Genomic DNA, 72,089 nt, shown 5'->3' with positions numbered 1-72,089 from the left:
GTCTTCAACTATTGAGACTATTCAGCTTTCCCAAGTCACTCAGCTTCTCAACGAAGTTAAGGGATTCAAGGATTTGCTTAACGTCATCATTACTTTTCAAGCACAGCAAGCTAAGCAGGATTCCATTGCAAAGCTGGCTGAGATCCAGCTGACAACTGTTCAACACTTAAACGCTCTCCAACAACAAGTTCATACCTTGTCAGCTGAGAACACACGCTACGCCACTTCTGATGAAGTAAAGATGCTCTTTGCTCAGCTTCACACCGAGCAACTCAAAACCAATGAGCAAATGGTTTCTTATTCTCAGTGCTCAGTGGAGCAAATTGGTGAGGCTGTTCGATTGCTGAATCTGAACAAGCAAGAGATGGATACTGACGCTATGAAATAGAATGAAATGCTGTCCATCACCAGAAAAACCTTCAATCACATTCGTCACAGCAATGTTCAGCGTCAATACTATGACACCTACTTACTCAAAACATTCCATCAAGTCATTGCTGGCCTGACCGATGCACTTACATGGATAGGCAAAGCTGAAGCCTTCACAGTCAGCATGATCAGCGCTGCTGAGCTTAAAATACCTACCGAGGTCTTAGATAATGGAGTGGCTATTTTTGATGGTGTCAATGAAAGCACCGATCGACTTAAAGCGCTGTCCACAGAACTAACCAGAGCTGTCTTAACCGACACCTTTAGGATTCCTCCTCCCGATGCTGACAAAATGGGGGAGAAAGCACAAGCGAGAACACAACATGAGTCTAGTCAGTCCAAACAAAAGAAAAAGAAATAGATATAGGCTAGCTTAGTATAGGCGAAGTATTTATGCCTGTCTTTTTTTTGTCTTGTTTGTAAACACTGACTACCTACATTAAATATCATACTTGCATCTTATGTTCAAACTCTGAGTTATGAATTATTTTTATACGATGCTGTGTATTATGTCATTATGTATCTTCAAATTGAATCAGCCTTGTTTAAATGCTTATAAAATTCATTGATTGATCCAAATGCTGATAACATGTTTGACATTGACTTATATATAGTCTTATAAAACTCATTGAACAACAAATTACTCTGCGCCCTCTGAATGATAAAACCTTCCGCTTAAACACTGAGTAAAAGAGAATATGTTCCATGAGCTAACCTATATCTGAAAACTGACCTTAGACTTACTCGATTAAACCTTTAAATGTTTAGAGTAAAACTAAGTCAGTAGCTCAACCCTTATGGGGGAGTTTGCTAAGTTATATTAGGTCAACTATTATGGGGGAGCTCAACACTGAGTTTCTCGCTGAAAAGTTTTGCCAACATCAAAATGGGGGAGTTTGTTGAAACACCTTTCCACATAATTTTGATTTGACAAAATTGTTTAAGTATAATTAAAAACATATTCTAAACACACTAAGTTTAAATGCTTTGATTTATTCTACTAATGTGTTTGTTCAATGTTGAGTTGAATTGTTTATAAGACATAAGGATTAAAAGGCCCAAGCCTAATACAACAGTCAAAGCCCAAGTCAAACAGTTTAATACAACTCGGCCCGCGTTTATCAAAACGATGTCGCTGTGTACCAAAACGCAACTCAGCAAGAGAAGGATCTAGAAGACCTTCAGGGAACAACTTCGGAACGAAGTTGCTGAGTTGGTTCGACAAAGCGTACAAGACAGCAGCTGGCTAAGGAAAACTTCCAGACAAAGTATTTCTACTTTGGGTAAAGTTCAGACGACACAATATGATGTCCAGTTGACTTTACCATAAAAGGAGAGATATTCTACCGAGCTGACCAAAAGCTGACCGAGGACAGAAGATACACAAATCTGATTGGCCGAGAGCTCTGAGCAAGCCAGGATGACAACGACAGGAAGCCGTTTCCCTCCAACGGTTATTTCGAAATTCGAAATGACCAATGCCTCAAGACGTCTCTATAAATAGTGCCATCAGAAGCTTCATTCAACACAGAACTTGATCAAGCCATTACACTAACCAAATTTCTACGCAAGTTCTGCAAGAAAAAAAAGCAAAGCAAATCTTACACTACAGTTCATATATTTGTGTAAAAGTCTAGAGTGATTATTCAATCATCTAAGGTGTCTTAGCAATCATTGTTTAGGACAAACACTTATCATTTCTAGAGATTAGAAAGGAGAGGCTGAGTACTCGGTTATAGTACTCAGCGAGAGATTAGGATTGAGTAGAGGTATAGAGGAAGGTACTCTTGTTATACTCAGTTGCTAAGATTGTAAAAGGTTTGAGGCTCTACCTTTAAAGAGCTCAGTAGAGGATTCGAAATCTCGGAACGTGTTCCGGGGACAGGACGTAGGCTTAGAAGAAGCCGAACCTGGATAAATCTGCTGAGTAACGTATTTCTTACCTTAAACTCCTTATATATATTGCTTGCTTAAATAACCAAAAACTGACCAAGTAAAGAGGTCAAGCTGAGTTGTGCGCATCGAACATCTGAGCTCAGAAATAGACTTTAAGTGCTATCTCCTGACTCAAGTCAAGAAACTGACCTAGTCACCAGTTGACTAAGCCAGTATCTTACTGATTACTCAGCGCCGCTGTTAAAACCTTTTCTCTTGAGAAAAGAAGTCTGCCCTAAATTATTAAAAAGTTTAAATAGTTCCTAACCCCCCCTTGGAACTATACTTGTAACGTTATAAGGGACCAACAATGTACTGTATGTTGAAAGAAGCTAATGTTGTTTTTGGTGAAGATGGTACAAGTGTTGAGATGTCTAATCTGATCAACAGCTTGTGGAGTAAATATACTCGAGTCAATGAAGATCCGGTTTCTCAAAGTGAAGGAGGGAAAGAAGAAGTAGTTAATGAGAACAAAGCGGAAAGTAAAAAAGATTCAGCAATGACTGGAGATGTTGATTGTGATTTGTCTAGTCAAGATAGTCATCCTTATTTTAATTCTGAATTTTTTGATGAGATAGATGCGTTGGTTGAAAGAATTAAAAGAGAGAAAAAAGATCAGAGAGAGAGTAAAACTCCAATGAAGAAATCTGAAGAAAAATATTCTTGTCCGAATTTTAATTTTTTGAGTCAAGAGTTGCCTGATTTTGTTGGAACTGAAGGTGGATCTACACAAGCAAAAAATTTTGTTGAGAAATCGGATGGTGCAGATATGAAGAATAATTCTGATCCTGAAGTAATGTATGTGAAAATAATTTTTTTATATTTTGTTTATGTTTTTTAATGTTTGTTATATTTTAGAATATATGCTTTATTATTTAAAATATATGCTTTATTGTTCAGAACATACGTTTTATGCTTCTTATTATGTTATTCCTATTTGATTTTTTTAAGTTTGTTTGTTTTGTCAACAGGTTTATTGTTGATGATGAAGTTGATAACGTGGTGATAGAAGATGCGGTGGATGTAGATTTGCAAGCTTTGCCTAGAAATATTCCAGATAAGTTACGGATGTTGTCCAAATGGACAAATGCGGAGTTGGTGAAAGGGAATTTTGTTAGCTATGTTGTTGGTGAAGAGTTGTTTGGACATTCTGCTAAAGCATTATTGTTGAGGCAGGATATATATTCTATGGTTCATATGGAAGAGATAACTTGCAACGTTATAATTTTCTATATGAGGTATTTTGTTTTTGAAATGTTATAGTTTTATTTATATTAGTTGTAGTTAATTCTTACTATGTTCTTTTTTTGTTTTTATGTAGCTACTTGTTTAATTTGTTGAAGAAAAGAGGAATGGAGAATTTGTTTTATTTTGTTGATCCTCATTACACTTATTCCATTGGAAGTTCTAAAACAGTAAGCCAGCGCTCATCCGAGTTGATGAATCGATTGAAGATGTGTACGATGGATAAGTCTATCTTTTTGTGTCCATATAATACATGGTATGATTGTTTTAGTTATTTTATTTAATATTTTTTTAAGTAATTTTCTGTAATTTTTTTGTAATAATAATAGTATTATTTTCAGTGGACATTGGACGTTGTCAATTATCGATTTGAAGTATTTTAGAGCTTATTGGTTGGATCCCTTGAGAAGGCGTTTGCCAAAGGGAGATGTATGGATTGATGTTGTGAATGAGTATGTTTTTTTGTTTGTATTTTGTTTTATAGTTTATTTGATATATAACTATGTTTGAAGATTAAGATGATGTAACTGATTTTAATGATTTTTATTTTAACAGCGCTGTTAAATTATTCTCTGAGAATGATGAAGTTAAAGTCAAATGGACTGCACTTTTGGTGAGTTCTCACTTGTATATTTGTTTTGTACATGTGTGAAATTTTTTAGAACGTAAAGGTTAGGTTGATGTACATTATTTTAATTTTGTGCTTGTTGTGTTGTAGGGTGTACCAAAGCAAAAAGATCACAAAACATGTGGTTTTTTTGTAATGCGGTTCATGAGAGATATTGTGATGGACAAGGATTTGAAGTTTGCTGAAAAGGTATAGTGCATTTATAATAAAGGTTTTGTTGCATTATTTTGAAATTATAGTTTGTTTTATGGTTTTAATTTTTTTATATTTTATAGTGGAAAAGTAGGCGTGGTATGAAATATAGTCAATTTGATTTGGATGAAGTTCGGGAAGAGTTTGTTGAAGAAGTGTTGAGAGTAGGAGTTGCTGGGCTTGATGAATGTTTTGCTGATGATGTTTCTGATAGTAATGCAATGTAAGTGATTTCTGTTTTTGGAACATATGGTTTATATTTTAGAACATGAGAAAGGAATTTAAGATTATGTGGTTTCTGTTTTTGAACCTGGTTAATTTTGTCCCCTTTTGTTATTTTCTTTTTTGTTGTTAATAGGAGAGTACGCAAAGATGTAGTTGAGGAAGTGCAAGAAGTTGGTGTTGGAAATCATTCAAAAAGGATTTCAAAGTTGCTTGGATATTTACAGTCTCCATTTTTGCTTGAGTCTCAGCATTTACTAAATAATATGCTTAGTTCGCGGAGAATGTTGGTTGAATATGCTTTTTGTAATGAAGACCCACAGTAAGATCTTAATTGAATGTTGTTTGTGTTAATTTGATTTTTCTTTAAGATATACTGATTGTTTTTATTTTATTCTGTTTGTTTTTTTTTGAAGTGAGTTGTTGTGTAGTGATTGTTTGTCCACAATCAATAGACAGGAGATTATGAGTTTGTCAGGAAGCAATCATTTGGTTAGTAATGTGGTTGATGCGTGGTCTCGAATATTGAATTCTGAAGAGAAGAGCAAGGGTCCAACTTCTGTGCATAGATTCTTCTTCTCTACTGTACCATTTGTACGTGTTTTTACATTTTGATATTTTTTTTGTTAGAAAGAAATTGGATTATATTAATATGAATGTTGTATTTTTGTATAGGTGATACTGTGTACTGATAAAGGAGTTCGTGGAAGTATTAAGTACAGCAACAGACACAATGCTTTTTTTGAGAGGATTAGTTATGAACTTCGTCAGGCTAAAGTAGATAGTTTACAGAATTATCACTTGGTAATTATATTAAAAGTAAATTGTGTTTTACTTCAATTGTTGTTTGTAATTATTATGATTGCTAATGGTTTATTTTTCTAGGTGTTCTTTCTGGTTGTTTATGCTACACATTTCTATCTTTTCGTTATCAACCATTTTACTGGAAAGATAGACGTTATTGATAACAAGACTCTTGATAAATGTGTAAAAGTTCATAGTAAATATAAGGGTTTTGCAAAGGCTTTGGTAAGATTACTCAACTGTTTTTTAGTTTTGTTATTGTGTTCTATATATTTACTGTCACGTTCAGAAAATCTAAGTGTATGTTCTGAGTAGTTGATGATATGTTTTAATATTGATAAGATGTTGTTCTATGTTTTTCAGGTGAAAGCATATTATCTTTATATGAAAAGAGAAAGCCCTAATTGCTTGAATGATATCAGTGCTTATGCTTCAAGACATTTGAAGTTGAAGTGGAAAGACTCAACCAACAATGATGATTGTGATGTTTTCCTTTTGAAACATATGGAATCCTATTTTGGACAAGATGAGGCTAAATGGGATATTGGAGTTCGAAAGAAGAATGTGAGTTTTTTTTAAATCTTTTTTTATTATAGGCTGTTATTATTTTGTTAATGTTAGTAATAATGAATGAGATATTGCAGGTTGATCAGTTGAAGAATTTTAGAATTGAGTACTGTTGGAAGATTCTGTCAAATTCTGGAAACAATGAAGTTGCTGTTGTAATTGAGAAGGCATTAAAATGAAAGAATGAACAGTTAAAATAATTGTATATTCTGTAATTGCTGTAATTATATATGTTAGAACGTAAGACATATTATTTTGGAACATGAAACATATTTTTTGGAACATACACGATTTTGATAACAGTAATGAAGTGTTTGAAACACATATTTTGAATTGGATTGGATGAAATAGTGGTTTCTTTTTCTGGATGTGATATGTCAGTGTTGAGAAGGAAGGATATAATAAGAACCAAATGAGAGCAGTAAAATTGATTAGGTTGATAATTATGAAGATTGGAAATGGGTACAGGGTGATGAATATTGTAATTTTCAAAGAATGTTGAAATGGAAGTTAGATATTTAATGGGGGAATCAGGTCTATTGAGCCAAACCTTGAATTGTGATTTTGTTCAACAACTGAATGTGTAGGATTTGGGAATTTCCTGAGTAGATTGTATATATCTGTTTAAAGTGGAAAGGTCTGTAGGTTAGTGGCTTGTTTAACAAAATATGTGTAATCATATGTAAATTAATCAGAATAGCATTAGAAGCTTGAAGTTAAATTTTAGTGCTATTCATGTTTAGATCCAATATAAACATTTTAGATCCACTTTGTCATCAAAATAGTGTACGATATAAGAAAATATTTATGTTTCAGCTTCTTACATAGGAAAAAAATGATTGTATGTTCTAAAAAAATATCGTATATTATAAAACACGTATCATATGTTCTAAACCTTATATCATATGTTCTAAACATTATATCATATGTTCTAAACAATATATGAGATCAGTTGTTCTCTTTTTCTGGACAGTTTCTGCTATCATGGTTAGCAAGCTGGTTACAGACTCTGCATAACCTCTTTTTTTCTGGTTTTCCTCAACAGCTTTCTCTCTTTCACCCTTCAATCTTTTATCACTGTTTCCTTTTGGAATATGTACACCTGTACCTTTGTTCTTTGATATTTTCGGTGCTTTGACATTAATTTCAGTTGGTACACTAGTTCCAATCAATATTTCAATGTCTTGATTTTTTTGAAAGAGTCCTGTTTTTCTCAGTGTCTTTTTGAGTGTTTTTAGCTTCTAAATCCATTCTGATTCCTTGAAACTTCTTCACAAGATCCTTTATATTTTCCTCACTACCTTGAGCTAAATAGACACAAACATTAATCTCTGACCGTAGTTGATTCAGCAATGTTTTCTTATCAATCGTAGCAGCACATTCTTCCATAAGATTTCCTTGCAGATTTATATTTTTTTGATTTGTTGCTAATGTAGTCCATCTGTTAAGCACATACCTGTTAGGAATTGATTCAAGCATTTTTGCCTTCCAAACCCACACCATGTGTCTACATGGTAAGCCCTGTCTCTCAAACTTCTTGCACGAACATTTTGTTTCATCTTCAATGTTGCTGTACATAACCTGAAAGTTTTTTGATGTCCTTTGCTCTTTGATAGTGTAAATTTCGAAAGGAGGTTATTTATAGAATCCGTCTATTCCACAAAAAAAAGAACCATTATAAACCTCTTCCTGAAACTCATAAAAGACAGTGGTTGTATAAACATCAGCTCCATGTGTTTCAATACCCATTGGTGTTTTACATACAGGTCTTTTATGTTTGGCATCATTGTCATTGTGAGCTTGGTTATGCCTTTGTGCATCCATTGCACTATCAAATCTCATATAAAATTCTACAAGACTTAGATGAGAATTTGTAAAAGCAGTGAAAAAGTTGTTCTCACTCTTTGACCTTGATGTAGTTCTCATAATTCCTCCTAGGAATAAGTCCCTGAAATACGCTGGAATCCACATTTTTCTGATTTCAAATATTTGACATAGCCATTCATGTTTCTCCAAATTAAACTCTGAAATGATTGCTTTTCATTTTTCATCAAATTCTGCAGGTTCAATCTCAACACTCCAAACAATTGGTTGAATCCTTTTTAAGAAATTGGTTTCTTGCATAATTGCACGACCTATTAAAAAAAGGAGTTAGTATCTTCATAATATACAAATATTTTGAACATGCCAATAATATATTGGAACATACAATGTAATACCTTATCAAAACATATATTAGAACAGTCAAGCATTAAAAAATTTAATTGTAAACAAAGTTTTAGAAGGCTTACCTAATTTATCATTCATCTTTTTTATAATGTGCCACATGCAGAATCTATGTTCTGTTTTTTTGAAAACCTTTTTGATTGCAATCTTCATTGCTGGGTCTTGATCTGTTATTAAGCACGTAGGTTCATTGCTTCCCATTGCGTTAAGAAACGTTTTGAAAACCCACTCAAATGATGCAATATCTTATTTAGCAATGAAACAAGCAGCGAACGTAACACATTTTTTGTGGTGGTCTACTCCAATAAAGGGGCCAAAGATCATGTTATATCTGTGGAAATAATATACAAATATTTGTAAATAAGACGACGTTTTAAGGATATAAGAATAAGATTTTAGAACATGCAAATAAGATATTAGAACATGCCAAAAAATAATTAGAACATTGGAATAAGAAATTGGAACTTGTAATATAATACCTATTTGTTTGGTATGTTGTGTCAAAAGATACCATATCACCAAATAGAGCATAATTCTTTCTACAAATGGGGTCTGCCCATAAAGCTCTGCAGAGATGATCGTCTTCATCCATATCAAAGTCGAAAAAGAATGCAGACCATAGAAGTTTTTTCTTGTTGAAAATGTCAATAAACATTTGGGCATCTGACTCATAAATGTAAGCCTTTAAATCTCTATGGAAGTTTTTGAAATCCTGCTTAGATGCACCTACATTGTTATATCCTTCAACATTTTCTTTTATTTGTCTGTATGTTCTTACGGGTCCAACATTCATCTACACAAAACACATTAAGAGATTTTATAAAGAAAGTAAATACAATTTGAAAAATTGTAGATGTTATGTTCTATGTTTCACTATGAACTGTTAGAAATGTACAAGTAAAGATGTTTATAAACATTTTAAATTTAGAATATGACTCACCTTAGAATTATCGACAATCATCTTCTTGTGTAGTATTGTCAGATTTCTTCCCTGTTTTTGAAATTTCATACAGCGTGGACTGTAAAGTGGGTGTGTATGTTCCTCTTTTAAACGAAAGAAAATATATTTTCCATCATTGCAGTACTTTAAAACAATTTGTTCTTGACATCCAACACGTGTGATTAATCTTCTTCTTGGTGTTTGTCCTTCAGTATGTTCAATAATTTTTTTCTGCTTATGGCCTGCTTTATTGCACAAAAAGTATTGAAAAATTACAACATTTGAGTTTTTTCTTTTTTTAACTGTAGATTTTCTAATATTAAATCCTGCTTCAGTGGCATATGCTTTGTAAAATTCAATACCCTCATCAATAGTATTAAATTTTGTTCCTACAGTAGGTATTTTTTCTGGAGAGCAACATGACTTCCATTCTTTTGTTCCTTCAGGAGTCAGCCCAAATTCTACTTGTTGAGTGTAGGATATAATTGCAGTAGAAGAATCATTAGGCTGCTCTTCATTTGACACTGCATTTAAGTGGAATTTTTGAACATATGTGATAATATATAGAACATATGAACAAATGTTTAGAACATTAGGTACAGTTTGAAGAATGTATTGAACTATATATTTCAATATACTCAATTTTATTTTTTCAACAATTTTTAGAACTAATTATAAATAAGAAACGAATAATATGTACTATTATCTATAGAACACATGAACAATTATTTAGAACTAGCTTTTTTAGATTATGAAGAAAGTTAATTGTGAATGTACCTCTTTCGATAGTTGAAGACAGAGAAATTTCATGGTGATCATCATTCTCCTGTAGATCATTGTCTATTATTTCATGCAATTCCATTGTTTCCATCTGAATAGAATCTGAATTATTTCCAATTTGTTTCAGATTTAAACAATTTCTGAATAATTATAAACATAAAAAACAGAACAGAAATTAATATCCATTTATAGTTGTTGGATATTACATTACTTGATTGATGCAATTGAGATCAATTGTTTTGAATCTTTTTCTTTGATTGTAGATCGTCTTTGTTAATCTGATTTGCGATCTGTATTTTTGAATGACAGAGCCATGAGGATGGATGAACGATGATGAGGAAGGAGGCTGATCTAATTAAGGAAGGAGGAACGATGATGAGGAAGATCTGAGGTTGAATGACAGAAGAATGATGAAGATCGAACTGATGGAGGGTCTGCGATTGTTGATCGTTATTTTGTGATTGTTGAATGATGAAGAATGATTTGCGATTTTTGATGGTGATTTTGCAAGAGTGAATGGCGTGATTGTGTAATTGGAATAGCTGTTGGTTTTTTAATAACCAAAACTACGTCGTTTTGGTTGGTTCTCACCTAAGGTGAGTTCTCACCTAGGGGAGGGTTCTCACTTGATCCCTCCCCTATATATATATATATATATATATATATATATATATATATATATATATATATATATTGAGAAATTAATTTAATATAGAAAATACTAAATTATATCATGAAATAATTAATTAACTTGGAAACCTTAATTTGACAACCTTATTTTCTAGTAAGGAAGATATCATCTTCATATGTCTGGCGCCACAACTATTAAAAGAGAAAGAGTTATTATTAAAACAACAAAAGGTTTGATAATAACTTTCTAGATTGTTCAACTTTTTTCTTCTCTTGCTCGAGTCATGCTTAAAAGCTCTCACATACTTTTGGATTAGTTCATCCCAAGAAGTTTTTCATTGCTTTCTTAGAAGAGATGAGGAGTCAGAAAAAGGAACCGTAAGCCTTTGGAGGCAAACTAAATAATTTGCTATTTCTTCTTGTTAAGGCTTAAAGCCTCAAATTTCATCCACTCTGCAGTATCACAAACATCGAAATCCTCAGAACTCGAGTTCTCATGTGAATGATTTGGTGGAATAAAAGCTTACCACAGTTGAAGAAAGAAAGGGCAAAGAGCTAACAAGCACTCCAGTTGAAACTCTTCTTGTAGCAATTTCAACAACAACTTCATGTTCTGGAGAGGAAAGAATAGTAATAATAGGAAGCTCCTTAGAAATCGGCTGATCAGGTAATCCAAGGAATGGAAGATTTCTTGAGAAAGGATCACCAAGAACTGCTCTAGTTGAAACATTAGGAATGACCGAAGCTCTAGTAAAAGCATAAAAAATGGATGAACCTCCAAGAGAAGCATTAAGAAGTTGATGTGATTCAGGAAGATGGAAAAAATTTAGAGCAAAAAGGTCAAGCCTGTCCCTTACTTGCTTTGACACAAACATTGAGTTTGTTTTCAACTTGCATTTGATGAAAAATATAGTGGAATTTACAAATGATTTGTTCCAAGCATTATAAAGAAAAGATCAAGATATCATCAATGCGATAAGTCTGGTTAACATTTCCAAACAACTGCTCCAATAAATGAGAGATGATGGATGAGTTTCTTTACTTATTCAATTGACTTCTTTTTGTGAAAAAAATAACATCAATGTTCCAAATATGGATGATATGTTTGTGAATCAAGGAAGGTCACGAAGAAAAACTCATAAAATTACAAACTTGCGTCATTATCAAACCGGTCTATCTTATACTATCATTGATATGCAACTTTTAGAGCTCAATGAGCGCTTCACAAAGACAAACTCAGAATTACTTTTATATGTCGCGTGCTTAAATTCTATTGATTCTTTTGTAGCATTTGATAAGCAAAATCTGACTAGACTTGCCCACTTGTGTTCATTTGATTTTTCTACAGTGCAGATTGTTATACTTGAAGATCAATTAAACATTTCTATTCTGATATGAGATATGACAATCTGAGCTTAAAGAAACTACAAATCTTGCTAACAGTTCAATTGAGACAAGAAATAGTGTTTTGTATCATCTTGTTTATTTGCTTGTGAAGTTAACTTTAATTCTACTTATTGCAACTGCTTCAATGGAAAGAGTATTTTCGGCTATGAACTTGATGAAAGCTTCACTACGAAATCGTTTAGGGAATGTACTTTTAAATGATTGTTTAGTTACCTATATTGAGAGCTAGGTATTTGATAACATCGATAACAACTCAAACTTATAACAAAATCCATAAATTAAGCATGTTACCAAAGCATTAAAAGATAAAGAGTAGTTCCGAAAGATGGAAACAAACGAGATTAAATCCATTATAGAAAAAAGACATTGAAGAACTTACAAATTTCAAATACATATAGCATTGCATTGCAGAATCATGAACTAAACAAAGATTTCATTTGCATCTATGATTCAACCAAGACAACATATCACTACGAACAATTTCAATATTCTCATCAGTTTCACCAAACAACAAAGAATGCATCATCCCCTCATAAATCTTGATAGTTTTATCTTCACTTTTAGCCGATCCATACAATTCTCTACTCACATTTGGATCTGTAACAACATCTGCATTTCCATGTAATACCAGAAATGGAATTTTAACTTCTGAAATTCTTCTGCTTAAACAATCAGTAACTCTCAAAAGCTCAAGAACAGTTCCCAATCTGGGTTTCCCATGGTATCTCAATGGATTCATTTGCCCAATTTTCTTCTTCTCCTCAACTTTGACAGACGCTTCCAGAACATCTGCAGTTGGAACAATTGCCAAAGTCGGAAGAAATTTCGCAACAACCGATAAAATTTCAGCAATTGGCCATCTGGGTTTGATTTTATCGGAGATTTTACACATCGGAGCAACTAAAATTGCCCCATCAAACCCATTAGGGTTTGAAAGATGAATCATGAGACAAATTGCACCTCCCATTGATTCCCCATATAAAAAAGAAGGTAACCCATGAAATTGGGGGTTTTCCTTGATCCAATTGAAGTAAAAGACGCAATCTTTAACAACTAAATCGACATTGGGTACAAAAGCTTTGAGACCTTGAGATCTTCCATGGCCTTCGATGTCGATCCCGAAGCAGGCGAAACCCTTCTGGGCGAAGAAGATGGCGGTGGCCTGAAATGTCCAGCTGATGTCGTTGCCGTAGCCGTGGATCATACAGATGATGCCACGTGGAGGGGAGGTGGAGATCGGGATCCATGATCTGGTGAAGAGAGTGAGTCCTCTGGGCGAGGTGAAGAACGAGTTGGACGATTTGATACCTTGTTGATTGTAATAGTCTTGCTCAGGGGTTTTTCCCCAGTAGTTAAGTTCTGGTTCGAACAAGAGGTTTTCTTTCCCCGTCATTGTTGGAGAAAGGGTTGGGGATTTTTCTGATTTTGTGGCTCAATTTTACTTGACTATTGCCCGAGTTCGATTTTGACTCGGTTTTCTTTTTGTTTCAATTCAACCAACTCAGTACAGGGTAGTTGGTGACTTGGTTCCCTTGGGCCTTGGGCCTTGTTTGTTGTTTGCATCAATGATTGAATCTGTTTGTCTGACTATTTCATGTTGTTGTTAATTGATAAACTTGTTCATAGGTCAGATTGGGTCGGGTTTAAGTCCAACGGGCTTTCGCTCAAAATGGTCAAATTAAGCTCAGTCTAATCCGTTGTTAATTTAGATCGGATCGAGCTGGACTCGAATTAGAAATCGAATTCCAAAACAAATATCAATAACCCACCTTAAAAGAAAACTTCTTTGTATAATAAAAAAATAAAATTTTATATTTAAAATAAATATTTAATATATAAATTTAATAGGGTGGTCAGGCTAAGAGGACTTGCACTATTTTAATAAGTACTAAGTCCGTCCAAGAAATAGCCCTCTTTGGCAGCTCTAGATCAAAATAGTGTAATATCAATTTTCCTTATTCAAGGCTAACCCATTGAATACAGTCTAAGCAGGCAGAACATATATTCAGATCTATAATCAAAACTAGTAAGTTTTTGAGTATACATTCTCACTAAAAAAATATATATTATATGAATGAGAATATATGATGTTAGAAATAAAAGTTGTACTAAATAATTTTAAGTTTAGGATTGGAGATTGATGAATGATTTTGAATTGGAATGAGACGAGAAACTAAATAATTTTCAAGAAAAAGGGATGATTCAAGATTAAATCAACTTGGTATTGTTGGTTGAATGATTTGATAATGATAGGAATATGGAGATAGACAGATAAGTAATAGGCACAATAATGAATTGAATCAGCTTAATGATTCTGGCTCACAGGCCTTGTATTTATAGTGAGCCAATAATAGTTTGTATAGGAATACAATACATAAGTATAGTCGTATTGAAACTCTACCTAGCTAGGAATATAGACAGAGTAAAACTCTAACTAGATAGGAATCTATTTACAGAGATAATTAGAATATTATCTCTAACACCCCCCCTCAAGCCGATGGCGGGCACGAACAAAGAGTCGGGAGCGTAGCATCGTGAAACGAGCCGGAGCTAGCGGCTTGGTGAGTATGTCTGCAACCTGATCATCGGTTGGGATAAATCTGACACTGAGGAATCCTCTGTGAACTTGTTCACGAACAAAATGATAGTCTAGCTCAATGTGTTTTGTGCGAGCATGAAACACTGGATTTGAGGTGAGATAGATTGCTCCAACATTGTCACACCATAACTGAACCGGGGTGGGTAATGGAAATCCGAGATCCGAGAGAAGGGATTTGAGCCAGTTCGGCAGTGGCATTTGCTACTGCTTTGTATTCGCTTTCCGTTGAGGATCTGGCTATTGTGGGTTGCTTGCGGGTCTGCCACGATACAATGCTGGATCCAAAATAGACACAGAAGGCACCCGTGGATCGTCGATCATCAGGACACCCTCCCCAATCACTATCTGAGTAGCAATGGATGTGCTGTATTGGTTTGACAGACATGACTATGCCAAAATCTGATGTACCCTGAACATAGCGTAAAACCCTCTTGACTCCTTTCCAGTGTTCATCAGTTGGACAATGTAGAAACTGACATAATTTGTTGACTGCAAATGCAATGTCAGGACGAGTGAATGTTAAGTATTGAAGTGCCCCCACAATGCTTCTATATTCAACTCCAGAGGTTAAGCTGGTGCCTAGCTCCTTTGAAAGTGTTGGTGTGGTGGCCATGGGCGTTAGTGTGGGCTTGGAGTCAATCATCTTCATTCTGTCGAGGATGTCAGCCACATACTTGGCTTGACACATGTGAATGCCATCCTTCTCATATCGGATCTCAATTCCAAGAAAGTATTCTGCTTTGCCAAGATTGCGAATGGGAAACTCACGTTCGATGGCTGCAATAGTGTTGGTGATGTGTGCAGGGTGGTTCCCTGTTATGAGTATATCATCAACATAGCACAGAATGTAAGTCTTTTCAGTATCGGTGCGTCTGATGAACAAAGAGTTGTCAGCCTGTGACATTTTGTACCCAAGAGAGAGAAGGAATGTTCGAAGATGAGTGAACCATTCTCGCGGTGCTTGCTTCAATCCATAGAGACTCTTTTTGAGAAGGCAGACATGGTCTGGTCGGTCACTATCCCGAAACCCATGCGGTTGTTCCATATATATGGTTTCTGATAAGTTTCCATGGAGAAATGCATTGGAGACATCTAGCTGATTGACAAACCAGTTGTTTGCTGCTGCGATGGCAAATACAGACCTGATGGTTGTGGCTTTGATTACTGGACTGAATGTTTCTTTGTAGTCAATCCCAGCTTTTTGAGTGAATCCCCTTGCTAGTAAGCGAGCTTTGTGACGATCAATGGTTCCGTCAGACTTCTTCTTTCTACGAAAGAGCCACCTGGAGGTGATGACATGCTGATCATGTGGTCTTGGTACAAGTTGCCATGTGCCATTGTCCAGAAGAGCTTGAATCTCTTCAGACATTGCAGTACGCCATTCTGATTGTTTGTTGGCTTTACTGAAGCATGTGGGATCCACTGTGCCGTTTGGATGTGTAGCTAACAGTCCCTCAAACCTTCCTCTTGACTGAAGAGATGACTGTCGAAGTTGCATATAATGTTGTCGTGGACCAATCAGCGGTGCATTGCGAGGCCTGGGCCTTTCAGGTGGAATAGGAGCATGTGGTGCAATTTCAGGAGGAGAATCTGTTTGAGGCATGATGTTCTCCGCAGCATCAACTAGAGTGTTAGGATCATTCTGAGGAACAGGTGTTGATGCAGCAGTGACCACTGGTGAAAGATATTGAGGTGGAGCTAAAGGAGCAATGTGTGTGGCTTCAGAGTCAGGAGGAGTAGTTGGGGTTCCAGGATGAGGTCTAGGTGTGATGGGTGCAGAGTATGGAACCAGGTTAGAAGAAGATACTATAGGGTTGGGATTAGAGAAATTACCTGGATACGGGCCGAGTAAAGATGGTAGTTGACACGATGTGCTTACCCCTGAGTTGATAGATGAAGGTGATGATGTAGTGATTGTTGATGCAGGAAAGACTTCTTCATTGTGCTATACAAACTTGCAGATGTATATGCGTCCGGTGGCATATTCAAGACAGATATCCCCGGAATGATTTTCTGATGGTCCAAGGTAGACACATAGCTTGGAGCGAAAATCAAATTTGTGCTGATTGTATGGACGAAGAAGGGGATAAATACCACTTCCAAAAATGCGTAAGGCCTTATAGGTAGATTGTTTCTTGCAGAACAAGAAATAGGGTGACTTGTTGTTTAGGATTTTGGTGGGTAAGTAGTTAATTAGCCTAATGCTGTGTATCATGGCATAGTTCCAAAATTTTTGGAGGTAAAGATGCATTGGCTAGCAAAGTAAGGCAAGTGTCAACAACATGTCTAATTTTCCTCTCAGCTATACCGTTTTGTGCATGAGTGTGAGGGCATGCAATCTTGTGTATAATGCCATGGCGTTTGAAAAAAGGTTGTAGTTTTTGAAACTCCCCCCCAAGATCAGAGTAAATGTTCTTAACCCTTGCACTATACTGATTAGAGATCATGGCATAAAAATCACAGAAGGTTGAAAAGACATCACTCTTATTCTTTAAATAAAAAACCCATCCAAATCTGGTGAATTCATCAATGATTATTAAAAAATAACGGTGGCCAAGACAAGAAGCAACTGGAGCTGGCCCCCAAACATCCAGATGTAAGTTTTCAAAAGTAAATGTGCTAGAGCGACTAATAGATGGTAAAGAGCTCCTAGCAAGCTTGCCTAATGGACAAAAAGAACATTTGCTAACTGGTTTTGAAGAGGATAGATTGTTTCCTTTGAGAACTGAGCTGACTGTCTGATTCTGACAATGTCCAAGCCGTGCATGCCACCTTTCAAAAGACACCTTCTCTCCAACTAGCGCCTCCTTCAGGATGGGTGTAAGCACATAAAGTCCATCTTTACTCGGGTCCCGTAACAGGATTTCCCCAGTTGTTTGGTCCTTCACAAGAAAATGGTTAGGCCAAAATTCAAAGAAACATGAGTTGTCACAGGTAAATTTTTGAACAGATAGTAAAGATTTGGTAAGTTTGGGAACAAGTAGGGCATCATTAATTTTCAAATTATTAATATTTGAATTTCCAAAGTGAGAAATTTACAAACCTTGACCATTGCCAAACTGAACTGTATCATATCCTGGATATGGCTGCATTTGTTGGAGTTGAGCCGAATTTGCCGTCATGTGATTAGTTGCTCCTGTGTCTGGGTACCACGGCTGATTAGGACCCATGAATGGATTCGGTGGTTTTTGCCATGCCATGTGCGCTTGTGGTCCAGGATTGTATTGTGTTCTTGAATTGTTCTTTGGTCTTTTGCATTTGTCAGCCCAGTGGCTTGGATCACCACAATTGTAGCATTTGCCACTTCTTCTTTTCTTTGGATTCTGCTTCTTTGCTTGATTTGTTTCCATGGTGGATACATTGGCCTCAGGCTGAAGCAGAGTTGTCTTTCTGGTCGATTGAATCATGCCCTCAACTATCTTCAAGCTATGCAAAATCTCTTGATAGTTGATATTTGTACCGCGCTGAGTTATAAGATTCTGAACAGTGGAGTGATACTCTTCTGCTAAACCTTTGTAAAGGACTAACGGTAGTAGATGCCGAGGATAAGGATTCCCTGAGGCAGCCAGATCATCAAGGATGGATTTCACTTTTTGCATATATGCCGTAACAGACATTCCTCCTTGCTCAAGTTCATGCAGTTCGACTCCCATCTGAAACTGCTTGCTGCCTGTAATTAGCCCGTAGGCATCCTCTAAGGCTAGCCAAATATCATGTGAATATTTGAGATATGCAATCTCAGAAAACACCTCTTCGGTGATTGAATTTAGGAGCAAAGTCCTAACCACATTTTCTACATCATCCCATTGAATAAACGATGGATTTATGATTAAATCCGCAGCTGATGTCACAAAACCTGTTCTAGGAATAAATTTGGGTGGTGGTGGTGTTGAACTAAGAATGTGAGGAAGAAGATGATAGGTTTGAAGGGTAGATTCCATGGATATTCTCCATGCTTTGTAGTTGTTCGGATTTAGTTTGATGTTGATATTGATGTTTGTGGGTGGTTGTCTAGGTTGTTCAACATGAGTGGGTATAGGTTCTGGATGGACAGGATTGTTTGTATTATGGGGGATGGATGAAGAAATAAAATTATGTCTAACATTGGTTGACGGTGCATCAACAGTGTTGTGAAAAGAATTTGAGAAGAAAGATGGTGAGGGATCATGAGATATTTGGGTATTGTAACAAAACGGTGAAGTATGAGATTCAGAAATAACCTGATTTTTGTTACTGGCTTCAGCCGCCTGATATGCTGCTAGGTCAGCCAGAACTGATGGAGAAAAAAGAGTTGGAGGTGTTGCAGATTGTTGTACCTGAACTGATGGCTGCTGAATCGGAACTTGTGGATTCCGTGTTTGTGGAATAGCCGCCTGATATGCCGCGAGTGCGGCTAGAATTGCCGCGTTTTGGTCATGCGTTGGTGTCGCGGTTTGCCCTAGGGGCTGTTCGCGCACCGCTGTCGCGGTTGGAGGAATCGCCGGTTGCGCAAACAGCGACGTCGAAGGATGATTCTGCGCAGCGGCAGCCGCGAGGAATGGTGCGGCAGGTTCCTGAATCTGGGCTTGTGCTCCGGCCGCTGTCGTTGCCGCGGCAGACGGTGCAAGACGTGCCTGGGCAATTGTCGCCCTTGCGCTGGCCGCCTGATAGGCTTCGAGTGCCGTGCGAACCTCCGGAGGGAAGGTGTCGCCGACGTTATGCGGTGATGGTGCGGCGGCTGCTGCAGTTGGCGGATTGAGGAAGACGGAATCCCCGGTGACGAACGGCGAGGTAAATCACCATCCCGACGATGCGAAGGAACCACCATAGGCGTCGCTGGTTTTCTGGGCAGCGGCGGTGTCAGACGCGGCTGCGGGTTCGATCCGGACAGCAGCGACTCCGGCGGCTGCGGCGTTTGCGGCGGCGGCGGCAGTGGCCACGGCTTTGTACTGTGTAAAAGTGGGTGATTGAGGATGATCAGAGGATTCGGAGGATGCGGAAGTGGATACTATTGATACCATGTTGGTTGAATGATTTGATAATGATAGGAATATGGAGATATACAGATAAGTAATAGGCACAATAATGAATTGAATCAGCTTAATGATTCTGGCTCACAAGCCTTGTATTTATAGTGAGCCAATAATAGTTTGTATAGGAATACAATACATAAGTATAGTCGTATTGAAACTCCACCTAGCTAGGAATATAGACAGAGTAAAACTCTAACTAGATAGGAATCTATTTACAGAGGTAATTAGAATATTATCTCTAACAGGTATCACAAAAACTAAACAATAAAAACAGAAAAGCTGAAACGAAAATCAAGATACCAAAATATGTATAAAATGATTTTCGGACACGAAATTGAGCGAAACGAAAGCCTAGAATCAAAATTAGAATATTGAGAGCAACAATAAAGAGAAAATTTGGACTAAAATGGACTCTAAAATACCTAATTGAGGCTACAAATAAATCTGGGTAGAATGTATAAAAAGAACAAAGCGAAGATTATGAACTTCAAATGATGAAAAGCTTAAAAACCGAACTTGAACTAAAAAAAGAATGCTAATAATCGCTCGCTTATAGCTGGAAAAACTCAAAGAACAAGGCTAAGAACTAAAGACAAAGACTCAAAGAGTTGAAAAGAGAGAATTGTATTTGTGTTGTGTTGTAGTGTTGTGTTGAAATGAGGCGGGAGAGGGCTCTAGTTACAGTTGAAAAGGGCAGGTTTGATTGTTCATAAATCCTTAATTTCTCTCTAGTAACCCTTAATTTCAGTTTATTTAGTTGCTAGTGGGTGGCTAAGTTAATTAGAGTAAGTGGGTACTTAAGTTGGTTAGAGTAAAAATAAGGATAACAACCAACTTAACTAATTCCTTAGGCATGTGCCTTACTTCCAAGCCCCATTTCTCCTTGCATATGGAGCCAAATTTTGGCCCACAAACGGATTTCTCAGGATGTCTAGTTTCTGGAACACTCGATCTCATGTGAAAATTTGTCTGTTTGACGTTGGTACGACAGACACATACTCTAACTTCCGAAGCTTATTTCTCTCTCCATATGGATCCGGATTAGGCCCATAAATACATTACAGATTCCTTGGGATGTCTAGTTTCTGGAACACTCGGTCTTGTGAAAAAATTCATATGTTTGATACCTCAAATGATCCGTTGAAATGATGTTGGTGTTGTTGGAAAAAGGGTCATATTTGATCTTTTTCTTTGTTCTTCTTTTCCTTGTTGCTGGAGGCAAGCTCGCCGAGCTGGACCTCAGTAGTCCCTTTGGGGCTACTCGTGCTCCAGCTTGCCGAGTTGGAGACCAGTAGCGCCGAGTGGATGATTTTTTCGATTTTTCATTTATTTGTTATTTTCTTTTATATTTATTAATAAGAATTACAGTATGCTAAATATATAAAATTTATTTTATGGGCCAACACTAATTAATACTTGTTACTTAATTGTTACTTTAAGGCATTTGGTAACAACCAACCATAAGAGTGATTGTTACCAAATTTGGTTTGTTACCAAATTAGTAACAACCATTTCTCTCTCCATTTTTACTTTTAAGTCCCTGCTTTTTGTTTTTTTTGTTATCAAAGAAGTTGCTTTTTGCCCATAAAATTACGCGTTCAATTCTGAATTTTTAATTAATATTATTTTTTTACCCTACAAAAATTTAAAGTAACAATTAACTCTAATAGAGTGTTATTTTTCATTATTGTCTGTATCTAGGTGGCACTAAGAGTTTGTTACTACACTATGGATGCTCTAATTGAGACAAATTTAAAAATTGAATGCTTTTATTGAAGTAAATTGAAAGTGGAGCGACTATTTTTGGATAACTATAAAATAGAGTGACCAAGGATATCAAATAGCCCAATGAGTAAATAGATAAAAAAAAAAGGGTAAATTTCAAATAAAACCCCTGTGGTTTCACTAATTTTCAGATAAAGGACTGTGGTTTACTTTTTGTCAAAACGAGGATTGAGGTTTCGCACTTGGATTAATGCTATTAAAACCATCTTTAACGACCTGAAAATGAAAATTTTCAAGAATTAAAGTTGTTCAATGTCATATTTTCTATGGAATTACATTTTCGATTTTCGAAAATCATCTTTTTTTGGAACTTTCTCTCTCTAAAAATGAATTTTCTCTCTCTTTACCAAACATCATCTAAATAATCTCAAAATAAAAAAATTGAAGAATTAAAGTTGCTTAGAATATTAGTAGTTCTTAAAATATGTCATTTTTGAAGTTGTCAAGGGTGATTTTAATAGTATCAATCGAAAAAGTCTTTATTTTGCTAAAGTTGAAAACCTCAATTCTCGTTTTGACAAAAAGTAAACCACAGTCGATTATCTGAAAATTAGTGAAACCACAGGGGTTTTATTTGAAATTTACCCCAAAAAAAACTAAATAAATGTTCATCTTTTAAATAAGAAGTCATAAACAAATAAACAAATAGAGAAAATAATAAGTAAATTACAAGTATGTAAATTCTTATTCTTGTGTCTAAGGCTTGTTTTTTTACTGAAATTAAATGAACTGAGCTGAACAAAGTTAAATATTATTGAACTGAACTGAATGCTACTGAACTGAAAGGAAACATGAAGGAAATAATTATCTCACGCTTAAAAATAACTCATCATCTCACATTTATAGCTAGCTAATATGGAATACTTAACACACTTCATAGTGAGAATTGGACATTAGAAGCATGGAGTTTGCAATAGATATCTACAGATTATGATGCCAAAACATTGAATTAGGAAGTTCTGATACTATCTTAAACTTAGTTTAATACCTTGAATGGAATGTTTTACTTCACACTTATAATGACTGATAGCACACTAATATGATAATATTTCAAGGTTGTCCAAACCTAGTCTGGCCCATTTAGGCCCTTATTTAATGGACTGGGTTTGAAGATGATAAATAAAATTGAGGGAAAATTACACAGAAATTCATATTTCAAAAACTATTTACAACTAAATTCACTGTTTTAATCTATTTTAAGAACTAGAGTTTATATTAGGGTCTAGAGTATATTATTTAGGGTTTAGAATTTATGAATGTGAATTTAGAATTTTTAAATTGGGATGTAAAATCATACTTTATTTGTTATAAATAGAAAATAATGACATATTCAGAAATAAGTTTGATAATTTGATGTAGTTGTAATTTTGTAGTTAGTTATGATATTCATGTAGGAAGCCCTAAAATTGAATCAAATATATTAACTAAGTACAGAATTACAACTAAGTCATATCATAAAACTTAATTCTTGATATGCCATTATTTTTTTATATATTATGATTTTACACCATAATTTAAAAATTCTAGACTCCAATTTATAAATCATAAATCATAGAAAATATATTTTAGACTTTTAATTTATAATTCTAATCCTTAAAATATATTAAAAGTACCGATTTTACTAGTTTGACATCATTCAAAATCATTACTTGACATAGTTATTTATGGATAGTTTTTTAAAAGTGAATTTAAATGTAAATTTCCTAATAAATTTGGATGAGCCTTATCTAGGTCCTCTACTTTTATATAATTATATTGGATTCAAAATTTATAAAAAATAAGTCATCTATCTGACTTATTAATATTAATTATTTATATTTATAAATGCTACATAAATATATAAGAAAGTGAGCCGTTTGAGTTGGATCCAGGACTTAATTTTCAAGTCTAACCCTAGTTAAATTGATAATGGCTAAATTTATACCAAGTGTTTCTAAATTTAAATTCGCAAGTTCTGATCTAAGTCTAGTTTCAGTTTGGCACATGAACACATGTAGAAACCGGTTAACTTATATTAATTAGGAGAACTTCTACTGTATACCAAGTGTAATATATCCAACCAATTAAAAGGGGAATGCATATTAATTTATGGGAGATGATTAATATTAAAAAAATAAATGTATAATTTTTTTTATTAGTCACATATATTGCACTCGAAGTATTATAGAATTTCTCATTAATTAGTGACTTAATCAAAGAAACGATGCCACCTTTTGGTAGTCAAAATTGGTAGACATTACTAAAATTGCTTTAAGAAGTGGGAATATGATGACACTCAAATATGTAATGAACATAACAAATATTATTAGAGAATTCATTGACTCATTTGTAAAATGAAGAATTATTTTATGGAGACACAAAGTATATAATAATTTGACAATGAAACCTGAAAAAGCTCTTCTATGTCTTTTTTTAATTTTTTTCTTAACTTGCTAGATTGGTAATTGAAATTGATAATCCTGAAAACTACCCTATCAACAGGAATAACAAAATTTTGTGCTCTTCACATCAAACCCTTTTTCTTGTCTACTCAATTATCAAGATACAGTTGAAGAACAAAGAATTATTTAAGAGACATGATAACAACATTTCTAATATCAATATTGAAATTTTCAACTTTATGATTTTAAATTTTAAATTTGAAGTTATAAATTATAAATATATAAATAAATTTAATAATTAATATTCATAAGCAGATCGGGTCAATCCAAACCATCATATTTCTCTAAATCTTAAGTTCAACCCAAAAATAAATAGAATTAGACAAACCTGGGTTGGGCTTAATGTTCTTTTCTGTCCAAGTCTAACTCATTAAACGCGGATATGGACAAGTATCGACCTGTGGATATATGTCTACTCAAACTTTTTCTATAGATATATTTAGTGTAAATCTGTTATGGAACCGTTTGAACTAAAAGCTCAAACTGATAGTTAAGGTCCAATCATAGATCTTATATTAATCTCCGACACACCTCCACACGCAAATCGTCTTTGGGCTTGCAGCGTGCACAACACAGGTCCATCCCACAAATTAATGAGGTTGCCAGGACTTAAATGCTTAACCGTTTAGTTCAAGGGGCTCTGATACAATGTTATAGAATCGTTTGAACAAAAAGCTCAAACTGATAGTTAAAGTGTCTAATCATAGATATTATATTAATATCCGGAAAAATCAAACTTGAGAGTTGTTTCCACAAACTTAACGTGATTGCAATGTGAAACACACCTTATATTGGTAGGATGTTCCTGCATCATATTTTGATAAGCCATGACCTGTGTTGGATTAATTAGCAATATAGGATTACAGTTTTGATCACATGAACCTTATGTTGGTCCCGTGTAACGTAGTAGGATTAGTTCCAAGGGGGGGGGGGGGGTTAGGAACTAATGTAACTTTTTCACTTAATAATGCTGACTTAATTAAGTGTTTAACAATTTAACTCAGCTTTAGGCCAGCAAGGCTGAGTGAGGTGTGAGACAGCTTTAATCAGATACTGACTAGAGCTGTTTCAATTGTGAGTTGGGAAATAACACTTTAAGTTAGCTTCCAACTCAGCACTCTGATTACTCAGCGCCGGCTTATACAAATTATTTACTGAGCAATTTTAAGCAAGCAACACATACATACATATATACCAAGAGAAAGAGTTAGAGATTACTCAGCAGACTTATCCTGGTTCAGCCTCACCGCCTACGTCCAGTCCTCGAAATCCTTTCGAGCTTTTTTCAATCATCTACTGAGCTCTTTAAAGGTAGAGCACAAACCTTTTGCAATAGCAACTGAGTATGCAAGAGTACCGTCCTCTATTCGTCTACTCAATCCTATCTACCACTGAATACTATAACCGAGTATTCGGATTTTCTCTACCACTGAGTACTATAACCCAGTACTCAGCTTCACTCTTCTAACCTTTACAATTGATACAAAAGTTTGTTCTCACTCAAAAGAAGAACACTTTAGATGAATAAAATTCACTCTATACTTTTACACAATGATTGGAGTTTGGTGTAAGAGCTTGCTTTGTTTCTTTTCAGACAGCTTCTATTTTGAAATTTTCACTCAGTGAAGATTAGCTTTTCTGTCTGTATCTCATATGTGTCTTGTTTATCTTTTTGATCCAAGTGATGGACTTGTCTATTTATAGTGAGTTCTGAAGCTTCAATGATTTGAAAATCCGACATAGCCGTTGTGAGAAGAACGGTCTTCTTCATCATCGCGTGGTCAGCTTCTAGAACCGCAGGCCAATCCTGTCTTCTGTTTTTACCAGATGCCAGGTTTGCCAGTTTCGTCTTCTTGCGTCAGGTTTGTCTTCTTGCCAAAAGTCAAATGGTCCATGCATCTCGAAAAGGTCCTTAAGATTGATTTTCGAGGCTTCTGATTTGTGTCAGACCTTGTCTCCCAAGTTGACGGATCATTGACGCTGACTTGATTATTACTCAGCTTGACTTAGCGGCGACTTTGATATTTACTCAGCTTGACTTAGCAGCTTCGCCTTCAAGCTTCTTTGAAGAAGACATTTCTTTCGTAAAACTGAGTTGCATTATACTCAGCTTCTGCTGTGTGTCTTGCTTATGTTGACTTTGTTCTGTCTTTCTTTTATAAGCTTTTAGTTCATGTTCTCGTTAGTTAACTTACTCAACATTGAACAAACTCATCAGTACAATTAAATCAAAGCACTTAAATTTAATTATTTTAATCATGGGAATAATTTTTTCAAATCAAAATCATGTGGAAAGGTGTTTCAACAAACTCCCCCATTTTGATGTTGGCAAAAGTATTTAATGACGGAACTCAGTGTTGAGGTTCCCCATGATAGTTGACCTTTTCTATTTTTCTGAAATTACTCCCCCGTAAGGGTTGCATCTACTGACTTAGTTCAATTCTAAACCTTCTAAGATTTAATCGAAGTGAGCCTAAGGTCAGCTTTCAGAATTAGGTGAATACTTGGAACATTTAGTCATTTACTCAGTTCAGGTATCAGAGTTGGATTTATTTATCAGAGTTGAGGCAAACTGAGTATATTCTACTTGTTTAATTTTTATGTTCACAAGTTTTAAGTTGTTGTTCAATGAGTAGTTACATGACACAGATTAGCATATAGATACAGCAAGTAAGCATCGCATATATAAAGACAATTTGGATAAAAGATGCTTTTATAGATAGTCAGCTCAATAAAGATAAAGCATGCCAGATACAAAATTACAAGTCTCAAGCTAAGTCTAGTTCTAGATCTATTTCTTGATATTGTCTTGAACTTGGTTAGATTTGGCTTTGGGCTTGGCTGTTCTTTGCTGTTGACTTTGGTTGCCCGGGACATCAGAAGTTGAACTAGGCTTCTGCTGAGTTTGACGTTGAGTTCCGTCAGCTGGCTGCTTAGCTTTATCTTTCTCCCCCGTTTTGCCAGCATCATTGGACGGAATGGGAGGAGCATAGAATGTCCCCTGTTGAACAGCACGAGTCAGTATGGTGGAATATTGTTGCATGTTCCTCTTTGTAATTTTTCCATGTATTCTTGTTTCATATTGTCTCTTGTCTTTCTCATTGTCTTAGCAAGCTCAAGCTCTATCTCTCTAAATTCGGTTTTCCATTCTTTAAGGCTTTTGGCTTCCAATTCCCTTAATGCTTGTGAAGAACTCGGTTAAACCATTGCCAAAAAGAAGTCTATGGGAAGGAAAACGATCGGCTTTGATATCAACTGATACGGATTAATGATGATTGAGTTAGTTTTGATTGTAAACTAACAAAAAAAGGTTTATTGTCCAGTTAAACTAGAAGGATTGAATCCCAATGTTTTACAAGCTAAACCTGTAGGAATTGTAAAATTCTCATTGTTAAAGGGATGAACCCTAAACAAGCTCTCAAAGAGATGATATAGTTTGATTGATAAAAAGTTAAGTGTTACAAATGAAAGAGGTGAATTTATATCATCTCTGGACATAAAAGATGAAATTACATAAAGGTTAAATGCATATAATTAAAATAGATGAAACTTAAAGGGTAAAATGAGATAGAGGGAAATGGGCAGCATGAATTGTAAATAAGGAGTGACATGAGTGGGGTAAATTTCATTAATGGTGTACAACCTTTACCCCATTTCACACTTTGGTATACAACCTTCAATTTGTGTCACTAATATGTACGAACTTATAGGTGACCTCCCACTTTGGTGTACAACAGGTAAAAATGACCTGTCAATGCGAAGTCAACGCACCATGTGAGCACTTTGACCGATCAAAAAGTCAAAATTTGACTACCTAATATATGTTAGATATGTAAATAATCCTATTATTTAGGATTTTCCTATTGTTTAGGAAATAGATTATTTCCTTATTATTCTATTGATTGTAGGCTTAATTGTAGCCTTAATTGTAGGCTTAATTGTGTATTGTATTGTGTATATAAACACTTCTTAATCAATGAAAACGTCAAGGGTTCTACCTCTATTATGATCCATCCGAGTACCGGAGTCTTGCCGGTGCCTTACAGTATTTGACTCCCACTCGGCCGGATATCTCCTACGCAGTTCAACAAGTCTGTTTGTTTATGCATGACCCCAGGACCCAGCACATGGCTGCCATAAAACGGATACTTCGATATGTTAAGGGGATTCTTGATTTTGGGCTTACACTTACTACATATTCTATTGATTCTTTAGTCTCTTATACTGATGCTGATTGGGGCGGCTGTCTTGACACTCGGCGATCCACATCAGGCTATTGTGTTTTTCTTGGTGATAATCTCATTTCTTGGTCAGCAAAACACCAACCTACTCTCTCTCGCTCTAGTGCCGAAGCTGAGTATCGAGGGGTAGCTAATGTTGTCTCTGAAACTTGCTGGATTCAAAATCTTCTCCTTGAGCTCCACTGTCAGATTCGGAAGGCCACCGTGGTTTACTGTGACAATGTAAGTGATGTCTACCTCTCTGGTAATCCTGTTCAACATCGACGCCCCAAACATATAGAGATGGATATTCATTTTGTGCGTGAAAAGGTTGCCAAAGACGAAGTACAAGTTCTTCATGTTCCTTCTCGACATCAAATAGCTGATATTTTCACCAAAGGTCTACCACAGATTCTTTTTGACGACTTCAGATCTAGTCTCAATGTTCGACCTCCTCCCGCTTCAACTACGGGGGTGTGTTAGATATGTAAATAATCATATTATTTAGAAAAATCCTATTATTTAGGATTTTCCTATTGTTTAGGAAATAGATTATTTCCTTATTATTCCCTTGATTGTAGGCTTAATTGTAGCCTTAATTGTAGGCTTAATTGTGTATTGTGTTGTGTATATAAACACTTCTTAATTAATGAAAACGTCAATGGTTCTACCTCTATTATAATTAGTGATTATCCTACTGTTGCACTTATAGAGGGACACTCGCTGCATATTGATTTTTGTCCAAGAGAAAGAAAATTGATATGTCCATAATTTTACTGCTTAAAGAACAAAACCATCAGGGTTTTGAGCTCACAGTTTGAACCGTTCTCCATTACATTGATTTCCAGCTTACTAAACAACGCAACAACTATCCAGATCTCAGTATCCAGTTATTTTCTTTTGAGAAGATTGAGTATTTAATTTTCTCCTACAACCTTCATATCGTAAAGGGGTAGTTCATTATTTGATAGATCACTGGAAGTGGTAGTGCATTAGGAATTAATCTTTGAGTTTCTAGTATCAACACCAGTTATTGAAGAGAGAGAAAGAGGTTAGAGAGACAAGAGTTAGAGAGAAAGAAATTTAAAGAGAGATAAAGAGAGATAGAGGAAGAAGATGAAGACATGGAGAGTTAGGGGTATAGAGGTAATTTTATATTAGGTAGTTAAATTTTGACTTTTTGACCGGTCAAACTACTGATATGGTGCGTTGACTTTGCATTGACAGGTCATTTTTACCTGTTGTACACTAAGGTGGGAGGTCACCTATAAGTTCGTACATATTAATGAGACAAATTGAAGGTTATACACCAAAGTGTGAAATGAGGTAAAGATTGTACACCATTGATGAAATTTACCCAACATGAGTGGCATGAGTTGTAATGAATGGGTGGCAAAATTGTAATTAGAAAGGAGGTGGAGCGAGGGCCAAGATTGATCTTGTTTGGTATTTTAAAAGTCCACACAGCGTGTGAGCTTTATGTCTGAAAAATAGCTACTGTTTTTAAGTCCACACGGCGTGTGAGATCACTGCTGAACCTCTGATGTTCATTTCAGTAATCCACACGGCGTGTGGGATTAGCCACATGGCGTGTGAGGTCTAACTTCACATAAATGACATTTGTTTCGCTTAGTTGTGTTGCTCATTTGATCCGGTTTCTTTTATCACTGGTCCCTTTTCGTCTAACTGACTAGATGCCTGCACCAAAAAAACCGGGTTAGCCTCTCAACTTCAAGCGTCTAAAGAAGCTAATTGATTGATCTCTTGAACACTAATTAGGGTTGACTCGTTTAACCCGATAATTAATAAGATACTAAACATAATTCATTTACACATATTCTCATCCTATTTTGTTTGTTGTGCATGGCAGTTGACTACATATGATATGACACCTTTTTCTATAAATATGAGCATGATGTTGAAATGGTAGGTTGTGATAGTGCGTTTTATCACAACTTTGATCACATCTATCATTCCTTATCTACAAAACACCAATGTTAGAAAAAGATGTACAAGCTAGAGCTATAGCTAGAGCTACCTACACTCACTAATTATAAGTTTTATGATTTGTCCATTCATATTCACATAGAAAGATACTACTGAAATATTTGTCTCATCATAGACCTATAACGTGTCTCCTCATGATTCATATTTCATGCATTACACATGGTTAATTCTTGGGTAATTAATTTATTAGTCCCTATATTTTGACAAAACACACTGTTTAGTCCCTGTATTTTCAAAAACACATGGTAAGGTCCCTAACCTTTTTCTCAGTGAACTGTTTAGTCCTTCCGTCTGTTTGTTACATTTTTTACCGTTTATGACTTCGGAAATGACTAAATTACCCTTTACTATTTACCTTCAAACTTCAGAAGAGTAATCCAATTCAGAAGAAGAAGCTATTTGCATGGAGAACAATAAAAAGAACAGACTCAACGTTTACGAATTTGAACGATTAAGAAGAAAATTAAGAACAAGAACACTCAAAGTTGATTTCAGATGCATTAGAGTTTAAAGGAAAGCAAAATAAAGGAAAAGAAGAACACAAATCCAAATTGACTAACAGAATCTTCATGAGAGTCTAACGGCAGAGACTAAACAGTTCACCAAGAAAAACATTAAGGACTAAACAGTTCACCGAGAAAAACGTTAGGGACTTTAGTGTGTGTTTTTGAAAATACAGGGACTAAACAGTGTGTTTTGTCAAAATATAGGGACTAATAAATTAATTACCCTTAATTCTTTTATTTATAACTAATTATGGATTAGACACATTTGCACTTTCTATTTTTCCTTGTTTTATTATATTTTGACCAATTGATTAATCATGCTTTGTGGGTTTGATTGCGAAATGAAACAAAAAGGGAATTGAATTACCTAACAATCATACACTAAGCAAATGAGTGGACATCTATTGGCCAATCTAGAATAGAATAGAGGTTGCTTATGTGGAGATTGAAGTTAATATAGCTTATGGAAATTGATTGTGTCTAATTGGGGAGTGACTAGCAATTAGCATTAAACATTTTTTTTTTTGGTCTAAAATTTAATAGTTTCTTAGGTATGAGATCATACTAAAAAAAAACTAAACTATGTTGTTAAATTGTGATATCTCTATTAATAAAGAGGATGAAGAGATTTATTATATTCATTTGGGATTCACTAGTTATGAAATGAATTTCTCATATTTTTTAATAGTTTCTCAATTTTAAAATCAGATATAAAAATACTTGAATTTTATACTTTATTAATATAAAAGTTTCCTAATCTCTAACCATCTTAGTAGCATATAACTCTCAATTCTAGACTTGATGAAAATAATTTTCATAAAAACACATAATCCATGTTTGCAAACGTTCAAACCACGATGACTGCATTTGCCTATTTTTGTATTTTTCTTTAATTAAAAATCTCTAAATAAATAGAACTCCTAATATAAATGCTATTTGTCTCTCTCCTCCTTTCTTTGTCAGTAAATAGTGGTGTCTCATAGGGCTGCACAAAACTAACCGAAAAACTCCGAAACCGAAAAATAAACCGATTATGTATTGATACTTTTAAAACTAAAAACTAGTATAAATATATGTAGAATTTTAATTATCAATATATAACATAAAATTTATTTGTTTAGGTGATTTTGTTAATTAAATTTGAATTTTAATATTTTTATTTAATATTTAAGTAATTATATATTCATTTTAAAGTGAATAATTATAGATTTAAAGTGATTTTTCTATGAAAAGTCACTAATGGTCAACCGACCGAAATATAAATTAACCCACCGAAGTAATATGTTAACCGAATTAAATTAACTGGTTAATGATTTTTGTTAATGAACTAGTTAACCAACCATGTATACCCTAATATCTCCTTGTAAGTCTTCCGACTACCGTCTCCGTCTCCGCCCTCCATCTGCCACTCTCTATCACTTGATATTTAGAGAAATGGGGTGTTCATGTTTTCTTTCTCTCAAAGAAAAAGGAAGACATAAACTCTTTCTTCTTCGTTGAAGGAAGATTTTCTACTATTATTAAAGAATAATAGAAATCTATCCTTCCTTTATTTTTTTTAAGTGAGACTCTCACTAAACAAAGTCAATTTAGGTGGAAACAACATCGTTTTGAACATGGTCTATTTAAAAAAAAATTAATCAGAAATAAGATGGAGGCAATCGCCACACGATTGGGGTTCCCATCCATGGCAATCAACGGGTTCCCATCCATGGCAATCAACGAATAACCAGGGGCGGAGCTACCCTACCCTGGGTTATTCTGACGAGCTGGAGATCGACCAACCCTCGATGACTCATACTAACTCCACCCTGCCCCTAGCTACCTCCACCTAAATTGAAATTAGATTAAATAATAACATGTTTGAAAACATATATTTGTTGTGATGGCTATAAAATGCAAAATGAATAAGTAACAGATAATTTTCTATCTCATAATAATTCAACTAAAAAAACTAAGTTGGAATCCAAGTCATTGTTCACAAAATACAATCATGTTGAATTCAGAAGTCACAGCATTAGCTTGCAAGGTTCGCCACAGAACTCCAACCTTTCAACATTGTCATAATTAGATTCTTATAAAAATAAATCTGCACAGTTTCATTTTTATTTTGTCTATTATAGAGGCTAGCTATCACCAATATAGAATAGGAATATATATATTATATACCACAGCCTTTAGTGACTACTGAATGACATTTGACAAGCTAAGACATACATCACATGATGAGTTAATCTGATAGATAGATAGATAGATAGATAGATAGATAGATGAGCACGTGCTGTTAGTTCAACTTTTTCACACTCATAAAGAGTTCATATCCAGTATTATTTTGTTGACCCTATGACAGTAGTCTCTAGCTAGGCTAGCTATATATAAAATTCTTATAGTTGAGGAATGTGATGTGAGCTGCTGAATTTTTTGGTATTATGAGATTCTATGTTTACCCCACTTGGTGCTTCTTTTTTCTGTTGAAAACTAATGCTTTCAGGATAAGGTCTAGAGCACTTGAAAGAATGGTGTCATTTTATTGACTTTAGGTGTCTTTTCTTGAGAAATTTTTAACCTCTAGAACATGTTGGATCAGCTTTTTGATACGAAACCATACGTTTCAAAGAGATATTTCATTTCATAAGATTCGCTTTTTTTATACTATTGATATCACGCAATGTATACACGTGGATTAATAACAGCTCCTTAAGCTCCGCTTCCTGGCTGCACCTATTAAGTGAAAGCGTCCACCACTAAATATGTTGAAGTTAAATATTGACGCAACAATTTTCGATGAATTTGACTGTTCTAGTTTTAAAGTAGTGATTAGGAACTCGTTTAGTGAGTTCGTGTCTGCTACAAACGGCTTCATCCTCTCTATCCTTGATCCCCTCATGGCAGAAGCACTTAGTTGTCGAGAAGCGTGGAGCTGGCTGAAAACTTCTAACTTCACCAATGTTCAAGTGGAATTGGATTCGTAACTTATAGTTTTGGCACTTAATAGTACTAGTGTGTGTGTTTCTCCTTTTAGCGTTTTTGTGGATGATTGTAAAGCTCTTCTAAAAGAGCTCGGTTTTTCTTCGGTTTTATTCTCTAAACGGTATGCGAATCAAGTTACCCACTTGTTAGCTAGGGCGTTTGGTTCTGAGTCTGACCGTGGGGTTTGAGTCTCTGCCCCTCTTTCAGAAAGGTAACCATTAGAGTTACATGGATTAGTCAAAAGATGCCTTAATATCAATTACATCTTTATCCACATCCAGCATTGCAATTAGTGGAATCGCAGGTGTAACTGTTGTGATCGTTACTAACCTCACCATTAACTAATTGCCATGTGGCCCTTTTCTCAAATTTAGGCATGTAACCGAGGTCTCTTATAAATACAAGGTAGAACATATTCAATTAATCCATTCTATTTTGCTCATCTAAGTGCACATTCTATTCAATATCATTTCTCATCACTAACTTAGGCAACAAAGTGTCACTGGTTTTCAACCAATTTTTTACGACTTTTTTTTTTGTCTTATCTTACGTACTTTAAGGATTCATCAAGCTCAGTTCAAATTCTCTCACACCAAATTCATGTAGTAAGCACGGATCTGAAAAATCTACGTGATGACTCAGGTTAATAGTTTTATCATCCCACCATCCCCCGACAGTCCTTCGACCTCAGTCCCACAAGGAATATAGATCTGTTGGATGCAAATGACAACATAATGGAATCACTTCTGGTCACTCCAAAGTTTGACCAGGGAATAGAGACATGTTTGAGCTCTCTATATCCAGAGCATTGAAAGTTCATAGACGGAACAACCAAAAAACTCATTTACAACCTGGGATTGGTGTAGGATTCGATGAATATCCTCAAGGCTGAACATGCTTCGAAAATGGAGGTGGTAAAGATAGAGTCAAGAAAGACAAGAGAAGCCAATAGGTGTCTTGATAGGCAAGACTCTATTACGTGTACCACCGGACACCACATCATCTGCACTTGACTAAGAAAGAGAAATATATCGTCAGACTTTCATCAAGATTCAATTAGAGGTAAGTCGAGGGGAAGGGAGCACAACATATGTCACCAAATGTGCCATGATTCTAAAAGGCCACCTCATAAGCATCACAATTATTTAGACAAATCCAGATCACCAAATGCAATAAAACTACTCGAAAAAACTCTGTTGAATCTCATTTTAGAGATTATGGTGAGAACCGCAAAGCTTCAAAAAATTCATGGACATTTCGTGTGTCAGAAGGGATGTAATGAGCTCATCATATTTGTACTTTGTTAGATCATGAGCTTCCTAAATGGCCATTTTCTTGGCCTAGCAACCCTTCGGAAGGCTCCTCATGATTTTCTTTACTTGCTCCTCTTACGAGAAGACTTTTTCCAATCTTTTGAGCTCGTTGATTATGTTGGTGAATCTGCACTACTAGAAAATCATGAATCAATGACGGAATGTTGTGACGGAATTGATACCGTCACTAATTTGAGACAGAATTCCGTCACAAATGATTCCGTCACACGCTTGAGACGTAAATTTGAGACGGAATGAATTATTTCGTTAAAATGCAATGCGGGAAAAATCCCACCGTCCTTCGAGACGGAATACGAGACGAAATTGTTTTTGTCTAAGATCTGTGACGTTTTCAGAGACGTTAAGTTTATTTCCGTCTCAAGGCAAATATAATTTTATAATTTTATTTTATATAAAATTTATTAGACCAAAAATATATAGAAGGTTTTTATGCACGTACATGTTTTTGTTCTTCTCCCTCGTGCGATAACAGTTCTCTCCCCCAAATGCAAAAACTGAAACCCTAATCCCTTTCAAGAATCCTTCTTCACTTGGAACTTTGATCCTTCACATAAAACCTTCGATTCTTCACTTCGATTCTTAATTATTCTAATTACAAATCTGTAACGTGTCCCCTGTTCTGCGTAGAAAAGTTTGAGACTTTCGCTGTGGTTTCGAAGTGAGAAAGTGAACCTATTCTTCTCTTACGGTTAGTTTCTTCTTCTTCATTTTTTATTTGTAGATATGCTTCTATTCTGATTTCTTCATCATATCCATGTATGTTTTGTTTGGTTCTTCTCATTTTTTCGTTTCTTTCCCTGTTTGAAGCTTTGAAGTTATCTTTTCAAAAATTATGGTTTTATTTTTCAAGTTGGACTTGGATTGTTCAACATGTATTTTTTTTTAAGTTAGGAAAGTTTTCCTTTTTGATGGAAATCCAGCTTTCATTTCTAGGTTTCTCATGAGTTTATATTGCAGGATCCTTAATTTGCCTGCTTGTATTCTTGATTTTATGGATCCCTTCTCAAGGGATCCAGTAGCTCTGCTTGGTCCTGTCCATGATTGACACTACTTTTCATTTTTCTCCATTGGTCTCTGAATGTGGCCGTTAATATCTTACTCCTTCCTTTCAAGCGTCATCCAATCAATGTAAGTTTCTTCTCTACCCTACCCAATTTTAATTGATGAAGCTATATACATTATCTATGGTTTTAAGAAAACTCAGAGTATCAGTGATGCATCTCCCATTGCTAAGAACATTCAACAGGTTCTAATTTTCTGCTACCTTTATGAGTTACATCTTTATGTTATAGAATTATCGTTACTGGTATTTTGAGTTGATCTCTCTGCCACAGTGATTGAGTTGTACTACATGATTTAGGCTTTGTTTGTATTCCTTGTGCTTATTTCTGGTCACTTTAATATAAATTCTGTGTATCTGTAGGTTAACTGCACATTTCATTGTTCAAACTGGGGCAAAGTGAACTTCAAAGCAGTGAACATGGGAACCAAGGATGATGGAGAGCTTGGTCCTTTCACTTGTGGATCTCAGTGATGAATGAGCGTCAATGTAGTTGTCAAAATAAGGATGTTTTACTTTTTGATCTTTAGTAAATAATGAATTTCTTCTTATATTTACATGTGCATGTGCACACATTTGATTGACCTGCTGAGAATGGTTGGAAATAATGTTTTATTCTCTGATGCAGGGTGTAAGGCAAGTGGGTAAGTGCCTCTTGGAGCAAGTTTAAGACTCGAGGGGTCTTGCATGTGGTTTAAAGTTCATTTTCTCCAGTAGCTCTTCTTTGTCTGCCGCTTTTGTAGGCTTGAGACATGCTTTGAAAATGGTAGGTGACCCCTGATAACACCTCTTCCATACTAATGTGAAACTTTTATGTGTTTGACTTTGACATTTAATTTCTTTTAAATGAGTAGTGCATTTGATTTGAAATGGTTTGTGGTGATACTGTGATTGGACATATAGGGTAAGGGGATTTTATCTCATTCCTAAGGCTTTCAGATTGAATTCATGTTCCTTACTTGATTGAACAGACTTGTAACAATTTAACTCATGTTTATATGTTGGCGGACCTACCACAAGATCACTTTGATGTCTTTTATCGTTCTGATATTACATTTCTGTTTGCTCCATTAGAGGTTCAATTAGATTCTGTTATATCAAAGTTTCAGACATTAAAACATTTTTTCTTTCTTCTCAAGGTGGATTTCTCGTGCAGCCAGCCTTTCACCCCTTGCATATAAATATCACTTTGACTTAAAATCACAGGAGAAAATTCATTGCTTACTATCAGAAGCTGCTTGGCCTTCCATTCTGGAAAGATCATGGAAAAAGTATTTGACTTCCTATGGTTACATTGCCTGGTGGATTAGGGAAAATCATCACTTAAGTTCATTCTTGTTTATTGGAAATGAACAACAACTTCTGTATTGAGTTTGCTCAGGGGATCTTGCTGTAATACTTTGGTTTTTACAGCCATTGAAAATCTTATTTCATGTGGTAAGTATATGTCCTATTCTCAAGAATTTGTGCTATTGGGACTTTCATGTTGGTCGTCTGTTATTAATCTGTATGCTTTTTAACACATTTGTTTATTTTAATATAGAGAGTGTTAATGTTGATCAATTGATGGAACAAGTTTCACTCCTTCGTGTTTCATTGTCTAAAGAAGTTGTCTGGAACACTGGGATGACTCTGTTAGGACCAAAAACTTCATTTTCTGACACTAAAAATGAGCTCTCTAGCTTTGAGATTCCAAGGGACTATGGCCTGAACGAAAGGATGCTTTAGATGAATGAATCTTGTCTCTCTTCTCAAAAGCAGGCTTTAGACAAATCTAAGCGATGCTCAGGCATGAGAGAAGAAATCTAATAAAGAAATTAAGGCTGTGAAACTTAAGATGAGGAAGTCTATACTAAAGGAATCTGAATTAATGGTAAATACATAAGTGGTTGTGGTGACCTCTATGAGGTTTGCTCTGAATCCATTTCAAGTTGTAGATTTAGGAATCCATCCGAGCATACACTTTTTGATGGGGTTGTTATTGATGCAGCACATGTAAACTTTACTAAACTCTTAGTTTGATTTGTAAAGGTTATTGATGTAATTAGCACTGGCGGTTATGCACTTTGAACTTTGCAGTTTTGTATATGCCGGCCCTCGAACCTGCTACTTTGATTCCTCCTCAATGTTTGAAGTGTATCATGGTAAGGAAATAGTCCTCATTTCTTATGTTTAAAGCATCCATATGAAGATTTAAGGATTGGTACTGAAGTTGACAACTGTTTTCTAAGGTTGGTGATCCAAAACAACTTCCTGCAACAGTCCTCTCTAATGTGGCTAGTAAATTTCTTTATGAATGCAGCATGTTTGAGCGTATACAAAAGGCCGGTTATCCTGTTACCATTCTTATACCAAGCAGGTCAATTGGATTTTTCTTACCTTGTCTGAACTCCATAAATCATGGTTGGATTTTTCAATATATTAGTAATGAAAATACTTTGTATGCCCTACTTGATTGACCTCCATCTTGTCAATATTAATTTGGTAAAATGCATTTTTGAGCTCCTGGTCGATTTGTTTTTATTCATTAACCCTTTAATCTTAATAATAGATACATTAAGCCCTTGATCAAGGGCTTAATGTATGCATTTAAAAGATCAAGGGCTTAAAAGGGTGGCCCGGTGCACTACGCGTCCCCGCTTAAGCGAGGGTCCGGGTAAGGGTCCCACCACAAGGGTGTACTGGGAGCAAGCCTTCCCCTGCCAATTTTTTGGCAAGAGGCCGCTCCTAAGACTCGAACCCGTTGCACCAAGGGTTTAATAAAAAAAAAATTAAATTGATTAGGAGCTTAAATATGCAGTTTTCCTATTAATTTTAAAATGTTCATGCCATTGGAGATATCAAGTGTATATGTACAGAAGACAATATATTTATTTACAAACTATTTCCTTTCACAATATAGGATGCACCTGGAGATTTGTTGGTTTCCTTCCTCTCATTTTTATGATGGTAAGCTGCAGAATGGAGAGAAGATGTCAAATAAAACAGGTTAGTTTCATGAGACTGAGGGTCTTGGACCTTATGTATTTTATGATGTTGTTAAAGGCCAAGAACTTTGTGGCAAGAATTCTGGTTCATTTTCCCTTCGTAATTACTGTGAAGGAAAAGATGACATACAATTTTTTGTGGTATCATTTTGTAATTAGATAACACCAATAACTCGTCTAGCAATGAATAGAGGCCACTAGAGGTATAAATTTAGCGAGGGCCCTAGGATGTATATCTATGCATGTATAAATTTAGCGAGGGCCCTAAGAATAGGAACAATAGTTGTCCCTCAAAATGGGGACGACCTTACACTTTTTGTCTGATATTGGAGTAAGTAGTTTACTCTATATTGGACCTATTTAAGAAAAACAAGCTTAGACCAGCTACCATAATTCTTTCAGAAGTGTTTGTAAGCTAAAGCCATTGCACTATGTTCAGCTGACTTCCGATCTATTATCAGATTTTTGTCATTCGATGAACAACCAAGAGTTGCTGCATCTATTGCTCAAGTGCATCGTGCCATGCTGAAAAATTGTCATGAAGTAGCAGTTAAGGTTAGTGTGCAATTTAAAATTTAAAATTTATGTACTCGGTACTCTTGTGTTTTCACTCCTTCGTACTTGATTCTTATGGTTTAAATTGGTACATTCAAATGGTGATTTCGTTTATATATAGTCTGATATGTTGAATATAGTAGTGGACACTAGGACAAGTAAATTTGTGTGAAAATCCAAATCAATTATTGTATTTATTGAACAAGGTAACACGACAAACAACACCTTGAAAATGCTGAAAATCATAGTCTTGTACATATTTTCCTTACTTAAATGACATAGATGTTACATTTTAAATGTGGAATTGCTTGAATTTTATGTTTAATAATGTGCTAGAGACCATATTCTTAATGTTTGTGTACAACTTTTCAACAAATTACTAAAATCTGACTATTCAATTTATAGGTTGAATTGTATTCCTTCACAAGGTATTGCAGAAATAAAATAACAGTAGACTGTTGTATTAAAAATTATTTTCAATCGAGTTGGAACAAGTTTTCTCTAATTGAACCCTTACCTTAGCCACTTGTCGAAATAGGTTAAAAAGGTAGGCAACCTTCAAAGCTCAATGTGCCATCCGAGCTATTGCCAAATTTTAGTTGCAGGGATAGATAACCAGATCCAATAACAGGAACCATTACATAATAACATATGCAGTTGAGATATAGTCTTGGAAACTCTAAAATCTATTCTTTAGACAAATGCCTTAAGTGAAATAAAATATAAATTTTGTTAATTACTAGTAATTTAAATTCGGAGATTCAGTTATTCAGTTCCAATTGCATATGTGTGGCTTTAAATTTTTTGGCGGCAACCTGAATTTATGCAATTTGCGGTATGAAACAACTTGACACGTGGGAGAGAGATTTTTATAGATCTTTATTAATTGTTAGCATAATCTGTAATTAATAAGACTGATTACAGACCCGTTAATTTTGTACACGTTGATTTTTCATATATTGCATATCCGTTTATTAGGTCGTCCAGTAAATGCGTATTATATCATTTGAATGTTAACTGATTGGTTTAATTCATCATATTTATAGGAGGGGGTAAACATCACACGAGAGAGAATGCAAGCTGCTGATCAGGTCATTGATGAGCAAAGAGTATATTATGCATGGTGCACATTTTAGAGAGTATATTATGCATGGTGCACATTTTAGAGGCTAATTATTTTAGAGGCTAATTTTGTATATGATCTAAAAACCTTTTATTATATTCTAGAATATTATGCAACTAATTAGCTTATTTTTGTAATTATGATCTTATATTTTTTTATTTATATAAATATATTTTAGTTTAGATTATATTCAATTTTAGTATATACACATATTGAGACGAAATTATAAAATGCATTATTTAGTATTAAAAGAAATAAATTATATTGAGACGGAATTCCGTCAACAAACCGAATTTGTGACGATATTCTCATTTAATGGAATTTGATATTTTGATAGAATTTCCGTTACGAATGTTGCTTTTGACGGAATAAAGATTGTGACGTTTAATTTTGTCTTTGTATTTCGTTATAACATCGTGACGGAAAAACGTTAGTAAATACGTTAGGACGTCTTAACGTTTATTTCCGTCTCGAATTCCGTCTCCTTGAGTGACGGAATTCCGTCACCAGTCCGTCACAATGTTCCGTCACAATAAACGTAAGCGAAATCTGCGTCGATCGATATAACCACGGTTTTGATCCGTCACAAATTCTGTCACTATGACGATTTACCGACGAAAATAAGTGATTTGTGACGGATATTTCCGTCACTGTTCAACTGTTTTCTAGTAGTGCTGGTGTTCATTGATGAGAATCGGATCCATGCTAAGAACGAGATTATATTTACGAATTTTAATCCTTTATTCGACAATCCTATGAAGCGTGCGAAGTTTAAAATGAAATAATTTAATCACTTTCGAGTTACACGAAGATGAAATTGAGTCAAAAATCACCATGTGAATTTTAACCATTTGGATTTATTGGGAAAATAAAATCAATTCAATATGAATTGATTTAATTATTTCAATGGTCAAAATGACAAATTCAACACAATGTGAACCTTATCAATTCCATATGAATTGACTTGGTTTTTCATTATTGGGTTTTCATTGTATGGAAACATTTATGTAGTATTTTGTTTTTATGGTTGACTAAGTTAATTCCCTAATTACCCTTGTACTATTGTTATTGTTTAAGGTACATAAGGGGCAATTCTAGTCATAGTTTATTTGTGTTTTATGTATTTAAGGGTGAGCCCTTTCATTTGTAAAAGGCACATTTGATTAAATAAGAAAAAGAGTTTGTGAGTGATTTCTCTTGTGTTCTTTGGGGCACTACTTTGAACAGTTCGGGATTAAAATCCTTAATTGTTGGAGACTGGGATTGGGTCTTTACAACCTAGTTTTGTAAGGGTTCTTTTCTGTCCGACCCTGATTCGTTAGCTTTCCTAGTGATCAAATCTAGTTGTCGGGTTTTCGAGGCACTGTTCCTCGTGGGTTCGCATCAGTTTGGTATCAGAGTCGAGCTCTAACTTTTCAGGTTTTATCTATTCGTAATATTCTTTGACTATTTTATTTTAATTTTTTTATTTTCTTTTTTTTCTGTTAAGAGTAAAAAGAAAAAAAAATTGTTGTCCTAATTTTGGAAAAAAAAAAGAGAGAGAAAAAAAAAATTGTAGTGAAAAAAAAATCAAATCTTTTCCAACCTATCACACGTGAAGTACTTTTTTATATATATAGTATATAATATATTTATACCTATACATTTTTTTTCATAGCACAAAAAAATCAAGTTGCAGTTCTGTTTCTCATTCAAAAAAAAAAAAACTTTACAGGTCTTTCATTTCCAATTTAGAAGACAAGAATTCCTTAATTTTGTTAATGGTACAAAATTAATTTCAATTTTGTACTCAATGATTTTCTATTGATTATTGTCTAACGTCAACATTATATTTTGGTCATCGAGTTGCATATTTGCGTTTCGTTCATTGTTTAACGTTTTTCTTTTAGGTTGTAAGGTTGAATTTTGGTTTTTGACTATTGGGGTTAAACTGAATTTGTTCGACTGAGTTCTTTAAAGAACACTGTAAGAGAAATCGAGCGGTAAAAGGCACAGAGTGGTGAGCATATCAGAGAGAATAGCCGAAAAAAATTGAGCGAAACACCGAGTGAATCGTGAGTTTTTTTTTTATTTTACTTGATCTATTTGAATTTCTTTTGCGCAATAATATGACAGACGATCAAGTGTTAATAATGTTGAACCGCTTGATGGAACGTATGGACATCATGGAAGAAAATCAACGAGTTGTTCTAGAAACAAACCAAAGCGATGTAATGTATCATTATGATGTCAGCGAAAGATCAACTAGAAATCAAGGTGACTATGGTAGAGAAGAAATAGGTCTTGGGAATGTCAAATTCAAAATATCATCGTTTGGTGGAAGAGACGATCCTGAAGCTTATTTGAAGTGGGAGAAAAAAATGGAAATGATTTTCGACTATAACAATTTTTCAGAAAAGAAGAAGGTACAAAAAGCTATTACAGGATTTTCAGATTATGCCTTAATCTGGTGGGATCAATTTGTGACAACCAGAGAGAGGTGTAGAGAACCACCAATTGATTCTTGAAAAGAGCTAAAAGCCGTTATGAGAAAACGATTTGTTCCTAACCATTTCTATGTGGGTTTGTACAAACACATGCCGAGTGTAATGCAAGATTTCAATCGAGTCGAGAACTACTACAACAAACAAGACTTCATATCTCGATATGAGATTATTGCTAATAGTGATAAACGTACATGTGTAAGTGAAGAAATAACGGGTGAAAAGACTGAAAAAGTTGTTGATGAGTCTGGCAGAGTGAAGGAAGAGTCTGGCAGAGTGAAGGAAGAGTCTGAGAGCACTGCATGCAATGATGAGGATGATGCTCTTGAAATTGAAGAACTAACAAAGAAAGATGAAACGCCGCCGAATAAAAAAATTGAAACAAGATCTCAAGTTGAAAATGATGTAGACAAGGTTGAGATTCAATATGTATCTGCATCTGACCAATGTTATGTTTCAGAGATACTGGTTGCAAGAGAAGATGAGGTGAAAATTGATGAACAACTGTGTGGAGTTGAAAAGACAAATTTTGTTGATTTCGTGGGTGTTGAAAAGATACGTGCTTATACTAACAAACTTGACACTTGTTTGTTTAGTGTTCTAGATTGTAAATTGCAGGTGTTCATCCACGAACAACATTGCGATTCGAGGACGAATCGTCTTGAAGAGAGGGGGAATGATGAGAATCGGATCCATGGTAAGAACGAGATTATATTTACGAATTTTAATCCTTTATTCGACAATCCTATGAAGCGTGCGAAGTTTAAAATGAAATAATTTAATCACTTTCGAGTTACACGAAGATGAAATTGAGTCAAAAATCACCATGTGAATTTTAACCATTTGGATTTATTGGGAAAATAAAATCAATTCAATATGAATTGATTTAATTATTTCAATGGTCAAAATGACAAATTCAACACAATGTGAACCTTATCAATTCCATATGAATTGACTTGGTTTTTCATTATTGGGTTTTCATTGTATGGAAACATTTATGTAGTATTTTGTTTTTATGGTTGACTAAGTTAATTCCCTAATTACCCTTGTACTATTGTTATTGTTTAAGGTACATAAGGGGCAATTCTAGTCATAGTTTATTTGTGTTTTATGTATTTAAGGGTGAGCCCTTTTATTTGTAAAAGGCACATTTGATTAAATAAGAAAAAGAGTTTGTGAGTGATTTCTCTTGTGTTCTTTGGGGCACTACTTTGAACAGTTCGGGATTAAAATCCTTAATTGTTGGAGACTGGGATTGGGTCTTTACAACCTAGTTTTGTAAGGGTTCTTTTCTGTCCGACCCTGATTCGTTAGCTTTCCTAGGGATCAAATCTAGTTGTCGGGTTTTCGAGGCACTGTTCCTCGTGGGTTCGCATCATTCATGTTAGAGATGCCTTCACCTTCTTTCATTTTGAATAGCTTATAGAGTCTCATGTACTGATTTACTTTTGACTGATTGACCTTGCTGGTTCCTTCATAGGTGACCTCCAGTTTGTTCCATATCTCATGTGCTGATTCGTAATCAGAAATCTTATTGTACTTTGCAGCATCTAGAGCACAGTGAAACATATTGATAGTCGAGCCATTATTTTGTAGCTTCTTTAAATCATCTTCTGTCCATTTATCCTTAATTTTTAGAATTTGATCCCCACTGACTATTTCATATGGTACATAGGGGCCTCTTACAATTGCCAACTAGACAGTCATGTTTTGTGCTTGGATGAAGTTCTGCATTCTGTTTTTTCAAAATGTATAGTTCGATCCAAAGAACAAAGGAGATCTGGTGATGGATAATCCTTCTGGGAGGATTTCAGTTGTCTCATTCCCCGTAAGGAAATGTGTGCTATTAGATGCCATTTAGGGATATAGCTCAAGATAATTTTATCTTAATATAGAGCTTATGCTTTGATACCACTTGTTGGTCCCTGGTGAGATAGAATTAGTTCCAGTGGGGGTGAATGGAACTATTGGGTTAATTTACCCCTTTATAAAATTTCTCACTTCTAGTTCAATATAGCACAACATAGAGGCAAGCTCGGAATCAAAGGCAAGTTTCATTCACTAAGTTAATTAGTTTACAGAGCTTGATTATGCTTCTGATCTTACTACACAGAAGATAGTTTGCACAGAGGAGCTTCTATTGAAGACTTAAGTTTTGCGATCTATTGATACACAATAGTCAGAACCGTTACTTATGAGATTAATTTTAGAGCAAGCAAATATCATAAGTAAGTAAAGGAAAGGGTTAGAGAAAAGATACTCAGCGATTTATACTGGTTCAGCCTCCTGCCTACATCCAGTCCCTAGAATGCATTCTTCTGGGTTTTAATCCACTATTGAACTCTTTCAACAGTAGAGCACAAACCTTTACAATAGATACAACGGTTCTGTAAAGTACCTTTCTTTACACTCCACACTCAGCTATCTATCACAAGTGTTTACTTAAAACCGAAGTAAACTGAAGAGCTTGTCATCCATTTTACAATTGATGATTTTTGTTCTACAAACTAGAACACAAATTTAATCACTACCTCTCAAAATGTATTACACAAATATAACTATGGATGTGTATTTTTGCTTTTGCTCTTTTGCTTGAATGCTTGAATCTTTAGATTTCTCGTTAGTGATCAGGTAAGAGAAGGAGCTTTATCTTCAGTTTTTATAGTAGAGCTTGAAGGCTGGAGCTTTCGAAATTCAAAAGGTCCATTGGAGATAAAAATGACTTCGGTCGCTTTCACCTTCTGACTTATACTTCAAAAAGTTTACCGTTGCGGATGCCCATGCTTCTATCTCTTTGAGCCTCGCACACTTCTGACTTCTGCTTCGGCAGAGTGATGATTTGTGTATTTATGGAAAATAGTAGAAGTTGTTGGCGGGGACAAGCTTTCTGTCGCTTGTACTTCTTTCTCTTTTTGGACGCGTTGTGTCAGACATGGATTCAATGCTAAAATTTCTTGTTTTCCGGCTCCCTTTCTTGCTTCTAGATTGTTTCCAACTTTTGTGCAAGAACCAAAGCTTTGGGCTTTTCTTTCATTTAAGGCCTTTTATGATTTATAGCATTGTCTTATAGTTCAACACAAAACTTAATAATATTATTAGCATAAAACATATAGATATTCAATTTTGCAGTTAAATGTTTTGGGAATCTAATTGTATAATTATTTTTGTCAGAATAAAAAATCTTTGTGGAAATTGTGTTTCAACATTTACCAAAAGTAATCATAACAAAAGATGAACTACCATTATCCTTGTGAGATTGAGATTCAAGAGGTTGGGGATTTGATTACCTTTTCAATAGAAGATTGAGTTTTGTTCTGGTCTCGCTGCACTAAATCCAAATGTAAGTTTTGAGCAGCCTGAATATCAGTAAACTGAGTCTTCAGGTCCTCCATGTTGGTGGCGGTGAGCTCCTCTTGCTCCTTCACTTTGCATTTAATGCTTGAATCTGTCGTTCTATAACATCCATAGCTTGTGTATATACTCGTGTTGCTGCTTTAGATCGTTGATTGTTACTGACCATACAAATTTGATCGACGACTAAGAGTCATAGACTCTAATACCAATGTCAGGATTAAATATTTTGATAGTAGAAGATTATAGTAGAAATAGAATTAAGGGTAAAGAAGAACAAGATAGAAGAGAAAAACATAGTTAGAAAAGAAAAGAAAATTTTTGGAAGAAAATAGAAATGATTTTATTAATTCCTTGGATCATTTTCCTAATACAGTGTGTGTGACCTCGTATAGAAAGAGAAGGTCGGAAAAAGTTAGTACAACTATGTTATCATACAGCTGATACTACCATCTAAAACTCTAACAAACTTATAACAATTAGCTACTCTAGCTCATAGAAGCCTTTAGGGAAATAACAAAAACAATTATAGAAAGGAAAACAAACAGAACATAAGGAATAATAGAAATTAATCATCAAAAGATATCAAAAATCACATTTGGTCTTTTAAAACCTTAACCTGTCACACATATATGATATCATTATCGTCACCTATCCATATCAGCATATAAATGAAATATATGTTAGTGTTACATTATCATTCAATACAATTCTAGGTTTTCTTTCACCATTCTTTGTTTCTTATACACTGAGGCCCCATTTGTTTCCGCTGTTCCTGTTTGTTATTTGCTGTTAGCCGTTTGCTGTTTTCTGTTGCTGATAGACAGTAGATATTATTGTATTTGTGCAAAAAGTAGCTGTTTCAAATTTTTACCAAACACTTTGTATTTTCTGTTTAGTTTTTAAAGGCAAAAAACAGTTTCGAAAAATGGAAACAAACTGACACTGAATCCTGATAACTATCATCCAAGCTTGGCAAATAAATGAATCTAAGGTTAAATTTTTGATTCTTAAACATAAAGATTCGTCTAACATATTCTGGTGGAGTCGAGTTTTCTTGGCTATATTCTGTGTGGGCTACACATAAACATAGACAGCATAATAATATGCATGTGCAGTAGAATAAACTCTGGTTATGGCCCCTCGTAACATGGTAATTTGATGAATAGGTCTCACAATTGACAACCTCAAAATTCCCAATTTGGTTGATTTTGAATAGACATTTGCATAGAGATACTTAAATACTATTTTTTAAGTGCTTGTCTACCAATTCGGATTAACATTGAATTTCTTGCTGTATTAATTAATTTCCTATCCTACCCATTTATTGACTGTAAAATGAAATTCTTGATGTATTAATTAATTAATTAATTGTTAGATATATATAGGAGAAGTGGAGAATATAAAGGAATGGTTGACTGGTCTTTTTTTCTGAAAATTAATACTGCAATTAATAATGATCCAGAAAGGGCATGATTATCTTTTTCTAGGGAAATTCTTAAGAAGTTAAAAAATAATAATAGTGTAGTTTGTTGAAGATGTAATAGTCTAAAATAGATATAGTTTGATTATTATGTCACATTAATTGTGGTCTAACAACCCACATTTAGAATTAGAAATGTAGAGTCAGAGTCCACTCAAATCTTGCTCATGCAAGAATGCTATAGAAGTCTTTAAATCCTAGTCAGATACTGTATTCTAACATTGCCAACATTCTCAATTTCACCATCTTATTATAAATATTACTAAATATAAAGTACCTAAATTAATAATATTGGCTTAATAGGCACCCAGCCCCTTAAACTTGTAACTTTTTTTCACCTGACCCTCTCAACTTAGGGGACAACCTCTCAACCCCTTCAACTCTCCAAAAACATCACATACAGCCCCTTACAACCATAGGTTCGGTCAAAATATTGACCCGTGTAGAAAACACGCTTGACTGTTGACAACACCAATGTCACGTGTCATTTTTTTATTAAAATTTTTCATTCTGGCATAAGAATTCTGATCGAAATCCATCTCTGGTAGTTGCTCGCCGACCACAATTGGGCTTGCTCGCCGAGCAGGGGTCTCAATGGAAAAATTTAATAAAAAATGACACGTGGCATTGGTGTGGTCAACAGTCAAGCGTGTTTTCTACACGGGTCAATATTTTGACCGAACATAGGGGTGTAAGGGGCTGTATGTGATGTTTTTGGAGAGTTGAGGGGTTGAGAGGTTGTCCCCTAAGTTGAGGGGGCCAGGTGAAAAAAAGTTACAAGTTTAGGGGGTTAAGTGCCTATTAAGCAAATAATATTCTAGAAAAAATCGGTTTTGATTACATGATCCTTAATGACCATGTAAAATTTGGTCCTTTACCGTTAGATTTAGGTTTATAAGAATCATAAAGTGGAAATTAAAGCATCTTAAACGATAAATTTTATATATTTTATAAATTACAAAATACTTTCTTAGTTATAAAATAATGATAAACTTGAAAAAAAGAAAATTAAATTTCATTTGAAAAGTTTAAAAATAAATCACATATAAAGGAAATTTGAATTCTTTATACAAAGTTATAAATAAAAAAAGAACGAATATTTAATTGGGAGATGATCCATTTAACAGAAAAAATAAATAAACTATTACAATAATAATTGTTGTTAATTTGTTTTTTTTTAAATCAATTAATATTTATTAACTACCAGTAACAATCATCATTGAACAACTAGTTAATTTTCATTTAGAAATTACTGAAGGCTGACTTTGTTAAGCTAGAGATTTTCAATTAATTAAAAGAAAATCTCTGTATTTAATTAGGAAAGTATTTAGGGTCTGTTTCTTTTATCTACTTGGAAAAAACTGATTTTCTAAAAAGCAGAGATTCTTTACTTTTATGAAATGATTCTTTTCAGGTGTAAAAGACAAACAGTAGGCCACTAATTAAACACCTAATGCTGGATTTTCAGGTGGTCACTAACTAAACACCTAAAACTCTCCATTTTTGAAGTGAAAATAAAAACACGAGCATGAAAAGAAGCATCCAAACACTCTCTTAGTTGTTCATTTTCATTTTCCTATTTATCTTTTCACTTTAAAAATCAGAGTTTTAGATGTTTGGTCAGTGGTATTCTGTTTACCTTTTACATGACTTAAGGAATCCGTTTTTTTCAATAGCAAATAACAAAGCAAACTGACCCCAAATTTGAATTGATTTATTTAAAAAATGCAAGTTTAATTTTCCTTTTAAAATATAGAAAATGAATTGAACAGTATATAAATAGCCACAGGTGTCTCCTTTTGTTGTCATTCATTCAGTTCATTGTAAGCATTTCATTCCATTCCATTCTCATAATATGGATTTGAAATTTGATGATCAGAAGACATTTTTCTTCACTTTGCTGCTTCTTGTTTCTGTGAGCTATGGAAGACAAGTAGATAATAATACAAAGAGATCAAACATAGTATTAGAGCATCATCATCAAGTAACTAATCTACCTGGTCAACCACCTGATGTTGATTTTAAGCACTTTGCCGGTTATGTTCCAGTCAATGACAACAATGGCAGAGCTCTCTTTTACTGGTTCTTTGAAGCCACTTCTCACCCTCAACTCAAGCCTCTCGTCCTTTGGCTTAACGGAGGTAACCACACCAACAGTCTGTTTGTTTTATCTACTGTTTGCTAGTATTATGCTTTGCTGTTTACTTTTGAAAAAAACTGTTTTTGCAAAATATATGAATTCGATGTGTTTTTGTAAAAGGCTGCTTTTTAGGTGTAAAAGACAAACAGGAGGTAAATAACAACTCTTAGTTTTGAAGTGAAAAGACAAATAAGAGCATGAAAAACAGCAACTAAACACCCTTTAAGTTATTGTGTCATATATTATCCACATTATGCTAACGTGTCACAATCTGAATGGTCTAGTGTGGATTACAGAACATTCTAGATTCTATTATTTTTTCTTTTTTATGTTTGAATGGATGCTTGTCTCAATGTTTTTCATGTTACCTATGAATTGGACAGCATATAAAATAAAGAATTGATTTAGGTTGTTTTAATATGATAATCTAATCCCATTTCTTAATGAAAGAGTGGGGCTCATCATTATAGACAAAGTTAGATTTAATTATTAATTTAATGAATGTAGTGAGATAAGGTGACAAGATGGTTGATAATTACAGGTCCAGGATGCTCTTCTGTGGGATATGGTGCAACACAGGAAATTGGACCTTTCCTAGTGGACAATGATGCTCATGGCCTTAAATTTAATCCCTATTCTTGGAATATAGGTAACTATAATATTTTAAATCTATTTAGGTATTTTTATATACATTAGCATATAATTGAGGATTTTGACCCAAAATGGATCTTTTAACGAGGATAATTCCTTATTAAGGATTCATTTAAAAAATATTTTCACTGTGAGATTTCTTTAACTGGATTCAAAATTAGAAGACAAGCTTTCGATTTCAAATTGCAAAGAAACCAAAAACATAGTGTTAAAGAAGAATCTTTATAAATAACCCATGATTTTATTAGATCACGGACTACTTTTATACTCTTTGGTACACAAAACTCGTGCTTTAGTGATCATGGAAACTTTTTACCTCTTTCTACTATTATTGATAGCTAAAATGTACCATAGACCCCACCATTTTGTGCACACTCTATCCATTATCTTGTAAATTCAAATATTATTCCAAATGGTACATATCATTACATTTTGCAGTCATATAATATATAATTATTAAAAAGATTGATATCTAATTTGGTTGCAGAGGCCAACATGTTATTCTTGGAATCTCCAATTGGGGTTGGATTTTCATACTCAAACACAACCACTGATTACAATGCCCTTGGTGATGATTTTACTGGTCAGTAATTTCTTACTTTTACTATGTCTGATTTTGACCATTTTGACTACCTCATATTGATTTTTTAACTGCCTCTTATTTCAGCCAATGATGCCTATGCTTTCCTGCATAAATGGTTTCTTGAATTTCCATCCTACAAAATGAGGCCTTTTTACATTGCTGGAGAGAGCTATGCAGGTACATTTGAGAAAATTAGTGTCACGTGACAGTAAATTAATACACGTTTCGCTTACATGGTTTAATTGAGTAAACTAAACGTCTCGATTAGTGTTTCTAATAGAATTTTATATATGCGTCTAATAGGAAAATATGTACCGGAGCTTGCCGAACTTATACATGATAAGAACCATGATCCTTTGTTTCGTATTGATCTCAGAGGTATTCTGGTATGACATCTATCCTTAATATAGAACTTTATAGTCCGTTTCTATTTATCTCTGAATAGAGATATCAAAATGCGCAATCAGTCGTTGAACAACCTATTTAATAATTGGGTTGGATTATTCCATTTATAAGTTGGGTCATAATCTAACCCATATAATAAATAGATTGGGTTGCGAGTTAATTAGGTTGACCCATTAACCCATTTAATAATTCATGAAAAACGAACAAAAAAAACATGAAAAACTAGAAAATGTGAAAAAATGAAAAATGGGAAAAAGTGAAACACAAAAATGGAAATATATGTCAAAAGGAGGTGAGCTAGTGTCAAAAGTGAGAATATTTTTTGGAGACCCAGTTTCTATTTTTTTTTTTATTCTGAAATTCCAGATTTCTATAATTTGAGTACATTTTGGAATTCCTATATTTTTTCGAATTCCATATTTCTGGAATTTCAGTATTGGCTGGAATTCTAGAATTTCAGATTTCTCAAATTTGAGTATTTTCAGGAATTCCAAATTTTTGATATTTCAGTATTCGATGGAATTCTAGAATTCCAGATTTCTTAAATTTCAGTATTTCAGGAATTCTAAATTTTTGAAATTTAAGTATTTACTAGAATTCCAGATTTCTTACATTTCAGTATTCTCAGAAATTCCAAATTTTGGAATTCAAGTATTTGCTGGAATCCTAGAATTCCAAATTTCTAGAATTTAGTACTATTAGGAATTCCAGAATCTCCAGATTTCTGAAATTCCAGTATTTCTAGCAAGAATGTTTATTGAGCATTAAATGAATTGCAGATGGGTAATCCAGAAACTAGTGATGTGGAGGACTGGGTGGGAATGGTAGATTACGCATGGAGTCATGCTGTGATATCAGATGAAACACACAAAATCATAGGAAGAAGTTGTGACTTTAAAAGTGAGAATCCATGGATTAATGAAGATTGTAATCAATCTGTTGCTGAATTATTCAGACAGTACAAGGAAATTGATATTTACAGCCTCTACACCTCTACTTGTATCGGTGATTCGGCTAGTTCAACCGACAAATCTCCGCAATTCATCTTCCCAAGTAAATCTACAATGGTAAATAATACCCGAATACCATACATCGAGAGTATAATAGAATTTCTCCTTCGAATGACTCGAAAAAATTGATATATTGTGTAGGTTCCGAGGATTATGGGTGGTTATGATCCGTGCCTGGATGACTATGCTAGAGCGTTTTATAACCGGCCTGACGTTCAGAAAGCCCTCCATGTCAGCGACGGCCGGCTGCTCAAGAACTGGAGCATCTGCAAGTAATTCATACTCTTGAATGAATGGAGTTAATTCTATTAATTATGATGTGATTAATAGTTTGATATTTTGATTTACAGTCAATCGATATATGATAATTGGTCAGATAGTAAGCAATCGGTTCTTCCTATTTACGAAAAGCTAATTGCCGCGGGATATAGAATTTGGGTCTACAGGTTTGTATTCTCGATGAAGTCCATTTGCTAAATATTAGAATAAGTGTATCAGATATTAATATGAATTGAATCTTTAACTATCAGCTCGAGCTCTGGAATTATGTCATGTAACCGGTTTTCACCAACAGTCCAAGCTTATAGTTAAAGAACCACTTCATATTAATATCTGACACACCCCCACTTGCGAATGTCCGTTGGGCTTGAAGCGCGCACAACACAGACCCATATTACCATGTCCTGTAATTAAATCAACAAATAGGGTTGTCAGGAATCGAACCTTGGACCATTTGGTCAAATTGGCTCTGATTGGTTCCATGGCAAAGTGTAATTTACGAAACTGTTTATGGTATCGGTGATGTAATTTTGATTTTATTGGTTGATGTAGTGGAGATACGGATGGAAGAGTACCTGTACTTTCCACGAGATACAGTATAGCGGCTCTAGGGCTCACCATCACTCAACCGTGGAGACCCTGGTACCACCAAAAACAGGTAACTAGCAACTTTTTTTTAACTCGGATTGACACGTGTTAATATTAGATATGTTCATGAATTGGGTCGGGTACTTGACACTTTTTTAATATGTTGGTGCATATGATTAGGTGAGTGGTTGGGCTCAAGAATATGAGGGGCTAATGTTTGCAACATTTAGAGGAGCTGGTCATGCTGTGCCTATATTCAAGCCAAGCGAGTCGCTCGCATTCTTCTCCGCGTTTCTTCGTGAGGAATCTCTGCCTTCTTCGCGGTAAATTGCGGGATCATGGATGGGGTTTCCTGGAGATTTTGGTCTTAATTAGTACACTAGATGTTGTAATTAGCAGATTACAGGCAAATAGTACAATAAAAAAGGAGGTGAGCTAGTGTTATTGGACATTAATGTATGAATTTGAGTTGATGGATGGATATCATTAATCTTAATTAATTCTTATGATTATCAAAATGAATAGATTGATAATATCTGATTAATTAAAAATTACTAAAGCAGAGCATATGTAGTTCTGAAATTCTGATACCACCATATTGGTCTTTTTTTTAATAGCTTCAGAAAGTTAAGGTAAGGTAATCATTGATGATTTGGCTGCGTCGAGTAATCCTTATTATCGTACTTCTCGTTTTAGCAGGAAGTTTTTCGAAATATAAAAACATGTAACATGACCGTTTTTATCCTTTTAGACATGTCTTTGACATTATCACTTATTTAATTAATCGCACTCCGATGCCAAGTAATACAATATTGTACTCCTTATACATTGTTATTTGTTGATGCAACCGATTATTTATCTCTTCGTGTATTTGGTTGCTTTGTGTTCATTAGCTTCCACTGTATGCTAAGTCTAAAATTAATACTCGTTATAAGGCATGTATTTTTCTTGGTTATGGTAAACTTTACAAGGGTTACAAGTGTTTTGATCCCGTTTACTCTAAGATTTATATGATCCCGTTTACTCTAAGATTTATATTTCACCTCATGTTTTGTTTGATGAACAAGTGTTTCCTCGTTCGAGGATATCTAGCGAGTTTCCTACTGAAGTCACGTCTCATGTTGCGAGACCTCAAATTCAAATCACATTTCAAAATATTGTCTATGTACCTATTTCTTACCCTCACCAATAACCCCAAAACATGCAACATGCAACATGAACCTACAGCTTAAAATTGGTTCTTGACCATTCACATTATAACATGTATATATACGGCTAAAAAATTGAACAAGTTTGATTTAGCAAAAAATCAAACCTCCAACGACCAATTCTGTATTCGCCACTACACATCACTCACCTCTTTAGCCCCCGCTTCCTCAACTTCACCATCATTATCCATAGACCTCACCTCTTATGGCTCCTTACCACCCATTTCAGGCCATGTTTGAAGAATATAATGCTTTGATATGTAATGGTACATGGACTCTTGTTCCTTTCGATCCCAAGCTCAATGTTATTGGTTGCCATGGATTTTTAGAATTAATCAAAAAACCGATGGTTCTATTGAGTGATATAAGGCTCGACTTATTGCTAAGGGTTACAATCAACTCTTTAGGATTGATTTTTGTGAGACGTATAGTCCGGTTGTTAAACATGCTAAGTTTGTCTCTTACTTGCTGTTTCAGTTGCTCTGAACTGGTCCGTCATTCAATTAGACGTTTCAAATGCCTTTTTTGATGGTGATTTGGAAGAAATTGTCTATTTGGCTCAACATCCCGGCTTTATTGCTCCTGTTCGCTCCAACTTGGTCAGCAAATTGCATAAATCTTTATATGGCTTGAAACAAACATCCAATGTTCAGATAAGAGCTATAATGCACGGAAACGGAAACGGGGAAACATAATTTTTAAAAAACATAGGAAACGTGGGGAAACATGTAAATATATTAAAAACATATAGGAGCATATTTATAAATAAAATAAACATAAAAATTAATAAGACGCTGGAATACATCTTACTCATTTAACTTACTTTTTTTACATCGAAAATAAAAATAAATAATAATGAGTCCAAAACTTTAGCTTCATGAAGAAAAATAAAAGTCCAACAACAAAATAAGAACCAACAAGAAGAAGAAGAAACAAAAAAAAAAAAAAAAAGGTCTTGTCAACAAAATAAGAGCCCAACAACATTCCAAAAGCATCCATTTGAGCCTTCTTGTTCTTCTGATTTGGGAGGACTCGAAGGAGAAGAAGAAAACGCAGTAAACAGAGAAAACAAAAACAACAGATCTGAAGGAGAAAAAGAAATCACAGAAATCGTTAGACCCAAAGAAGAAGAAGTTTGCCTAACACGATTAACATTTTCTATATAATATATATATATATATATATATATATTACTCTAATGGAAAACTTATATGATACATGGTTTGAAGTTGTTTGGCACAAAAACATCCATGGATCCATGTCTTGAAACAGTCCGAAGAGCATGTTTTGCAACATTACTAACTGTGAATTTCTTCATGCTTCCCTTATCAAAATGATAATTAACAACTGTTTGATATCTCTTTCTTGGTTTAGAATTCAGAGGAGGAGTAATCAATGGTGTTTCTGAAGGAATATTCTGATGATCCAATGGCTTGTTTTGAAGGGGGAGATATATGGCTTTTTGAATGTCTATAATCATTTCTGTGTCGGAATCATATCTATTGGTTGAATCGAAGAACATTTGAAATGTTTTCAAACATGATAAATGGAGTTGTCTGAATTGTTTAGGTAAATCATTAACTGATCCATCTGCCATTAGAGCATGCTTGATGAACTCTTTTTTCTTTTCTTCTACTATTGCTTTCACATATGCTACAGAATCTTCAATGGTGGATTGTGGATTCTCTTTGAAGTGCAGTAAAACCATGTTTATTTTTCCATCCTTTTCTTCCTTCTGTGATTCATTCATTCAACAACAAATATGTTAGCTACCTAATTCCAAGAGAAAAAAAACCTAAAAACCAAAAAAAACATTAGACAAAATCACATATATTAAATAAATGATAATTTGCATTAAATTTAAAGTAAATAGACTAAAATATCCATTTTCTCTCTTTATTACTCCCTCTCAGAGGTATCAAAATAAGTAAATAGGTTGATCCAACCCATTTAATAAGTGGATCAACCCAATCCATTTAGTAGATGGGTTGACAACCCATTTATATATGAATTGATATGACTCAATCCATTTATTAAATGAGTTATATGGGTTCACTCATTTAATTCTATTAACAAAATCGAATTAAAAATTGGAAAACAAAATAAAAAAATAAAAACGGATAAAAACTTCACAATTCTAGTAGAATGTCAGAATTCTATAATTTCAGAAAATGCTGGAAATTTGGATTCTGGAATTCCAAAATTTTACGAAATATTGGAATTCTAGAATCTAAAATTCCAAAATTATGAAATTCTAGAATTTTGGAATTTCAAAAAATAAAAGAAAACTAGCAAGAAATACTCCTGTATTTTCACGATGTTAAGAGATTTGTCGCGAATTTGCTGACGATAGAAACCACAATGTTATTTTTGGGATAAAAAAACCAGAGGTGAGAAAACATGACACCATAGATTATTAAATGAGTTAATGGATCAATCCAACTAACTTACAACCAACTCATTTATTAGATGGGTTGACCCATTCATGATCTAACTTATAAATGGGTCAACCCAACCCATCTATTCTATGTGTTAAGTATGTTATTAAATGAGTTATTACTCATTTTGACACATCTACTCTCTCATTTAAGGTTTTTCATCACAATTAATGCAATATTAATGAGACTTTTAAAATGACCAATTTACCATACTCTCCTGAATCTGTATCGCATTAATAAATATTCCTCTCTTACCATAAACCGGCTAAATTAACGAAAACATTGGCAAAGTACATCAGTAATTCAAAACGACATATAAAAATAAATAAATTGAAAAGTTTAAAAAAAAATCATATACTTCCTTGGATCATATAAAAAATTTCTCATTCTAACAAATAATATGAACGGAAAGAAGTAATTATTACCTCGTAACTTTGCATATCATTCAACAAACGAGAGAGAATCATGACGAGTTGAGTAATAGTTTCAAGCTGAGTTGGATTGAGTTTGTGAATCGGTAAAGATGGATTCAAGAAACATGAAGCAGGAAGAAGAATGTCACGTGCAGCTATAGATAACATCCCTATTTCTATATATTCTTCAGCTGATGGTATATATCCACTTTTGCTCCACTTTGCTTCTATTAACCACGCTTTAAACGTTTCATACCACTTCATAATATAAATACCAGATAATAATAAGTCACAAATTAAAAAATAAAAAGATTCTGAATTTGATAGAATAATTTGGAAATCCTACAATTGATTGAAGATGATTGGTTATATCACTCCCTTGTTGTTGGAGATGTTTTTCTGATATTTCTCTTACAAGATCATCAACTGCATTGAATATTGTCCTGCTATGCCCACTCAACTCTTTACCATCCCATCTGTCAAATCAAATAATAATAACGATCTCATCTACATTTAAATATTGAAATAATACTACATAGAGTAAATATATATTAAATTTATAGGGACAAATCGACCAATACTCAAGAACGGAGCCGGAGGCTCCGACCCCCCCGAGCCCTGGGCTGGTTCTGCCCCTGAACACGACCGACTAAACCAATTAAGCCTCGTCTAGTGCTTTATCATTGAAAATTCGTTCCGACTTTTTTTCTATTAGTCCTTTTAAACAATTTTTAGGCTGTTAGTCAATTATTAACCGCTTGGATGACATAAAAATATGAAAAGGATGTACCTTTGAAAAGCAGAAGTGAGGTGATTCAAATCATGTAGAGAAGCTTCCGTGTCATAAAAATCATCGGCAACGGTAATAATAATAGCAGTTTTAGAAACAACCAAACGAACATCAGAATCCTTAGGTAATGAAGTACTTGCACAAATTGCGAAGTAACAGTATGTTGTTTTTTCTCTTCCAAATCCCATATCGGTTAATCCCCACTTTTTAGACCACCTACCACCAAATCAAAGCCATAAATGATTATGCATTATCCATTTGAAATTTCTTTAACGCAAACCTACATATAGTTTTGAAACCTAAAAACAAAACTAACTTGTTTTTATATTTTCTTAACGCGCTATTATTAAAAAAAGTAATCAAACCAGGGCGGAGCTAGACAGGGCAGGGAGGATCGGCCGACCCTCCGGTCCCCTAGAACACTCTTGAGCAACAGTTGTTCAGTCCCGAGCAGTCTCCAAAATATTTAAAATTAGTAGTTATAATATAAGATGTGATTATATAACATAGATTTAAATTTGTATAGTTGGTTTAAGTTGTAATTTAAGGCAAATCCACAACCAATTTGGTCCCATGTTTGAATCTCCCTCTCTTCAGTTTTTATCTGATTTTATTTTTTTCTCTTAAAACTCATTCTCCTTTAAAAATGTCAATATTATTACTTAAGCAACATTTTAAATCATTATTATAAATTAATTTTAATGTTTTTTCCTTTAAATCCCCAAAATGTGTTTTTATCCAATCATAATTTTATCTCATTATGATTTTTTCTTAAATAATTTTTTTCCCTTAAACCTCATTCCCATTAAAAATATCAATATTATTGCCTAATTTAATTAATTTTATTAAATTTTTTCCCTTAAATCGTTCAAAATGTGTTTTTATCCAATTATAATTTTATCTCATTGTGATTTTTCCCCTTAAATCATTTTTCCCACTAAAAATGTCAATATTATTACCTAATTTAATTATATTTTTTTATCATTATTATTAATTAATTTTAATTTTTTCTTTAATCAAAATATCAATTTAAATATTGAATTTATAAAGAATAATGTACTTGTTTAGGGGTTTTAATTTAGAAAATTAATTATTTCTATACTTTTTATGTTAAAACCAGCCCCTCCAAGCGTGGAGTCCTGGCTCCGCTCCGCCACTGAATCAGACCAAACTTGCTCACAAATGTATTTATAGGATAAATTATACCCATGGCCACTGAACTTTACCCATTTTCACATTATGGCCATTGAACTTCATTTCTTCCCGGTATGGCCACTGAACTTTACACTTTTTAACACTGGTGGCCATTCAACGTCTCAAAACGACCGTTGGCGGCTAAAAATAAAAAATTCAAAGCGTTAATAATATTCTAAGGAACTTTAATTCTTGAATTTTTTTATTTTGAGGTCATTTAGGTGTTGTTTGGTTAGGAGAGAGAAAGTGAATTTTTAGAGAGAGAAAGCTCCAAAAAATGTGATTTTCGAAAATAAAAAATGTGGGTTCAGGGTAAATGTCGTTCTGAACAACTTTAATTCTTGAATATTTTCATTTTGGGGTTGTTAACGGTCATTTTGAAAAGTTAGTTAAAATTGAGTGGCTACCGGTGTTAAAAAGTATAAAATTCAGTAAAGTTCAGTGGCCATGGGTGTAATTTACCCTGTATATATTTATATAATCAAATTTCGACATCAACCTATAACTAAGTCCACTCACGAGCTTTCAAGTCGAATTCTGCTATGCTCAAACTCGTCTTGTTTACATTTATTATATATGTACATACCTTTTGAGCTCATTTAATTCATTCAGGTAAATTGACTGCCTAAACTCATAGTTTCTTGTGGCAAGTTGCATAAGCTTCTCATTATGAAAGCTTGAAAACCTGATCAATATCAAATAATTATGTAAATTAAAATTCAGAATAAAAATTTAATTAATTAATAGTTTTTTCAGTCTTGATCACATGCACTTTAACGAGCATCTAGAATTTCTGTAATTTTTTTACCTAACAAAAGAGGTTTTTCCCATCCAAAGACAATTCATATTTTTTTCTTCAATCCACATTCTGTGCTCTAAATGATCTAATCGAGCCAGCCATGGATGTTTTAGCTCATGCTTAATCTGTATTTATTTTTTCAAAAAAAATAAATAAATTATATTAATTTCAATCATATATATATATATTTGTGGGTGCAAAGTTTTATATAAGTAATTATAAATGTAATTAATAATTAATTACCACAGAATGGATATTTTGGAATGAAAACTTGGTCTTTTGGTCTATACTTTTCTCAAGTAATTTTTTTGAAAATATTTTGGCCACTTCAAGTTCAGATTCCCCAGGAAACATAAGATCAGTGGCTTTATAAACATTAAGCATTACACTTGAGAAAAATTATTCATGGTTTTTTTCAATCTGATCTCGTATTTCTTCTTCGTCTAAAAACCAACAAAATATACCTGAAATTAACAAAATAAAAAAAAATCAATTCATTAATTAAATTTAATATAGCATATTTCCTGAAAAAATAAAAATAAATATTGAAGGGTGCATATTGTGAAAATTAAAAATTTGAAACTTGAAATCATACATGGTGATACATTATATCCATGCAGACGTAGGAGCCAAAATGCCAAAGAGTCATTGTATAACTTTTGTTCAATTGAATTTACTGGCTTTATCCATGATTCTTTATTCATGTAATTCCTGTTGCAAGAAAAGGACATTCTAGTTAATTTTAATCCAGAACATATAGCGAAAAATAAAATCTAGAGAATTATATACTGTTTAGGAAAAAGTATCAACAAAACCATAAAAATAGATTTATGTATGGACTGAGCGGACCTGATCAAGACTGTCGGACAATATGAGATGAAATAATTAGGTCCAGTCAAATCAATGAAATTGGCCTATATTAAAGGCCCATACTAAATCAAGCCAAAAAGTTGTGGCACGTACAAAAATATAAACACTTCAGCTAAATGTTAACTAGCTGGACACGTGAACCAATGAATAGTTCGAACCTCAAAGGTATGTTCCCTTTCCCTAGAATACACAGTATATTAAGGAATCATATAAAGGAAAAGGTACATTACCGAATCCAATCAAGAGCTTACACATGGAAAGGGCGAAACACTTTAGGTATGTAAATGTCTATAACTAGTCCTGAAAACAGAGCTCAATGTATTTTTACTATTCATTCTCTCACTTATTAACCTTTTCAAATTTATAATTTATTCAGACTAACTGATTTAAGCATCTAAGAGACGACGTCGGCTTCCGGCCTTTTGACTGTTTGTTATTGGATTCATGTCATGTCATCTCAAAATTGATCGGAAAAGTTATTTGTTATTAAAGATATCAGATCGTATTTAAGTTAACTCAATCCGTATTATACTTATATCAAGATTGGGTCCAATTAGACCGGTCAAGACAACTAATTTTCAAGCTCATACTAACCTCCATAATTGATATATTCTTATTGATAAAATATTAAACTATGGTTATGAAAATTAAAATATACTAACAAATAAAAAATTTACTTTTTGGAGTTTTTCTATTTTGAGGTTTGCAACAGACAAATTGATAGTGGTCATGTTAGGTAAAGAGCTTTTGGAGTAAAATTAAAGTTTTGAGAAACATTAGAGGTTTTGACGAGTCAAACCTCTAATAGTGGTGTTTGATTTTGAAAGAGTTTATTGGATCCAAAAAACTAATTTTAGGAGTCTTTTCAATTAGCTTATTGCTCATCTCTTTTTATGGATATTCTTAACCCCAATTAATACTCTTTAATTATAAATAAATGTTTTATCATGTCCTTATTTATCATTTTACACAAACAGCAATCAGTTAAGTTTTACCAAACAAGTTAACACAATCCGCTAGTCATATCAGCTAATCAGAAAAGGTAATAATAAGCTAACAGGTAATACAAACAGCTAACAGCTAATTGGCAAGTATCAATATAAAAAACTTAACACTAATATATAAATTAGTAAAACTATATGCGCTATTTTTAGAATTATCTCAAAATAATCAAATTTATTTGGTCATTTAGAATCTTAGTGAATACTACTACTGATTCGATATTATTATTATATTTATTAGTAATATTATTATATTACTATTACCTATGAATTTGTTCCAATAGTAATTGAATTTCGTGGTCAAATTGCTCGGCCAAGCCCAGCCTTTGTAATTGGTTGATAAAGCATAGCTTTATAAGGTCTTCATCCACCGGAAATGTCGCCGGAACTACATCATAATAATCTACTAATTAGTAAAAAAAGAAAAAAAGAAAATTTATATAATTTAAACATAATTAATTAGGTAAATTAAGGAAAAAAGAAAATAGAAATTGGAACCTCCATTAGGACAGTTTTGGACAAGAGATTGCAAGTAACCTAAGCAGACAATGTTTCTTGTAGACATGTAAGCACGTGCTGTAGCAGAAGGAGACTGGAACTTAATCACGTGTTCTTCATCATCACCCAAAGCTTCAATGTAGGACATTAATGGCGGATAGTGGTTTTTGTCCATTACTTTCTCCCTGTTTTAAAAACAATAGTGATCTACAGTAAAACCTATATCGTAACACTCTATATAGGAATAACCTATATTTTGTTATAAAAAAACTCCGTACCAACTTAGTAATAACCTCTATTATCAAATTCTATTTAGTAACAACCTCCTAATTGTTATACAAATAGTCCGATCCCAACTATATTCTATTCCTATATAAAGGTTTTACTTTATTACTTTTTTTTATTTTATTTTTCAGTGGTGTAGCCGAACACCAGAAAATATTTTATTTTCTAAATAAAAAATATCCTCCCAATATTTTAAGACACATTATTTTCCAACAAATAAATGTACAAGGGAGTGTTTGTTCACTCTTTATTCTCTTCATTTTTGTCTTTTTATATTAAAAAAGAGAGTTTCGAGTGTTTGCATAGTGACTTTTTATTTACCTTTTATATGTGAAAATTAGTTTATTACAAAAGGAAAAAATCTCTGCATTTTGGAAAAATAGTTTTTTTCCAACAAGAAACAACAAACCGTAACAACAAATAAACCAAACAAGGTTTAAGTATGTATTCTCGAGTTAAAATCCTAGATTTACATCTGTTATTTTTAATTTTGCATAGAATTAATGAAAAATTATATTATTAGATGGCAAAAAATATTTTGAGGGCAATTTTTTTATTTTTTTGCATTAAACCCTAATTTTTTTTTGTCACATTAAGCTCTTGCGTGAACATCTGCCATTTTTAAAAATGTGTTATTCATTTCATTTGTGTTTGAAATTACATTTTTTTAAAGTTCGAAATAAAATTCTTACAGCTCTATAGTCACATTACAAATATAAAAAACTATTTTCAAACTATTAAAAATACAAATTCTAAATGCATGTGAAAAGAATAAAACTTTATTAACCTAATTTTACGTTTATAACTGATATTTTAGTCGTCAAAGACTTAATATGACTAAAAATAAAAGATGAAAAACTTAATATGTCGATAAAAAAAATTAAAATATTAATATACCAAAAAAGTTAAAGATCAAAGCTCCCATAATATTTTTTATTGTTTTCAACTAAAATAAAACTCTTCAATCTGTACATAGGTACTGTATTAAATATATATAGGTTGCAGGTAGTTAAAATGTTATTATCAACCATAGGACAATATTATAAGATTGATGGCAACCTAAGACCAAACATTTTCGAAAACTCCGATGTGTACCTCTTGAGAATTTGGTCGCTTTTATGAAAAATGTCCATAACTATTTCATCAGAGACCATAATATGTATCCCATTGGAATGGGCAAGCTCAAGCATTGCAGGAAAAATGATAGTAAACCAACGTGGACACGACGCCTCATTTATTTCTCCGATAAGCTCCTTTCCCTTAGCCTCAATGAATTCCGTACCTGAACATACGATTGTACGGTTTTAATAAGTTTAAATTTAAGGGTAACGAAACAAATTCAAGTCACATAAACACTACTGACAATTATTTTAGAATTAATTGATTTTGGACCATTTTGAAGATAATAATATTGATGCATCACCTTCTGGATATTGATGTGTCATTTTTTAGATAATGTGTAGTCATGATTATTTGTTAATAGAATTTCAATATATAAATGAGTTTGTATTCCACACGCTTCAAGCTCAATGAATATATTTATGTTTAGGAAAATAAAATTATTATTAAATCGTATGTATCAACTTAACTTTAAATAGTTACTTAGCATTATATCAGAACCTCTTAAGCTATATATATATACAGTATATATATATTTTTGAAGATGTTAAACTATATAATTGATAGTTCAAATTATAGCAATTCATTATTGAAAATCTAACACATACAATCGATCTTTGTTATACACGCATTAAGACATGCAAAGGTGTTTGACTTTCTAATGGGTTTCGAGAAACAAATTATTTATCTAATATCCCTCAAAAAAAACCAAATTTTGCCTTATGTAAAGTTGCGGGTAAAAATAAGGATAAAATGTCAAAATGACCTTGTGATTTTTGAGAAGTAAGCCTCAACATACAAAATAATTTTTTTTTTTTTTTTTTTAATTTTAGCCTCAAAGACTATGAAACATACCAATTTAGCTCTGGATAACGGAATTTGAAACTGAATTCGTACTATTTTATAAACGTTGAGATATCAAGTTTGTTACTCAAAACTAAATTAGTATCATTTCCAAAACGTTAAAACTAAAATGATACTATTTTATACAAACCTTCAAACCATTTTGATACTTTATAACTTGATAAAAATCATAATAATAAAATCTTAAGCCATATTCAAACTTACAACCTAAATGAAATGATTTTGCTGAAACGACGTCGTATTACCTTTAGCAATCATTTGGTGGCCAACATTCCATCTTTTAAGAGCAACCATACAAGCAATGGTAGAAGGAAGACACTCAATAGTAACATTTCCATGGGCATCAAAGTCACCCCAAAACCCATCTTTTTGCTGATTTTCAAGCACCCAATTCAAGCAACTTTGGAACATGGGTTTGGGTTCCAAAGGGTTAATGGAAACATCAGGAACCATGGCTAGCCAGGCAGTGTCATAAGCAGAAGTAGAAATCAGAGAATAAGGGTTTAATTCTATGGCTACAAACACTTGTTTCTTAACCTCCTCAACTAGTGCTTCAATGGAGGAGTTACAACTTTCCATTTTAATGGAGAATAATGGCTTAGTTTTAAGGAAAGGAGAGTCCATGAATTCATGTATTTATAATGTTCAAATGTTTTAATCCGTACATCAAATGCGTCATTGCATGATGTCACAATGATAGGTCCAAAGTTTGAATTCTAACCACACTATCAATTGTTCAAATTTCAATAGATAGAAAATGTTGTTTTTAGCTCATTATCTATTGCAAGGGAAAAACTCGCAACGAAACAAAATATTTAATTTGGATAAATAAATTAACAATAAAATAAAAGGGAATAATAAAATAAAGGGAAAATTATAAAATTGGATTAAATGGGAGACCCATTTGTATATTTAGACCAATTACCCAATGATGCGGACATCCTAACTGGGAGCAATAATAACACGCACCTTGGCGGATCTCCTTTCGGCGTTCCCACAGAGGCTGTATCTAAGAGGGCGGATCCCCTGGACACGTGAGCGGGGCGGATCTAGGCGTACGCCCTGAGGCGTACCACAACTACACTGGGCGGATCTCAAGTTTACTTCCTGCCGAAGGAATTCACCAACAACCTCTGACGCTCCGTACCTGCACCTCTGTACCTGTTGTCTGGGCGCATTACCTATCTTACCCTCTTATTATTAACTGTAATGTAACCCTAGTAGGGGTAGTCCCTGTCCTTTGCTTATCTTTTAGAGGTTGTATTTAAACCCTCATTTTGTAAGGATATGGAACTTTTTAATCAAAAAATATCATTTCTCATTGAGAACTAAGGTTTATACCTTGTTTATCGGGATTCACTCCTTCTAGTCTAGCTAGAGAAGAAGATCTTTGTTGGTTTACGACTAAAACCTCCATTTATCGTTTTCAATCTGTATCAGTTGGTATCAGAGCCAATCGTTTCCTGACCCGAAACTTCTTTTGGCAATGGTTCAACCCCGACAACCGCAAGATTCCATGGAAACCAGTGACCGGAGATATGAGGAGCTGAGAGAGCACCTCGCGGAACAAATCCAGGCCAGCTTGAGCGGCAGAAACAAAACGACCAACGATTCCAGGAGCTAACCGCTTCCCTGGAAAACCTCCGATTGGAGATCCGTGCAGTGGTCAGGCCAGCCGCCGGGGAGTCCGACCAGAGGAGGGAAGGAGTCCTTGAACCACGACCCCAAAGGCAACCCACGCCACCTCGACTGCCATTGACAAATGTCCAACTTCCATAAATGGGTCCTAGGGATCGTGAGGTAAGAAGACCCAACTTTGTCCTTGTGCATAACGCTGATAGCGATAGTGATGATTTTGAGGATCTTGGGAATAATGTTGCCTTTAGAAATATGAGGGATGTTGGTCCGATTGATAACAGGCGTGTGGGTATGGCTAGGGCAGAACCAGACCTAGGAAACTTTGATAGAGATGACGCCTTTAAGCTAAAAATAGATTTACCATCTTTTGGTGGCGAGCTGGATATAGAGGGATTCTTAGATTGGTTATCGGAAGTTGAACGTTTCTTTGAGTATGCTGGGATTCCTGATGAGAGGAAAGTAAGGCTGGTGGCGTATCGCCTGAAGGGTGGCACATCAGTTTGGTGGGATCAGATGAGGGAAGAAAGAAGAAGAGGGGGCAGAGATCCGATTAGATCTTGGCTACGGATGAAGGCGATGTTGAGGGAGCGGTTCCTACCGCCGGACTACGAACAGTATATCTACAGCTCCTACAGAGGATGCTCTCAAGGGACCCGAAGTGTCCATGAGTATACTTCTGAGTTCTTAAGGCTTTCGGCGAGAGCCAACCTGTCTGAAACTGAAAGCCAAAAGACCTCTAGGTATCTAGAAGGGTTGAGATACAATATCCAGGATCGTATTGGCACACAGATGGTGGTTAGAGTACAAGATGCTAGGAATTTAGCCCTCAAGGCTGAGTCCCAACTGACCGGGAGATCCAGGAGATCCGCCACTACTGAGTATACGCCTGGAGGAAGAGATAACGTGAAGTCTTACGACAAAGGCAAGCAGGTGGCGAGTGCCAGTGGGGCCAAGGTTAACAGTGTGGGAAGGGGATCCGTTGGAGATACTAGACCATACAAAGAAGCACCTATACCACCCAAGAGCAACAACCCATATGCAAGGCCAGCACCTTTCAAATGTTTTCGGTGCAATGAACCAGGACATAGGTCCAACGAGTGTCCTAGAAGGAAGAGCGCCAACATGGTGGAGAGATATGAAGATGACTATGACGAAGAGGATGAAGTATTTTGTGAACCCTTGGGAGAAGATGATGAGGTGGCGGGTGAAGAGAGGTACGCCATTCATGTGGTACGGCGTTTGTTAGTCTCCAGCCGGATAGAGGGCGATCAGAGGCATCGACTATTCAGGACCCGCTGTCTTGTGAAGGGCGGTCGATGTAATGTGATAATAGATAGTGGGAGCCAGGAGAACATTGTGAGTAGCAGCGCCGTTCAGAAGTTCGGGTTGTTGGTAGAGGCGCACCCTGATCCCTACAGGGTGGGATGGATCAAGAACGTGGGCGAGTTGAGGGTGACCCAGAGATGCAAGGTACCGATTGAGATTGGTAACTATCATGATAAAGTCTATTGTGATGTGGTCGATATGGACGCATGCCACCTATTGTTGGGCCGACCTTGGCAGTTTGATAACAACGCCACCCACGCCGGAAGAGAGAACACTTACAGATTTGTGAAGAATGGGGTGAAGTTTGTCCTTACACCAATGGTGAGAGAGCCAAAGGCCGACGAGAAGTCTACCTTGGTAGTCTGTCCTACACACAAATCGTTTGTCAGCGAATGTGAAGAAAGCCAAATGGTATACGTGGCAATGGTTAAGGCGAATCACGAATCTGCCCAAAGGGACAAAAGGGAAATGCCGAGTGAAGTGACCCGCCTACTTGGCGAGTATCAAGATCTATTCCCCGACGAACTGCCGAGTGGGTTACCACCTTTGAGGGACATCCAACATCATATCGATCTTGTGCCCGGGGCTAGTTTACCAAGCCTCCCACATTATCGAATGAGCCCAAAGGAGAATGATGTCATGAGACAAAAAGTGGAGGAACTCATCGAGATGGGATACGTTAGGGAGAGTATGAGTCCTTGCGCTGTTCCAGCTTTACTTACACCGAAGAAGGATGGGTCTTGGCAGATGTGTTTTGACAGTAGGGCTATTAACAAGATCACCATCAAGTATAAGTTCCCGATTCCAAGGTTGGATGACATGTTGGACCAACTTGGCGGATCTCGAGTCTTCTCCAAGATTGATCTCAGGAGTGGGTATCATCAGATACGAATCCGATCTGGGGATGAGTGGAAGACTGCCTTCAAGACAAGAGATGGATTGTATGAATGGTTAGTTATGCCCTTTGGGATGACCAACGCCCCTAGTACTTTTATGAGACTGATGAATCAGGTGCTTCGCCCAGTAATTGGGAAGTTCGTAGTTGTGTATTTCGACGACATTTTGATCCACAGCCAGACCTTGGCGGAACATGAAGAGCACTTGCAGACCGTGTTTGACCTGTTAAGGAAACACCAATTATACGCCAACACCAAGAAGTGTGACTTTGTCATGGAGAGCTTAGTTTTCCTTGGATTCGTGGTCAGTGGGAATGGAATCCAAGTTGATGGGAAGAAGGTAAGAGCCATCCGAGAATGGCCTACCCCGAGGAACGTGGGGGATATCAGGAGTTTTCATGGGCTAGCAACGTTCTATCGCCGATTCATTAAGAACTTCAGTTCCATAGTGGCCCCGTTGACGGAATGTTTGAAGAAGGGAAAGGGGTTCGAGTGGGCGGACGCCCAAGAAGAGAGCTTCGCCTTGATCAAGGAAAAGCTGAGTACCGCGCCAGTGCTGGCGTATCCCGATTTTGACAAATTGTTTGAAGTTGAGTGTGATGCCAGTGGAATTGGGATTGGTGGTGTCTTGATGCAAGAGAAAAGGCCCATTGCATACTTCAGTGAGAAGCTCTGTGAGGCACGGCAAAGGTGGGCAACGTATGATCAAGAGTTTTATGCTGTAGTGAGGGCGTTGAAAGTATGGGAACATTACTTGGTGGGAAAAGAGTTCATCCTCTACACTGACCATCAAGCTCTCAAATACCTGGGAAGTCAGAAGCAACTTCGAAGCTCCATGCACGCCCGGTGGTCTGCCTTCATAGATAAGTTCCCCTATAAGCTTATCCATAAGGCGGGAAAACAGAACATAGTGGCGGACGCCTTGAGTCGGAGGGTTGCACTAATAAAAACAGTCAACCTGGAGACCGATTGTTTCGAACACATCAGAGGAGAGTACCTGGCGGATCCTGACTTTGGAATTATCTGGGAGAAGTGCCAGCGCCAATATGGGGATGGGGCGTATCACTTGATGGATGAATATCTAATGAGGGGCAACCAACTTTGTTTACCCTGCACTTCTATCCGCAAGAAGGTGGTCCGAGATCTACATGGCGGATCCCTGGGGGGGACATTTTGGGCGAGACAAGACATATGCAGCAGTGAGTTCCCGTTATTTCTGGCCTAAAATAAGAAGAGATGTGGCGTACCTGGTAGAACGATGCTATATCTGCCAGACCGCCAAGGGACACGCTACAAATGCTGGCTTACAGCTACCCTTGCCTGTACCAGAAACCATATGGGAGGATCTGTCCATGGATTTTGTCCTAGGGTTACCCAGAACTCAGAGAGGCATGGATTCCATCTTCGTGGTGGTTGACCGGTTTTCGAAAATGGCACACTTCATACCATATCGTAAGACTAACGACGCCTCAGCGACTGCCAAGCTATTCTTCAAAGAGGTTGTCAGATTACATGGTGTACCAAAGAGCATTGTCTCAGACCGTGACACAAAGTTCCTGAGTCACTTCTGGCGGACCTTGTGGGCTCTTTTTGATACTTCTCTGAAGGTTAGTACCACCGCCCACCCTCAGACAGACGGACAGACAGAAGTGGTCAATCGGACTTTGGAAAACTTACTGCGCAGCAAATGTAGGGATAAGCCCAGGATGTGGGACGTGGTTTTGGCACAAGCTGAGTTCGCCTACAATGGATCTGTACACTCGAGAACTGGGAAGTCACCCTTTGAGGTGGTATACACTAAGACCCCGAATCACGTCCTTGATATAGCCCACCTTCCCAAAGGAAACGTGACTGCAAAAAAGCTAGCCAAAGACTATGTCCAGATGCACCAAGAGGTGAAGGAGACTCTTGAGGAGAGAAACCAGAAACTAAAAGCTAAGGTGGATGAGCACCGCAGGGACCTACAGTTTGAAGTGGGAGATGAGGTTATGGTTCACTTGGGAAAAGAGAGACTCGCCAACGCCACAAGCAGCAAGCTTCGACCGAGAAAGTACGGGCCATATAAGATCACCAAGAAGGTCAATGCCAATGCCTATCACATAGCTTTGCCAAATTGGCTTGGTAAAGTCTCACCGGCATTCAATGTTCGTGACCTTAGCCCGTGGAAGTCAGATGGCCCTTTGGAGAACAACACAGACCAGCCAGTGCAGAATTCTTTTAAAGAAGGAGAGAATGATGCGGACATCCTAACTGGGAGCAATAATAACACGCACCTTGACGGATCTCCTTTCGGCGTTCCCACAGAGGCTATATCTAAGAGGGCGGATCCCCTGGACACGCGAGCGGGGCGGATCTAGGTGTACGCCCTGAGGCGTACCACAACTACACTGGGCGGATCTCAAGTTTACTTCCTGCCGAAGGAATTCACCAACAACCTCTGACGCTCCGTACCTTCACCTCTGTACCTGTTGTCTGGGCGCATTACCTATCTTACCCTCTTATTATTAACTGTAATGTAACCCTAGTAGGGGTAGTCCCTGTCCTTTGCTTATCTTTTAGAGGTTGTATTTAAACCCTCATTTTGTAAGGATATGGAACTTTTTAATCAAAAAATATCATTTCTCATTGAGAACTAAGGTTTATACCTTGTTTATCGGGATTCACTCCTTCTAGTCTAGCTAGAGAAGAAGATCTTTGTTGGTTTACGACTAAAACCTCCATTTATCGTTTTCAATCTGTATCACCCAACCTATTACCTATCTAGACTATATTTTTATGACTTTCTCAAAATACCATTTATATATAACACTTAGAAATTTCTTAGTCTTAATAGATTATGTTCTTAAGTATTGACTTAAAGCTGAATCGGATAGCAAATTAACACTTTAATTTATATCTATTAATTCTATCAGAATTAGCCTAACTAAATGTATAACAGAGTGAGTGGTATCTATTCATTTTACATTTCTGTGAATAGATACCATATAATATGGTCCTTGATTAACTATATCCAAAATGAATAGTGACTATGAAAACTGTCAAGTCACATATACAGAGACGTTTGTTTACTTGCTGAGGTTGAATTCACTCTTATTAGATAGGTTAAAGGTTAAGGTGCAAAAATACCCCTAACGTTTTGGGTCATGAGCAATTTTACCCACAACGTCTAAAAT

At 35.0% G+C, this 72,089-nt stretch overlaps 5 protein-coding genes across 10 annotated transcripts; 3 read left to right on the top strand and 2 right to left on the bottom strand.

Annotated features, from left to right (window-relative positions):
- Positions 1-12,331: 12,331 nt before the first annotated feature.
- On the bottom strand, positions 12,332-13,483 carry LOC136233834 (caffeoylshikimate esterase). Its single transcript, XM_066023516.1, has one exon. The coding sequence runs from the start codon at positions 13,396-13,398 to the stop codon at positions 12,439-12,441; it is 960 nt and encodes a 319-aa protein (XP_065879588.1). The 5' UTR covers positions 13,399-13,483; the 3' UTR covers positions 12,332-12,438.
- A 21,832-nt stretch (positions 13,484-35,315) lies between these two features.
- On the top strand, positions 35,316-40,785 carry LOC136233439 (probable helicase MAGATAMA 3). 6 transcript variants are annotated; one of them, XR_010690838.1, is made up of 10 exons: positions 35,316-35,567; positions 35,837-36,007; positions 36,303-36,705; positions 37,079-37,376; positions 37,483-37,934; positions 38,019-38,083; positions 38,242-38,298; positions 38,842-38,927; positions 39,388-39,481; positions 40,528-40,785. XR_010690838.1 is itself a non-coding variant. In XM_066023095.1 (10 exons), exons 6-9 carry the CDS (start codon positions 38,027-38,029, stop codon positions 39,453-39,455), a joined length of 339 nt encoding a protein of 112 aa, XP_065879167.1. In that variant the 5' UTR covers positions 35,316-35,567; positions 35,837-36,007; positions 36,303-36,705; positions 37,079-37,376; positions 37,483-37,812; positions 38,019-38,026; the 3' UTR covers positions 39,456-39,481; positions 40,528-40,785. The 6 variants fall into 6 exon arrangements, 4 of the variants coding, with proteins under 4 accessions (XP_065879167.1, XP_065879166.1, XP_065879164.1 ...); XM_066023095.1 differs by having other exon boundaries at positions 37,483-37,812; positions 38,171-38,298; XM_066023094.1 differs by having other exon boundaries at positions 38,171-38,298.
- A 1,004-nt stretch (positions 40,786-41,789) lies between these two features.
- LOC136233322 (uncharacterized) lies at positions 41,790-46,635 on the top strand. The gene is made up of 2 exons (XM_066022951.1): positions 41,790-43,784; positions 46,259-46,635. The coding sequence occupies exons 1-2, from the start codon at positions 43,130-43,132 to the stop codon at positions 46,261-46,263; spliced, it is 660 nt and encodes a 219-aa protein (XP_065879023.1). The 5' UTR covers positions 41,790-43,129; the 3' UTR covers positions 46,264-46,635.
- Positions 46,636-49,723: 3,088 nt separating this feature from the next.
- On the top strand, positions 49,724-54,135 carry LOC136232021 (serine carboxypeptidase-like 31). Its single transcript, XM_066021057.1, has 10 exons — positions 49,724-50,062; positions 50,603-50,710; positions 51,200-51,295; positions 51,380-51,472; positions 51,599-51,681; positions 52,480-52,767; positions 52,852-52,982; positions 53,061-53,156; positions 53,542-53,647; positions 53,758-54,135. The coding sequence occupies exons 1-10, from the start codon at positions 49,777-49,779 to the stop codon at positions 53,902-53,904; spliced, it is 1,434 nt and encodes a 477-aa protein (XP_065877129.1). The 5' UTR covers positions 49,724-49,776; the 3' UTR covers positions 53,905-54,135.
- Positions 54,136-55,992: 1,857 nt separating this feature from the next.
- On the bottom strand, positions 55,993-65,635 carry LOC136233762 (S-linalool synthase). The gene is given in 12 exon segments (XM_066023454.1): positions 55,993-56,520; positions 57,649-57,894; positions 57,983-58,112; positions 58,427-58,642; positions 60,207-60,305; positions 60,429-60,544; positions 60,663-60,883; positions 61,015-61,130; positions 62,555-62,678; positions 62,789-62,973; positions 64,169-64,355; positions 65,302-65,635. Coding segments are annotated over 12 exon segments (2,502 nt in total).
- Positions 65,636-72,089: the final 6,454 nt, after the last annotated feature.

This window comes from Euphorbia lathyris, chromosome 6 (assembly GCF_963576675.1).
Source record: "Euphorbia lathyris chromosome 6, ddEupLath1.1, whole genome shotgun sequence".
In the NCBI taxonomy this organism is placed as follows: Eukaryota; Viridiplantae; Streptophyta; class Magnoliopsida; order Malpighiales; family Euphorbiaceae; genus Euphorbia; species Euphorbia lathyris.
Note: the sequence above shows the minus strand (reverse complement) of the source record. Positions and strands in the feature narration are given on the sequence as shown.

Bases quoted from the DNA above. Each gene is read 5' to 3' on its own strand.
- LOC136233834 (XM_066023516.1), bottom strand. From the start codon at position 13,398: ATGACGGGGAAAGAAAACCTCTTGTTCGAACCAGAACTTAACTACTGG.
- LOC136233439 (XM_066023095.1), top strand. From the start codon at position 38,027: ATGCCGGCCCTCGAACCTGCTACTTTGATTCCTCCTCAATGTTTGAAG. The intron at 38,299-38,841 runs GTCAATTGGATT...TTCACAATATAG, and splicing joins ACCATTCTTATACCAAGCAG to GATGCACCTGGAGATTTGTT. The intron at 38,928-39,387 runs GTTAGTTTCATG...ATCTATTATCAG, and splicing joins GAAGATGTCAAATAAAACAG to ATTTTTGTCATTCGATGAAC.
- LOC136233322 (XM_066022951.1), top strand. From the start codon at position 43,130: ATGAGAAAACGATTTGTTCCTAACCATTTCTATGTGGGTTTGTACAAA.
- LOC136232021 (XM_066021057.1), top strand. From the start codon at position 49,777: ATGGATTTGAAATTTGATGATCAGAAGACATTTTTCTTCACTTTGCTG. The intron at 51,682-52,479 runs GTATGACATCTA...AATGAATTGCAG, and splicing joins TTGATCTCAGAGGTATTCTG to ATGGGTAATCCAGAAACTAG. The intron at 53,157-53,541 runs GTTTGTATTCTC...TGGTTGATGTAG, and splicing joins TATAGAATTTGGGTCTACAG to TGGAGATACGGATGGAAGAG.